We start from the raw sequence: 61525 nt of genomic DNA on the forward strand, positions 1-61525 counted from the left end.
GACCACGGGTTGATGTGGCTAGTATAATGTAACATAGAAATGTAATAGTATAATGTAACATAGAAAAAATTACAATATGCACAATAATTATGCATTATAATACACATTATACTTCTTAAATCAGAATATCAATATAATATTAAATAATTTTCAAATCTCGTATTTGCACAAAAAAATTTCAGACTGTACCAAAGGATTTTTCTAAAGCAAATGCATCTTAAATATATATATATCAATAAAAATTGTACTTATTAAGTATAAACAAAACCCTGAACACAATTATAAGAAATTTGAGTGGTTATATCTTATTCCATAAGTTAATCCCCTAAATAAAGTTACAATCAATGAGAAGCAGATATTTAGATTTTTAAAATTATGGTTAAAATCAAGTCATCCATAGATGTTATAATTTGATGCTAAAAGACAGAATCTATAAACAACTCAAATAGATCAAACTATTCGAGGAAATTCTATAAATTTTGATTTCAAGGAATGCAATAACAATTGTCTGAAACAGTAGTCATGTAATGAGATTATGAAGAAAATGTAATATCCTGTTCCCGAGATATTTCCATTTACCGAGTTAGTTTAATATCTTATTTTGAAATTCATCCAGCATGATGCTTGTTTTGAGATAGACTTCGCAATTTTCAATTGCAATCAACAACTGAATCAACACTCCTCAAAATTTCCGTACCACAGCAATGAAATCATTTAACAAATTTAATTAAAAAGAAGCATCTGCGATGTGTATTCTACCATTTTTCTCAAGAGGAATTAAACATTTATTTCAAAGTAGAACAAATCATAAAAAATATCCTATAATATTGATGAAATCGTTTATTAACATATTTTGCCCAGTGGTTCAAATCTGAAAAATTTTATCTATATATATTATTTTTTCTCACAATATAGTTTCCTACAACTTTCCAAGTCAATCAGTCTTATTCTTTTAAACTATATTTTCTCCCTGTGTATCCATTTTTTTTTTTTCTTCTGTTAAATAATACATAACTTTTTATTTTCTCTTATGTCACAGAAAGGAATAGCAGAGTAAAGCCATTTACATTTAGTTAATATGATGATGATGTTTAAATTTTTCCTGTAAAAAAACTGAATATATTTTTATGATAAATTCTTATTTAGTTTATCACTTTTTTTCATGAAGAGAGAAAATGTTATATACCAAATACATAGATTATTTATTAAAAATTTATTGTTTTAACTAAATAAATGAATGTTAAACAGCCAATAAATATCATACTTACAAAATTAACCTTTGAGAATTATAGATTTTTAAAAACATCTTTGGATTAATTAGCTTTATTTGACATTCAATATATATTGATGTACAGTAGCTACCTCTTAATATGATCAATTCGGGACTTAACATTTTTATAATATTAATTGGTTCATAGCAGTAAATGAATTGGGTAAAATCAACAATACTTTTATCAGATCAAAAGAAAAGGGGAAATAACGCTTCAGGAATATCGACAATATATTTTTTAAAAAAATCATTAATTGTTACTTATTAAGATTTATTCCTTAATAGTTCATATGTATAAAGTTCGTACTTGTATTGATTTTTAAAACTTATTTACCGGTGCTTACACCGTATTTCAAAATATTAAAAGTTTGACTCATTTTGATTTTTATGGGAGAGCTTCCTTCAATATATTTGTCTTTGTCGGAATCATTAATGTTCTTGCTCACAAAAAAATTCTAAAAAGAGGCTTTGAAAATTTTAGCTGCACCATAAGTCATTTTAGGTAACTTTCATACCTGTTAAGGCTTTCATTTTTGTCTTTTAATACTCAAATAAATTTCTTTTTCTTTCTTTTTTTTTTCAATTCATTTTTTTTTCATAATTCAGTCGCAGGAAAAATCAACTATATAATTAGTGTATGTCTCTTCAATAGATTTCTGCGATCCAAATCGCTTTTTCCAGACAAAAGAATGTGAATCCTCATCACATGGAGAAAATGACTCTGCATGCAGATGTTTTTTTAGATGAGGGCAAAGAATTCTATGAATGTCAATCTCTTGTTACTAATGACAGATTGTTCTATTCTTTGCTTCAAAACTGATAACATTAAGCAATGTTGTGATCACACTAAATGGAAATTTTTGTGTACTTTCTAATATATCATTTTGGGGCCAGAAGATTTTGATAATATGAAGTGAATGTTAATATTAGTTGAGATCACATTAAGAGGCTTTCATTGTATTCTTTTAAGAAAAGAAATAAAGCAGAAGGGTTTATTTGAGTTTTATTGTTGAATTAAAGTTTTACTAATATTAAAAAGTGTAAGTGAACTTGCTTTACTTCAGAAATTCATAATTGTGCCTCTAATACTCCTTCTTCCTCATATCAGATGAATTTCTCTCGTATATTATAAAGATTCTTTATCTTTTAGTATTACTAATTTGGAATTTATCAATTTTATGAAAGACTTCTCTTGAAAGAATTTCAATTTAAAATGGCTTGTGGATCAATTGAGCCAATCAAACACAATCTTATACTTTGCATTTCTTATAAATTGAGATTCAATACTTTTATAAGATTATTAAAAAATATACTATGAAAAAGGGGTTTAAAAATATTTAAAAGAATTATCGATACAGCGCCTATAAATCTCTAAATTCGGAGAAATTTTTTCATTCTATTAAATTTAAAAAAATATGTTAACCGTTAACGAAAATAAATTAACCAAACAATGGCGAATTAAGTAAAGTAATTAGGCTTATTATCTACCGATTAAGATTGGCGAACCGGCTGGTCGCCAAAGTCGGCTAGTAGTATATAAATGGTATATAGCATCGTCTTCATTTTGTCATACAGATTTGTCATACACCCTGGTTAAATGAAATTGAATATTCTGTAGAACATTAAATAAATTAGTAGTTAAATTTATACACTGAAAAAGGTTGTGGATATTTAAATTCTAGAATGCTTATACATAAACTGCATTTACTCTTCATTCTTGGATTCAAAAACCCTCTGCAGTTTTGCACATGTGGCAGGGTGTGTTTACTTAGTCAGAATAGGGGTGAGAAAAAAGACAAAAGGAGGAAATGTTTAAACATTTAACAGTAAGATGAACTTGTATTATATGCATCAAAACTGCTGATAACTCATAATATTGAGGAAAGAGATACTGATTCACAATAAAATACTTTAAAGCAATTTTTGTTTTCACCAAAGAGCTTAAACATTAAATTATGGTGAGTAATGGAAGATTTAAGAATTCATTAAAATTTGGTAATTCACTTTTTTTCATTTTTTTTTTAATGTTTAAACATGGTATTTGGTAGTAGTAGATCATGTTTAAATAAAATGTTTAAAAGTAGATGGTCATGTTTAATGATATGTAAATATTTAACATGTCATTTCTGAACACGATGTTGCCTCTTGTATTAGCAATGCAATCAATCAGTGTGCAATTTTGAATTAAAATAAGAATTAAAGAGAAAAAATGATGAAGTCCAAAAATGCTCATCCTTCCATGTCCTACTCTTTAATGAAGTAGAATCGTCGAAAAGTGGCAGTTTGAGGACACTGAAATGAACAGTACAAGAATATAACTGTTTTGGGTATAATTTACTTTTCATGTTTATCTTGATAATAAGCAGGAAATTCGAGCTTTTTTTACTTTTAACTGTTGGAGTCTAAGGTTCTACTCTTACCTGAATTATAAAAAATACAACTATTAAAAATATAGTCATTCATTAGAACATCAGCATTGCTTATCAATTTTAGTTGTTGTTTTTAAAATATAATAAAAGAAGTGTTAACTAAACTTTTACAGGAACTTGTTTCTGCTTTTTATAGATATGAAAAGCAGATGCAATTTTAAAATCAACATAGCTGAAATCTTTTCAGCTATCCTCAGAAAGTTCAGAAAAAAAAAATACAGCAAACCACGTCCTCAAAAATATTATGTACTGTCTTATATAAATAATAGATGTCATGTTGATAAACTGAAATCATATAGATAGATAGATGTATAATAGACTCTGAGCTTGTGAAATTACTATTCAAGACTTGTTCTGCAAACAAGATAAATATATTTAAATAGAAGAAATCAAAATAATAATTTATAACAGGTTCAGAATATGAAAGCACCAAAATTGCAAAATTATCATTTGCACATCATATTAAGAGAGTGGAATGAATTTATTTTGATAGAGCAGATTAAAGCATTAACTAGATTAACATTATAGATGTTTTTCATTTTTCTTGGCATAATTAATTAAAGTATCTATTTGTAATGGTATTGGAAATGCAAATACTATTCATAATTCATAAAATATTTGTCATAATTCTTAAATTTTCATCCATCGTGAAATTGTTTTAGTTGTTACATATACATAGATATCGCTAAAAAATTTTGATGTTGCATCTTTTTCTTCCCTTCTCTACTATTTTTTCAAAACTAAATTGGGCTTTTATTTCTTTTAATTGGTAATGAAAAAAAAAAAAATAGTTTTACTAAAATACTTTTTTAGTGACAGTTGCTGCTGCAAAAATTTAAAAAGTGCGATTTAAGTTGTTTTTTTTTAAAATTATTCAGCATTTGTATACTAGATGTATGCCATTGGTGAACATAGTTAATAGACTAATATGGTATCTTTGGTGGTTAATTGCTCATTGCATTGTTGATGATTAAATGCTACCAGGTAGTTAATACAGAAGTATTTTTTATTCTTATAAGAATTCAGAAAGTTTTCTTTTATTGTTTAGCTTATGCATATCTGTTTGTTTATTCTTTTTATACTTTTTCCTTTTAGGTTTAATGTACTCCAATCCATTCACTTGTATGCATTGTTATAAGAAAGCCAGATAATGTCTAACAAGTCCAGATTTAAAAAAGATTATTTGAAGTATGATATACACGAATCTTCTGATTTTCCCAATATGTCTGAGCATTTAACAGATTCAAATATTTTAAAATCGAGAAAAACTTATCTAAGAAAAAGAAAATCTGGAAGTTTGTCAGTGTGTAGTGAAAATAGTGGATCTTTTTCTGCTATTGTTGAAGAGTTATGTCCAGAAAAAAATTATAAATGTGCAACAAGTATTACAAACTGTAGTTATAGTAAAAATAATTATCAGAAGGATGTTGATTCAGAATTTTGTCTATTTAGTGATGAAGCTACTGATAATAATATTTCTGGTTCTGCAGATAATTTAAAAGACGATGTTTCTTCTATTCTTGGAACAGTAAGTTCAGCTTCAAATTATCAGCGAACAAGGAAAAATTTAAAGAATCACATAAATAATGAACAGAATAATTCTGAAGAGACATTTAAATCATCATTAAATGAAGAAAATTCGAATTCTGTAGCAGATGCCAATGAATTGAAATCCGCCAATGATTTTTTAAATCCTAACCAAGCAACTTTTTCTGTTAAGCAAAGTTCTCTTCTGTCCGAAAACAGTCAAGCAAATCATACAAGAATTAATAAGAGTGATGGATCTGCTAATGAATTACCTCAAAAATCCACTGTGCAAATGGGTAAACCTGTTGGCTTTTTGGGTTTTGGTAAAGCAAATTTCTTTGAAAATCCTTTGATTAATCAAAGTATGTTTTCATTAATAGACCTGGTAAAGAAGTTTTCAGTTCGTAATAATGAGACTGGTGCAAAAAATGCCCCTACCAGTAAAAAAATTAAGGAAGAATGTGAATTAGCGCCTCTTAAAAAGGAATCAGTTGCAAACAGTGCTTCATCGTCAAAAATAAATTCTTTTGATAATAAAACATTGAAATCTACTGTTTCTGTTCGAAAATCTAGCAAAAATGCTAATGAACTAGGTGAAAAAAGTGATGTTAAAACTCCTTCAAAATCTATACAGAAGCGAAATATCAGGTCTTTTGATATAATAGAAAAAAGTGTAGATATGATAGGTTGTGTGAGAAATACAGATATACCCAAGAAAAGTGGTGCCAAAATTCCATCAAAAGCTGTGCACAGCGAAAATATTAAAAGAAGTGTGATAGTGTTTAAAAAATTTGATTTTAAAAATAAATTTGTCAGAAATAATGTAAAAGCTAAGATTAAATCATCAATTAATCATACATCTACTAATTTGCATTTAGCTAGAAATGAAACTACTGGAAAAATACAGTCGGATTGTGATGGAAAACGAATTGAAAAGCTTTCTTCTCTTCATAGTACAAGCCAGAACCAATTTCTTAATAATATTCCAACAATCTTTGCTCCAAAACCTCCAGTTTCTCAAGAAACGACTCCTCTTTTCGTAAGGAGCGTTAATACTTCTGTCGCTGATAGCTATTCCATTCAGAATGATAGCCAGGCTGTTTTATATGGGAATTTTGATGATTTAGCTGTTCCTTGTTCTTCTACTATTAAATCATCTACTCGTACATATTCTAATTTGCATTTAGCTAGAAATGGAACTACTGGAAAAATACAGTCGGATTGTGATGGAAAACGAATTGAAAAGCTTTCTTCTCTTCATAATACAAGCCATAACCAATTTCTTAATAATATTCCAACAATCTTTGCTCCAAAACCTCCAGTTTGTCGAGAAACGACTCCTCTTTTCGTAAGGAGTGTTAATACTTCTGTCGCTGATAGCCATTCCATTCAGAATGATAACCAGGCTGTTTTATATGGGAATTTTGATCCTTATTCTTCTACTATTAAATCATCAATTACTCGTACATCTTCTAATTTGCATTTAGCTAGAAATGGAACTACTGGGAAAATACAGTCGGATTGTGATGGAAAACGAATTCAAAAGCTTTCATCTCTTCATAATACAAGCCAGAACCAATTTCTTAATAATATTCCAACAATCTTTGCTCCAAAACCTCCAATTTCTCAAGAAATGACTCCTCTTTTCGTAAGGAGCGTTAATACTTCTGTCGCTGATAGCCATTCCATTCAGAATGATAACCAGGCTGTTTTATATGGGAATTTTTATGATTTAGCTGTTCCTTGTTCTTCTGCTTTGAGTAATAATCATTCAAGTTTTGATGCTAATACTTTCTTAGTGAATCCTGTACATCATAAGCAGAAAGTAAGGACTGGATCTCTTATGTCTCATAGTGTTTCTATCGAGCAACGTGTGAATCGTTATTTTCAAAGAACTGAAAATATGTGCATATTAAGAAAACAGGACATGGCTGCGGAGATATTTTCGAGACATCTTTCTCTGCAAAATCTAACTGTGAGCAAGCTCTGCAATTCCCCTCAAATAACAGTTGTTTTTTCTGATTACTTAAATGATTTTGTTGGCATACCTCCTGATTACCATGATGACAATAAAGGGTATGAATTTCCAGAAAATTTTGAAACAGAAAATCTGTTGAGTGTTGTAAAGGATTTTGTACATTCTATCATTTTTTGTATAATTCCAAAAGATGGACCAAAACCTTTAAATATTTCTTATTTACAAATCATTGATGCTGCAGTGCACAAAATGTCAGTTAGAGAGAATGCCATCGTTTTACAGGTATTTGGAAAGAATTCTTCATTGGAGAATTCTTTTGAAAAGATTACATTTAAATTAGATGATGTTTTAACTAAATTAGATTTTGTTGCTTTGCTAGTGATATTTCACGAATATAAAAGCAGGCAAATTACTTCAAATATATAGAACTGAAATATGATTATTTTATGTTTTATAATTTTTAATTTGTATGGTTTAATGATAAAATTGTTCTTGGAATAATATTTGAATGCATAAATTGCTTGAATTTTTAATTATATCTGCCAGTAATTCCAGTTATTGATATATGAAGTGTTTTTTATTGGATTTTCCTCTTACTTCTGAAATGTATCTTAATTACAATATAAAAAGCCCATAAAGAAAGGAGAACAGAAATAATAGATGGTTTCTTAACATTATATTTGTATAGTTAATAGAGTATTGAGGAAAATAGTTGAATATTTCCTCAATATTTGAATATATAGAGAGTATAATATTAATATTTACTTGAATTATTAACTGATGTATTTTAATGCCATTCATCCATGTATTTATTCCATCAGTTTATTGATGAAACGTGATTATTGTATATTTTAAATTCTTTTCCTTTTTCAAATATTAACATTTGTAGAAAAGTTCATCATTTTTGTTAAATCTAATAAATATGTGTAGTGTATTTTATATTGTTATGTTGAATTTTATTTTATGTATAATTTCTCAGTGAATGGATATCAGCACAAGTATGAATTTACTTGAACTATTAACTGATATATTTTTAAATGTCTTGATGTGAATATGTATTTATTCCATCAGTTTGATAAAACATTGTAATTACTGCATATTTTAAACTCTTTTTCAAATATCAACATTTGTAGAAAAATTCATCACTTTCAGTAAATCTAATATGTGTAGAGTATTTTATATTTTTATGTTGAATTTTATTTTATGTATAATTTCTCAATGAATGAATATCAGCACAAGTATGAATTTACTTGAACTATTAACTGATGTATTTTAATGTCTTGGTGTAAACATGTATTTATTCCATCAGTTTATTGCTGAAACGTAATTATTGTATATTTTAAATTCTTTTCCTTTTTCAAATATCAACATTTGTAGAAAAATTCATCATTTTCAATAAATGTTATATGTGTAGTGTATTTTATATTGTTATGCTGAATTTTACTTTAGGTATTATTTATCAATAAATGAATATATGCACAAGTATGAATTTGTATATATGAATTGATTTTAATCAGTTTGTTTCAGGAAGGAAATTTCATTCATCCAGGGTGGCCGACCAACCGCAAACCATCAGGGAAGTCGAGTAAGGGCAGGGAAATTTATTATAAAACTAATTTTTTTATAAATCGACAATTTTTATCGAACATTATAATTCGCTGGTATTTTTTCTTAAGTATAATAAAAAATTGTTGGCAACTAATGAAACCCAAACTTTTATTAATAGTCTATGAAAGAGAAAGATTAACCACTATATCTAATTTATTGCATATATGTATAAATATATAATATTTTAGCCGAAAGTTTTTGTTTGCTTTTTTTTTTTTTTTTTTTTTTTTCAGAATTAGTTTTCGACATATTTATCGAAAATAGTTTTTCATGCTATTGTAAAAGGCAGCCTAACTAAGGCGCGACCTCCGAGAGACAAGGCCTGCTGGTAGTTGTAATGAGTCATCACGGCTAGGCGGATGCTCCGAGAAGGACGGAGATTAACATAACGCGTAACTTGCGATGTATAGCGTTATGCTTCCTCGACAGTTTTCGTCAAATCTCTAATTATCAAATAATTGCATAGATACTAATTAAAAAATATTGCTTTGTATTTAAAAAAAATGACATTTAAATAATTACAATCGCGGTTTGAGAATTTCCGATATCGAATATCACATTTTCTTGACAACTTTCGATATTAAAAACACATTCACCGAATTATTAAATAGGTGTATAATAATTGCTTATTTGCGAATTATTTATTATGTGTTTGTGTAAAATAGATGTTTACATTAAATTTTCTTTGAAATGGAAACTTTCTAGTTCTTAGGAATTTTATTTTTTAAAAAAGGAAGCTAATTAACTAGTAAAAGATTTATATGTAGGAAATAAAATTCCTGTAAACAAAAAAATTTGATTAGTAACATAATGAGATTATTCATTCATTTTTTAATGCTTTATATAAATATTGGATTTAAAATTTTTTACTAGAAATGTTTGTTTAAAAAAATATAGCAAATCTATGAGCTGTACTTGTATAAAGAAATAACATATTTTAGTTAAGAAATATGAATGAATTAAGAAATTATAAAATATGAACCAGATGAAGACACATATTAGTAAATATTTATTTCAACATAATAGCTAGGAAGAAAATACAATTATTCAGAACTCATACATATACAAAATAGAAATACTATTAAAATGTGATTAATAAACCATTATTTTTATGTACTATATAAAAAAATACAATTATTTAGAATACATATATACAAAATAGAAATATATCAGTAAACATTTATTTATTTCGACATAATAGCAAGAAAAAAAATACAATTATTCAGAACTCATACATATGCAAAATAGAAATACTATTAAAATTTGATTAATAAACAATTATTTTTATGTACTATATAAAAAAGGTTCATTACTATATGAAATAAGTACTATATAAAAAAAAGTTCATTACTATATGAAATAGGTACTATATAAAAAGGTTCATTACTATATGAAATAGGTACTATATAAAAAAGGTTCATTACTATATGAAATAGGTACTATATAAAAAAGGTTCATTACTATATGAAATAGGTACTGTATAAAAAAGGTTCATTAAAGGTACTATATAAAAAAGGAGTTCGGGTTTACACTTCAGCAGATGAATTACTCAAGAAAAAATTCAAAGAAAAATTTACATTAGTCAGTAAATGCATCTTCTGAATTTTTGATGATAGATTCAATAATATTAATTTTGACATTCAATGAACTTGATAATCTATCATAGGGATCCTTTTCATAATAATCAAGAATATCAAATATTTGATTTATATTATTAACTTTAATTGGTAATGGGAATTGCTCATGTTTCAAAATCCTTTCTCCCATAAATGATGCATAATGCATGAAAAATAGATCAATGTTAATACTTACAACATATGTTATGGTAGGAATGCCATCGTTAACAGATAAGTGGATGAATAACATATTTTCATTCTTTTCAATAATAGTCCAAAAGGAAGAAAAGATATGGTCTTTAATGCATTTTTTAATTCATTAAAATTAGTAAAAGCAGTCTTGCTGTCATAGTTCTGTTTGGAATTTAAGTTTTCAATTTGGACTTGTTCTAATCGTTGCCTCTTTTTTGAAGAACTCTCTCGAATTGAGGATGTTGATGATGACAAATATGTTGGGCAGTCAGGAAAAATACTTGGCACATCATTTTCTTTCAGCCTGGGCTTCTTCAGAGGAGTAGATAATGTTTTCCCAGTACTTTCATTGTAGAAAGTAGTTCTGTAAAGCACTTCACCATCTTTAAAATGTCTTTCACATACCTGAAAGAAAAAGAAGAAAAAATTCGCTATCATGTAGAATAACTTTTTATATTTATAAACCTACAAATCAAGAGGAAATTTTTTTTTAATTCCAAAAATGTTTTAAACTGCTGCTTAAAAATCAGTTACTTTCATGCTTTATTTTTTTAAAAATAAATCTGAGTGGCCTATATTTTACATTAACAAAATAGTGAAGTTAGGATTGAACTAACATTAATGCATCTTAAATAAATTTTAATTAAATCAGAATGACATTAATTTTTTTTTACAAAAATTAAGACTGTAACTATAATATCTTACACCTAAAAATAATTGCAACTATTTCAAAATATTAAAACGTATTAATTATCAATGCTAATTTTTGCTAACCTTAAAATTTTTTGGAATTGCATACAGCAATTCTCTCTCTCTCTCTCTTTTTTTAAAGAAAAAGTGAAGTTTATTTACCAAAAAATAAATGATTTAATTAAAATAAAAGTTCAAATAAAGTAATATAAATTTCTTTGTTTATAGATATTCATAGGGATATTAATATACATTGTAACTTTAAAAATAAAACTCACTGCCATGATTAAAAATACTTAAGAGATAATGGATGCAACTTTATATTTTGTAAGTAACTAAATAGTAAATAAAAGATAAGCTTGAGATTAATCGATGAAAAAATTTAATAAAAAGCTTATTTAAACAAATTTTTTATACCAAAATTATGAATAAGAATCAAATAAGTAAGAACCCTGACAGGACTATCATAGATAAACAAATGATAGTCCAAAAATTGATTCGATTTTTGACATAAAGAAATAGAGAGTTTGTATGAATAGATTACAGGTATTTGTTCTTATTTCATTAAATTCCTTCTTAATCAACGCTACATCATTGAGAGAACAAATAATATTGAAAAACTAAATCGTAATTATAATCTGTTGTTAAAACAGAACGTGATGAACAAATAGGCTTAACAGTAACAGATTCAATAACACTTTAAGTTTATATTGAGGATTATAAAAGAAATACACTTACCTTCAATAATTTGTATCCTAAACGTGCTTTTGCATCTCATTTCAATATAACACCATCTTGGATCAAGAAATAAATTTAAAAATAGAAAGGGGGGAAAAATGAAGGCTTATAAACGCCAGCCGTCGTTCACTCACTTCGCTCAGAAAACGTGCAGAGTGACGATTGTTAAACGGTTTCTTGATCGATTAGCAGCGATGACTCATGCAGCTGCGACTGCTAGAGCCAGCAGGCCTTGTCTTTCGGAGGTCACAACTAAGACCCATCTCCTGTTACCATTCTGATTATAAGCATTAATGTTTCTCCTTTATTTAAAAAGATATATAATATGGAGTTTTACCCCGCCCCCTTCTTCCTGCGAACATCAAATCGATCATACCACTTATTACGAGAGCGGAAGTATGAATTTTGGATATTAATATTCAAAACTGATTGTAAAATATTGATCTGTTATTATAATTTCACAGCAATTTATTTTAATTAAATAAGTAATTTAAAATAATAATTTTTTTCCCGTCTTCTTTGAGATTTATGAAGTATCAGATGTTATTGCCATTACTTCCGTAAAACGTACTCAAAACGTTTTTCATAAAATTCTGGCAATAGAAGAAATAAATCCTGGAAAATTTGAAATCAATCTTCTTTTTTATAACTTTCTGAATTAACGTTCGATAAACTAAATAGGGTATTCATTTCTGTTGTAAAGGAATTTTATAGCAGATGGAATACGGATCATTGAAATTAGAATTTTTTTTAAAGAAAATAAAGTTAGTTGATTTTATGTATAAGCCATATAATGGTAAAATTTGGATGGGACAAATTGGATAAGCGTATTGCGGCAAAATGTGCCTCAAAACTGAGAAATCCGTTTGTTGCATTTAAAAGAAAAAAATTGCATATTTTTATGGATTTTAAAATAATAGATATTGTTAAACATGTGTTTCTTAAGAAACAATCTTCTTATTTTAAAAGTATTTGTAGCTATAAATTTGTTATTCGGAAATGCGCTGTGATTTGATTAAATATGTAATTTTTAATCACTAAAGAAATGCAATTATTGTTATTATCATTTGTCTTATATGCCGCTTTAATGTTTTATTACAAATTTATATATATATATATATATATATATATATTAAAAATTTAATGTTTTTAGATAAATTTTTTCCCTTGGTTTATCATTTAGAGAATAATATTTCGGAGCCATTTTTGGCATGTGATGCATTTTTTTTTTATGTAAATGTATGATTTAAGTGGTAGTTACGACTTTTTTTTATTTCCTAGATATATGTATTTGCGTATTTTAGAAGATGGTTATTTTCTTAATTTTAGGATGAAAGCATTTGCGGTATTTAATTTATTATTCAGTTGCAAGGTAGATTAAACATGTATTTTTTAATTAGCTATGCAATGCGCAATTATTGTAATTCCATGCTATTTTAACTAAATAAAAATAGTAGCAATTATAAAATGTCTGAAAAGGAATTGTCTGTTAAATGTCTATTAACAGATTTAGATTATGATATTTACCGAACATGGCGAGTATTATGCGAATTTTATTTTTTAAAATGGGAGAAGGGGCTCAGGATATCTGTCCTGAGTGTTAGTTAATGTAATGACGACTGAAATTTCTTGGCTGCAAATTATTCCGATTCATTTAACAAAAGTATTGCCACATTGTATATTTTATCGCACATTCTCCCAATAATGAAACATTAAAAGGATCAAATAAAAAGGAGTTTTTAATAACAGTGATATTCTGATGTTATTAATCGATCGATGCTATGTAAATGAACGTTCTTTAATGATTCTAAACTCAAATTCTATTCAGAAAAATATATGGCCATAATTAAATAATTTCATGCGTAAGTAAATTTGTCTGAATTATCAAACTGTATACTTCGCAGTTCGTGATTTTGAAAATCTAATCTAATATATATAGATATATATATTAAAGAAACGTTATTCGAAATGTTACGAGAGTTTTTTATCGATAATCTTCATAATAATTGTGGAAATTGGAATATTTTCTTTTACCTACTTTAAAATTTATAAGATTTACTGAACTCTTTACAGAGAGTTATTGCAATAAAAATAATAAATTCAAAACTATAAATATAATAGTAAGATTAAAATAAGTAATAATTCTTCGAGAGATTTTCGCAACTTCTCTTAAATTCTCTTTTAAGAATTTGAAGGTTCGCATTTAAATGTTATAGCATTTTACTAAAATTCTGAGATCCTCTGGTTTTCGCTCTGTACTTAGTTATAATATGATTTTTGTGTTCTTTGGTGCTCTACAGGCGAGTTCGTTTGACCTAGAGCTATTTAACTCGGCACGTGCGTATTTTGGAGGAGGAGGAATGCACACTTCAAGGCAATTTTTTTATATTTTGTTTAGAATTTAATTAATTAAAAACAAACGAAATTTTAGTATTTTTTCGCTATAACTCCAGAAGCTATTTTGATACAAAAGAAATTTCTTACATCATCTTAAAATTCAAAACATTATTTTTTTTAATGGTCTGATTTTTTTTTTTTTTTTTTGCTATTTAATTTTTCTTTGTTTTAAATCATTTTTTTAAAAAAATGTATTAAGCATAATTTGCAGCAATAAAGATCATTGTTATCATATCATTCAAATATATATACATGTGGTAATTTTCTTTTATGGACAGTATGTAATTTATTTTTTAATGATAATTCAAAAGATTATTTAGCAAGACACAACTTATAAAAGAATTATTTTTAATACAACTGGCATATTTCAGTAACTTTCATAATAATAAAATATTATTATATCAAAATACTTATAATATTCAGAAAAATTTCTTCTATCAGAAAATCATTGTTAAGAAAATTTTCAAAATATTGAGGGAAAAACTAAACACTCATTATATGAATACACTGTCAACTGATTTTTATGAAAAAAGATCCCTTTTTTAAAAAATCAATTTTAATAATAATTATGTTCTATAGTGCGTTCACTAACTTCATTATGAAGCAAAATTGACAAGTAATAAATCTATTAAACAGTGCAAGATGATTATATAAATTTTTGTTAATTCTTTTATTGGTTGGTATGAAACAGGAACTACTATTTCTATATTCTATTGGCCAATATTTACTTCATGAGAATTTTGAATATTTAGAAATTACAGCAATTATTTTCTCTTTTTGTCCGCTGAATTTCTTTTCTGTCTTAATACTTTTAAAATTAAAAAACTTTAAAAAATTATTAAAAATAAAAATTTAATATTTCACTTAATTAGCAATAATTTAGATTACCTATAGTAAGTTAAAATACTATTAATGAATATCTAAATTCAACACTAAAATTAGATGAACATTAATTGAAATAAAATAAAAAATACATAAAACCATGAGTGTTGGTCAAAAGGAAGTTAAGAGAATTAATCAAAATAAACCGTTTGTAAAAAAAAAAAAAAAAAAAAAAACCAGAAATTAAATAACCATTTAAAACAGACTAAAATTTAATGGAAAATTTTTAATTACTACTTAGTATTAATTATTACTTAAATATAATTAAGTAATAATTATTAATTATTAATATTATAAAATAAAATTATTACACACAGCATACATTTTTAAGAAATGGAATCATCCAATAAATTTTTTTTTAAGTGATAGCTCATTTTACAAATGCGTTTTCATGAAAAATACACTATATAATTTTTATAATAGTAAAAAATTCTATATGTAATATGGAGTTTTTTAAACTAAATTTCTCTGAAGCAAATGCCTAATTATTCAATACAAATATGTTGTCAAAAATAGTGAATATCCTATTTGAAAAAATTAATTGAAAATTGCATTGAGCAATGATATAAGAGTGCCTCAAAATAAAAGCTCACATATTTTCACAGAAAATCAGTCGCGTTTCATCAAATTATCAGTAGTAATTGACGTTGTCAGTGGAAAACAATACAAAAGTATGAAACAAATTTCTTATAACTTCTATTTTATTGTTACAACTGCAGATAATGATAATTAACATCATGAAATATCAGAAAAATATACTTTGAAGTTGAATGCAATATCTGCCAAAAACTATTATACACAATATTATTTGTCACATTATGCTTAGAAATGAAGTTTTTTAAGAAAGAGTCATTGAACTGATTTTTGCAAATGTGCAAATTCCTTATTATGCTACTTTGACCACCATACTAAAGATACTTTTAATAACAAACACCAGGCATATTAAATATATTTCCACCAAAAGCAACTGAATAAATTGTAATTTTGTAAGAACTTAATATCTCTGAAATCTCGTTTGATAAACATCCTGAAAAACTCCTTTTCTCTCAAGTGAATAATAATATTAATGAGTGTACAAAATATGAAATTACTTCTACATGTTACAAATATTGTGAATTCAGAAGTTGATCCAAATCAGTAAAAAGTTGGAACATTTCTCGCTTAAGCCATGCTTTATAATGATATTTAAAAACATCAGTCAATTCGATTTCTCTTCCTAATACACTTAAGATATTGTTTTCAACTGCTTGATGATCAGGATCATTGCAAAGTGATCTAGAACGATCATATCTTCTATTATGAAAGCAATTAATGTTTAACTGTAATGCAAATTTTTCAATTTGGTAGTCCCATGGTCTAGCATCTAAGTCTGAAACAGAAGATTCTTGTCAAATATATTTAAAAAAATACAGTTATATATATATTAAAAAATACAGCCTTGGTTATGTACTGAAAAATTAAATAATTCATTAAAGTATCATTTACGCCTGGCGAGATTTAGATAAAGTTAGATTGTGCAGAAAAAAGTTGACATGCAAAATCAAATATTTGTAAACAAAATCGTGAATAATATCGAAAGTCAACATAATGCAAAATGTCATCTCTTTTATTTTAAAAAGCATTTTTTAAAATTAAAATATTAATTGACAATAACTTCTAATTTTCAAGCTCGGCATTTCTGTATTATATAATTTGAAAGGAAATACAAATCTGACAGAGATATATAAAATATGGTAACATGTATAGAAGAGATGAAACCGAACCATATATTTAATATTTTTCAAGAGTATTTGCTTACACTGATTAAAATTAGTTATTGCTTTCAATTTCTCTTGATGTATCACCCCAACATTCCTAAAAGGTGCAATTACTTAAACTGATTATAATTAAATAACTGTGAAACATTTGATGCCGTGTCAAGATTAAAAATCCCCGTTTTAACCAGTTATCATTTTTTACAATAATATTTCTTACAGATTTTACTAATTTTAAGAGATTTTAAAGCATGCTTTAAATGATCAAACACATCTTAAGTTCTTTCTAAGACTCGTTTCTCGTATCTTTTTTTATAAATTCATATCATAAAATTAGATAAGTAAAGGCTCAAAGCTGCAACTTATTTAGACTTAAAAAAAAGTGTTGTGTTATTAGATGATGCTTTACTAATGTAAATTTGAGATTCAAACCATTTCCACGGGCCCAGTCATCGTTCAACATGTGTCGAACTGTCTGATTAATTGCAGACATAGTCTTCATGTTACTTTTGCACCATTGCCTTCCAAGGTGCATTTGCATTTTTAGCAACTTCAAGATTTAAAGCTGCATTATTCCTTGTTCCACTTTCAAAGCACGTTTTAAAATTGGAGCTGATTTAAAAACAAGCAACATCTGCAGTATAAATGAAAATATTTTGATTAAACAATATTTGAACATAACATAAGCAAAACCTACAGGAACACTACATCTTTTGAACTGAACAATTTTTTAAATTAATAAATAATATTTATAAAATAGACAAACGCAAAAAAAAATTATAATAATTTGTATATACGAACAAAAAGAAATAATTAACTAAACTACTATTTTCACTTAAATTATTAATCCTAATAATATAAATATTAATCCTTTTAGTTTCCAAAGATTGAATGAATAATAATGTTGTAAAGAATTTTGATTTGTAAAGAAACGAATAATTCTTTTGGATTCTTGGGTTATGGTTTAAACTTAATTTGAATGGAATTCGCCTTTCACAATCACAATTTGAATTTCAGATGGCTTACATGAATTAACTTTTCCTATGCTATCTTTTTTAATTGTAAACGGTTGTACATTTTCTTGAGTTGTATTTTTATCATTTTGGTTCATTAAATTTAAATTCCTTACTTTCATTTGTTCCCATCATTCCACTGTAGAAGCTTTTAATTATGTGATCTGCATTCGAGGATAGCTGCTTTATCAGTCATCAGACTTTTCCCTTTTCTTTTGCATATTCAAATTTTTATAAATACAAATAATAATCATATTTTTTCCTCTGAATCAACAATTAGAGTCTTATTAATTCTCACAAAAAAAGAGCATAATGAATACATTTTATATATGATTACACAGTATATAAACTTAGTAATACATACCAGAAAAACCTTTATTAAAATATCCATGTAGCACAAAAGCTGAAAATAAAAAAAATCCCTCAATTTTATAAGAAAAGGAAATGAAAAAAACATAATAAAGCTGATACAGAAATTGGTTTTCCATAAAATGACCTGCATAATTTTTAAAAAACACTAATCAATGAAATGCACCATGATGTTTACATAATATTTAATTCAAAGAACTTATTCATTAATGTCAGAAAAATTATAATTAGAGGTAGCGATGGAAATACATCATACAGGGAAGTTTTTATAGTGTAAAAATCAATCCTGTAAACCCATCACCAGATAAATTCTTTTATCGCTTACAAAATAATGGAAATCAACAAAATTTGCTATTGATAAACTAAAAATTATACTGAAAGCAATATAAATATTTAATAAATTTTATAGCTAAAGTATACAATACTACAAAATGATATTTTAAAAAGTTTTGAATAAATAAATATGACTTCATGTTTTGTGTATATATAATAATTGATTATGTGTTTTTATATAACAGCTTTATAACACAAACATTCCATGTATATAAATTTTTAATGATGATATATAACTCTGAAATTTATGACTAATTACTTATATAATTCAAAAATATCAAACTCTACATTCATGATGGATAAATAAATTAATTTTAAATAAACCTAACAACAAAATTTTGTAGAAAACTCAAACATTTTTATGCATCAATCCTACTGAAAAAAAAATCATTAATTTCAATATACAAATAATACAATTCTGGATTTCTCTTCAAAGCAAGAATGTTTAATAGATTTCCTTAGATAAAATCAAAATATAGCAAACATAATTTTTATTTTCTTCAAAATAATATTCTAATACTTTTCTTGTAATGAACAAAACCGATCAATTTCTGCTTCAATACACGAAAACAATGATATTAAATTCTTTATTAGTCTAAACATTACTAAATTCTCCATCTCGAAATCACAAGTCGGGCATCTGCGTTCGAAAAACAATTGATCAGAGTGTGAACATCCGTTGTCGGATGATCAAGAAAAGGGGCAAAACAGGGGGGGGAGTGATTGGTCTGTAGAATACCGATTTGACCGCTGAGCAGTTATTAATCATCAGCTGATGTTTAACTACAGTCGGTGAATACGGCCGTGATTGTGGTTTATCATTATATTTCAAAAATTTTAATGACCTGCGCCGGAAAGAGTTAACTGGAACCATAAAGCAATTAGGGTGATTGCAATAGCAGATGTTTAGAAGATGTATTTATACTCTGTTTCACCCTAACTTGGCAGTATTGTAAAAGGTAGAAAATGTGACGCTCCGCGTTGGGAAAGAGTTCCCCATCAATTCCGACTTTAAAATAGTTAAAATGCGCAGAAATTTATCAAGTAATATCATAAATTACAGAAATCCTTTTTTTATCAATATGTATTTAAAATTATTCTCAAGTTAGAAGTGCTTATATGTTAAGTATTTTGTAAATAAAGCGAACGAATAAAGCTAAAAAATTGACATAATGAATTTCACTTTGGCTAGAACCGGTCTTCAAGGTCAAATATTTGGCGCGGTTTTCTTTTACGTCTCCGCCAACTCAGCTTCATTCAGTTCGCAACCGTTATAATCTTTCGTACTTTTTTATTTCGCTTTTTTACCAGCTGATATTTTTGATACTATTAATCACATTAGTAGTTATTAGTTTTGATTGTTGAATATTTATTCGATTCGTTATTTTTATTCACTTCTAAAATGTCTGAAAAAGAGAAAGTGTTATCACCGACTACGCTGTGCACACCATCAAGACGAGTGAAACCAACAATAAGTGCAGCATGCAGAAACATATTAAACGTTTATTCTCGACTCCGAGAAAACCCTCAAGATTCTATCAATCAAATCGTCGATAAAGTTTCGCACCTTACAGGTGTTTCGCAATGAACAGTTTTCCTTTTGAAAAAAGAAATAAAGGCATCCAGTTCTTTAAGTACCCCTGGAAAGAAATGATCAGGCTCAGTAGGTAAACATTCAGGTCTTGTAAAATAGGATGATTTTACATTATCCTGTATTTGACAAAAAATCCATGCATATTTTCGTAGAAATGAGATCCCAACATTAGATAAAGTTTTAAAAGATGTGAACGATTATACAGATATATTTTCGAAAAACATTAGCCGAACTACGCTTTACCGAATATTGAAAGATTTAGGGTTTTCTTTTGAGAAACGATGAAACGAAATGAAATAACATTAATGTTTTATTAAAATAATGTATCGATAATATTGAAAAAATAATGAAAATAAGGAAACAATTAATTCTGCGATAAAGTGATAATATAATAAAGTAAATAAATATTTACTAATTGGCGAAAAATTGGCGAGATAAAGTTTCGCCAGCGATCTACATTTCTAGTAACTTTGTACTTTAAAGTAACCCAGTTCCCCTGACAGAGACTGTGATTCGGCATGCCTAGAATATACACTACTGCCAAGTTAGGGTGAAACAGAGTATAGTAAATTTGATCATGGTTCTATCGGCGTATGACTCTGCGTTTTAATGTGCAGATGGTAAACGCTCGATACATAAAATAAACATTTCTTATTTTAGGATATTACGACCAACGATTTAAAGTATTTTAAAGAAATTAAAATAAAAACACAAACTACGTCAAATCCAAGCAACGGCGAGCATCTCACTCGTTCTATTTATTTTTACAATATATCTCGTTGCCAGATGCAACAGCAGAAAAATAGTTTCATTTAACACAAAAATAATATATAAAATATTTTTGATGCAATTACTTCAAAAACAAACATGAACAATTATAACAATTAAACAAATACAAAACATTAATAATTATTTATAATATTTAGTTACGTGTGAACCACAATAACTTGCGATGATGAGTTGCGTTACTCACAACCTGTTCCTACATCACTCCCTTGCCAGTAACGAAGTTACGTTAATTAGAAAAAAATTGAAAATGACATTTAAATTTAATATGAATAGAATGCACTAGAACAACATTTTATGCATCGTCTGTAAAACGCACAGGTCGTTTTATTTTCCTTCCACAACGTGTTTGTGTGGTTAAAACAGGCAGTTTCTCGTCCTTTATTGAATCACTTAATGCATTCTTATGTTGCATCCTTTCAGTTGAGCCACTTCTTTTGGGTTCACAAGATGCAGGACTGTTAACAGTTGATGGCAATGGAGCATCAGAAGTGTCAAAATGTGTTAACTTATAGGCTGGTTTAATTCGATCAATAGAAATATTTACATGTTCACCTTTGATTAATAACGTGAAAAATTTTTGCGTTCGTTGTAATACTAAAAATGGTCCTTCATATGGCGGTTCTAAGGGTTTTTTTACGCGATCAATCCTAAGAAATACGTGAGTAGCTGTATTTAAATCTTGTGGGACAAAAATGTGTTGTTTGCATTTTTGCTTGGGTATTCTTGGTTTTACTAACTGCATCTGTTTTCGCAGATTATCAACAAAAGAATCTGTAATGGACACAGTTTTCGAATCTTCAAAAAACTCACCAGGTAATTTGATAGATTTACCAAATACCATTTCGGCTATTGTAAAACTACAATCGTCTCGAAGAGAAGCTCGTAAACCCATGAGAACCGTAGGCAACGACTCAGTCCATCGAATACCTTTGTGGCATCTAATGGCTGCTTTTAGCGTGCGATGTAGGCGTTCTATCTTTCCATTACTTTGGGGATGATAAGACGTCGTATGCCGTAATTTTACATCACAAATGATTGCTAATTTTCTGAATAATTCTGAAGTAAACTGAGTTCCTCGATCCGTAACCACGAGAGAAGGTACTCCAAATCGTGTTATCCAGCATTCGTAAAAAGCTTGTGCAACAACTTCAGCAGTGATCTGTCGTAAAGGAACCACTTCCATCCAAGATGTGTGTCTATCGATGCATGTCAAACAATAGATGTATCCATCCGATGGAGAATACGGCCCAATCAAATCAATATGAATTACACTAAAACGATCATCTGGCGGTTTAAAAGTTCCAAATTCGGATTTTGTATGCCGCGAAATTTTATTTTTTTGGCAATGTAGACATGCCCGTGTCCAGTTACGAACTTCCTGTTTCAGTGAAGACCAAATGAATCGTGATGACATTTCTTTAACTGTTGTACGAATTCCGGGGTGAGCTAAACAATGGATTTGTTGAAACATCCGCATACGGAAAGGCTTTGGAATAAAAGGTCTAACCTTTGATGTAGATGTGTCGCACCATAAAGATTTTCCGGATGGAAGTTGACACTGCTTAAATTTCAAGGATTTACTGTAAAGTCGCAGTTGTTTCAGTTCGTCATCATCAATTTGGGCATCAGCAATTTGATCATAGTCTATAGATGGCAGGTTAACATTAGCAATTCTCGATAATGTATCTGCGACAATATTTTCCTGACCCTTTACATGACATATATTTGTGGTAAATTGAGAAATATACTGTAAATGTCTCAACTGTCTTGGCGACGCTTTGTCGTTCTTTTGCTTAAAAGCAAAAACTAAAGGTTTATGATCAGTGAAGATTTGGAAATCTCTACCTTCCAAATAATGCTTAAAATGTTTTACGGACAAATAAATAGCCAAAAGTTCACGATCGTACGTCGAATAATTGGTTTGTGCCTCATTTAACTTTTTTGAAAAAAATGCGATAGGTTTCAACCCATCAGGTTCGTGTTGTTGCAAAACTGCTCCTATAGCCAAATCCAATGCGTCTGTGTGAAGAGACAGAGGATAATCGAAATTTAGATATGTCAACATTGCAACTTCTGCTATATCCATTTTGCATTTTTCAAATAATTTTACAGTTGCCTCACTCCAAGGCACTTTTCTCTGATCTTTCTTTTTGGCACCTTTTAAAAATTCATGAAGAGGGGCTTGAGTTGCCGCAGCATTTTTTATGTATGGACGATAGAAGTTTAGCATACCTAAAAATGTACGCAATTTTTGAAGGGTGTTTGGCAATGGATACTCTAATATGGCCTTTACTTTTTCAGGCAGAGGCCTTGATCCTTTAGCCGAAATTTTATAGCCCAAAAATTCTAGTGAATCAACTCCGAAAACTGATTTGCTGACATTTATGCGAAGCCCGTAATCATTTAAGCGTTGAAAAACTATTTTGAGATGTGAACGATGTTCTTCTGGACTAGAAGAGGCAATCAATACATCATCTAAATAAGGAAACACAAAGTCTAAATTTCGAAATACTTCGTGAATAAATCTTTGGAATGTTGCCGGAGCATTCCGCAAACCAAAACTCATTCTGTTAAATTCGTAAAGTCCAAACGGAGTAATAATAGCTGTTTTTTTCTTGTCCTCCTCTGCAACAGGAATATGAAAATAGGCCTTAAAAAGATCAATTTTAGAAAATATGACTTTGTTTGGCAAAATGTGCTGAAAATCTTCAAGTCTAGGAATTGGATATCTATCTGGGAGTGTTTGGTCATTCAACCTTCTGTAGTCTCCGCATGGTCGGAAAGATCCATCTTTCTTCGAGACCATATGCAGTGGACTGGCCCACTCTGATTTAGATGGACGAATAATATTATTGTCCAGCATAAACTTAAATTCCTGTTTAGCAGTTTCTAATTTCTTCGGATCTAATCGCCTTGCTTTAGAGTACACTGGTGGTCCCCTAGTTTCTATGTGGTGTTTTACAGTATGCTTTACATCAGAAATAAAAAAATTAGGTTTTGTAATAGATGGGTACAAATACAATAAATCTGAATATTTACAGGCACTGTACATTGTATTTACACTGACGTTTACGGCAGGTGCAATTTTACCTTGAGTAGACAGGTTAGTTATTCCATCAATTAATGTTTTATTCTTAACGTCAACTAACAAATGGAAACGATTTAGGAAATCTGCTCCTAAAATTGGCTGTTTGATATTTGCTATGACAAAAGGCCATTGGAATTCACGACGTAATCCCAAATCAAGGGTTAATACTTTCGTTCCATATGTTTCAATTTCAGTTCCATTTGCAGCATATAATTTATAATCACTAGTTGAAATTTGTTTTGCGGTATTGGGAAAAATGCTAACATCAGCTCCACTGTCCACAAGAAAACGCAAACCCGTTGTTTTGTCAAAGACAAATAAACGGTATTTACGGCAATCTTGATTTACTTCCGCAGCAGAACTCGCCGTTAAGTCTGCTGCTGATGCTAGTTTTCCGAATTTGCATTTTTCCACTCGCAAGGTTTCTTGCATTTATCGGGATGACACTTTGCTCCAAATTTATAATGATAAAAACAGTACTTACCAGCAGGATTAAATCGTTTACGAGACGCGCTGCGCCCCCGATTGTTTTGATTAGCAGCTCTGCTCCTTGAATGACTGCGTTCAAATTGTAAGCGGTTGATTTTACGCTCTAAAGAAACAATTTGTGAACGTAAACTATTTATTTCACTATCCTGCTGTATATCACCTCTAGATGTAGCATATATTTCCCGATTCGGATGCATTTCTACAATACGGTCAGCCATTTCGGCAAGTTTCCGGATATCTTCATTGCTGACGATTAGGATATTTCGGATGGAATCCGGCATTTTTTGAAGAAATAGAGTTTTCAACACATTATCCGAAATCCCATCTGTCGCCAAACTACGCATTTTTTGAAGTAGTTGAGTTGGCCGTAAATCGCCTAACTCCATTTCTGACACGAGACGCTGAATACGTCTATTTTCGCTTTCTTTAAAGGTATTCAGCAATCTCTCCTTCGCAGCGGTATATTTATTTTCATTAGCATCAGTGACTATATCCCATAAATTTTCAACAAATTTTGGTTCCATCTGCGCAATTAAATAATGAAATTTTGTTTCCTCCGATTTAATACCACTAATGGAAAATTGCGCTTCCACTTGGTAAAACCAAATTTCTGGCTTTTCTGTCCAAAATGGAGGTATTTTTATACTAACCTTGGCTACTTCACCATTAGCTGCAGTTTCCGTTGCACTTAGTTTCGGTTCGTGTTTTTCGCTGGTCGCCATTGCAGTTCTGTTTCCGGGTCACCACTTTATCGGCGTATGACTCTGCGTTTTAATGTGCAGATGGTAAACGCTCGATACATAAAATAAACATTTCTTATTTTAGGATATTACGACCAACGATTTAAAGTATTTTAAAGAAATTAAAATAAAAACACAAACTACGTCAAATCCAAGCAACGGCGAGCATCTCACTCGTTCTATTTATTTTTACAATATATCTCGTTGCCAGATGCAACAGCAGAAAAATAGTTTCATTTAACACAAAAATAATATATAAAATATTTTTGATGCAATTACTTCAAAAACAAACATGAACAATTATAACAATTAAACAAATACAAAACATTAATAATTATTTATAATATTTAGTTACGTGTGAACCACAATAACTTGCGATGATGAGTTGCGTTACTCACAACCTGTTCCTACAGTTCTGTATCCTAAACAAGAAAAATGCTAGAGTGATGTTCTCTCTTCTACTGAAACTGAATATGCTTTCACATATGAAGGTGAAAAAGAATGTTGATTATGTAGTGAAATTTGTGCATCTATTTTGGGAATGCTATAAAATTATTTAAAATCAAAATAACACCATCAGCATTTATAACATACTGATGTGAAGTTTCACTTCTTGAGAGAGAAGTTTGAGGAAGCTAAGTTGAGTATTGAGCATGTGAAGAGTAAGATTCAAATTGCTGATTAAACCTTTGCGATGTTTGCCATTCTAAAGACCATAATAAGAATTAGAATTAAAAGTTGAGAGGGAATAGTAGAAACAAAATTGCAATTGCATATTTAACTAATTTAATGGAAAATTTATTTTGTGTTTATATACCGGTTTCAATTATGCTCATCTAAAGCAACAGTGTCATTAGTATCTGTAGGAACAGGTTGTGAGTAACGCAATTCATTGTGGTTCACACTTAACTAAATATTATAAATAATTGTTAATGTTTTGTATTTGTTTAATTGTTATAATTGTTCATGTTTGTTTTTGAAGTAATTGCAGCAAAAATATTTCATATATTATTTTGTGTTAAATGAAACTGTTTTTAAGCTGTTGCATCTGGCAACGAGGATTATGTTGTAAAAATAAATACAAGGAGGGAGATTTTTTAAAAATATTTAGCTTTGTACATTAAACAAAATATGAGCATTAAAATTAATAGCATAAAAAATTAAAATACTTTCCAATGAATATAGCCAAATTGCAAGAAATAAAATTAAAACTACATCGAATTTGTATTCCGAATAAAGCATCATTTTTAGCTTCCATTAAGAATTGAAATGAAACTTGTAAGTTCATTCCATTACTTTGTGAAAACTTTAAATTTCATTTAACAAAACAATAGAAGATAGAATTTAATTCTGAGTTAACACATTGGTTTCTTGCCATTTAATTAATTATAAATAGAATGCGCCTGTAGAAAATTCAGCTTTCCTAAGTTCCCACTGTTCTCAGCCACAGTCAACATTCATTTCTAGTCAAAAATTAGATTCATAAAACGTAATTATGAGCAAAAATAAATATATTATAACACGGTATTATTCTTTTATTAAGAAAGATCGTGCATAAATGAGGTCTGCCTTCATCATAGATCCGACCGACAGTCGTCCACACTCCACCCTATGCATTCCAAAAATGCGCTTAATGCGTGTAAATAAATTTTCACTTTTTGGCGTAAAAAGCTTTTCCGTAAGCAACCATACATCGATTCCCCCATTTCCATCACTACCGGAATGAAACCCGTCCTAGTGGGGGGTTCAAGCGTCCTCCGGTTAACGAGTCTCCGCTGTTACTTGGAATTCACGTAGTCTGTTTTGATTTTAATTTCTTTAAAATACTTTCAGTCGTTGGTCGTAATATCCTAAAATAAGAAATGTTTATTTTATGTATCGAGCGTTTACAATCTGCACTTTAAAACGCAGAGTCATACGCCGATATATCTGTTATTAGCATTATAGTTATTAGCAAACATTAGTTAATAGCTAACTCATTTCTTTTAAGACATTGCATATACATAATTTTAAAGTAATAATTTCAATTTAGATTATCATAAAAGGTAAAGACAGCAGATGAAATCTATTGATTTCAGTATTTTTGAAATTGAATTTTATGATTTATTAGCTTGATTAATTTTCTGTTATTTAAAAATTCTGAAGTATTTTTAATATCTCTTGAATTTTTTTGTATAAATTTATTCATTTTATTGTTCAATTAATCGTATTTATTTTACTTCTCAGTGATTACATTTTGGCACTATTATTTCTTAGATTTCCGTTTTTTTCCCCCCAAAGGGTGCATTATATTTGCTATAGAAACAGTTTTTGAAAAAAAAATGATATAATAAATTATGAAAAACATTAAATAGAATCTGAAATTTAAAGATAATTCTTGAATTACTAGTTTAGGGTTTGATTTATTTATAAGGCTTAAAGTCATAAATTGGCAAAAAAAAAAAAAAAAAAAAAATCATTTTTAAATGTGCAAGCAAGACAAAAAACTGGACTGGGGTGATAAGGGGAAAAAAAATTCCAACTTATTTGATGCACTCGCACACACACATATATAACGGAAAATAAGTAACTCCCTCCCCAAAAAATAATGTAAACCTTGAACATTATTTTTCATTATAAAATGCATTTGTTAAATCATGAATTAGGTTGAATTTTTTACTACTGTTACATGAATATAACTGTAAGAATGTTCTACATCCATTTTCTTTATTTCATCTTGTATAGATAGATCTTCATTGTAAAAGCTTCTGATCTAAGTGAACATCATCAAGGCAAGAAAGTGGCTTGTTGGTAGCTTTAGCTGAGTAAACTACAATCTTGTGTGTTTTTAGGTAAGTGCATAAAAATTACAGTTATATATTTAAGGAATAAAAATTAAATTTTATATACCCCTCAATTTATTATAACTTTTTCAAAAATAAATATTGTCATCCATTCCATTTTCAGTAAAGTTAATGAAAAAAATTGAATTTCTCTTATTGTGTATTGAAGAATATTTATTGTACAGGTTTTTTATTTCTTAGATACTTCTGTTGTGTTATGAACCCCTATCCAATGTGAATTAATTTAAATATTTTAAATCATCTTGAAAAATGCTTTATTGGTATTAATTTATGGTAAAAAATATGTTAATTTTTGAAAGAATAAGAATTTTGTAATCAAAGCCTATCTATTCAGTGTATCAATGTTTCATTATCCATATCTTACACATGAACGATCTTTTGAAAACTTTTATGAAGTGTTAAAATCTAGTTATTTGATAAAGAAATCTTCTCATTTCTGCATATGACACTGTAGAGTTCTAGAAAATCTATGCATTCTGTCTTGCTTGAAGTTGAAAATCTTGTTACAGAAACAGTGTTATGAAAGAAAAATAACCAACTTAAAATAGTGATATGTACCAGTAAATTATGAACTCTAAATTGCTGTGTCTTTTGTCATTTTACCTAAATACGAAAATTATAGCAATATATGTAATCACTTGAGATGACAAGCATAATGGAATTAAATTTTTTATATTGTAAATAGGAATATTATTAAGATAAGTGACAAGCATACATTTCTACAGTAGATGCCAGTAAACACACTTTTTTCTCGACAAATAGGAAGGAAAAAAAGATTAGGATTATTTATAATACTTTTTCTAAATCAAAATGATCTGTATGACTTTCTAAAATAACATATAAATAGACAGAAAGCCATATTAAAATTTAAGACCCTGAATATAACAAAACACAATGTTAAAAAAGCATTGATAATAATAATAATAAAAAAAAAAATAGTATGAATTAAGGAAATGAATGCGAAATGAACTCTTCCTACAGTAACCTTTTCTTTAGCGACTGCCGTAAACATAGACATTTGTCTGGATGGGTTCTCGTAGTGGACACACAGTACTATACTCTTTGGTTCCTTTCAGATACTTTAAGGTCTTTTTACCATGTTTGGATGCATTTGTTGAAGTTTATCCAAAATCTGGGTAAATTCCCCCAGTGCATAAGGTATGTCTACTGTTATGAAAGTAACAAGGAACTCGTCTTCCCATAACTTCACAATATGGTACATAATCCAAAATAAATGTCAATCCATTTATTATAATAGTACCCTTTCAGTTAATGTACTGATTGGATTTGGATGACTAATCAGTATGATTTTACAACAATAAGCTCCCAGGGTACAAAAAATTTCCATTTTAAGAATGGTCAATTTTCACTTCTAAAAATAGTTGGCTTCACTTATGACTATGGAGAATTCTCTTTCAAGTTTCATGAGAAGCAGTCTCATTGTCTGCTCTTCCGTTTTTGCTTCAATCATCTTGTCATCAACATAATGCAATCAGATACAATGGTTTCTCATCATTAAGGAGCAAACACGATTTGCAACCAAATTGTTTCTATCATTGTGTTTAGTGAAATGTGTAAAATGCTTATCCATATCCTTGGAATTTGTTTTAAACTATATATAATTTTTAGTAGGGCAGCTGAGGGTTAGTTATAACAATGTTTGGAAAAAAGTTTCAATTTTTTAATATTTAAAAAATGATTATTAATTTATAGTACAGTTATAAATTAATAATCTATTTGCTTATTTTTATAGTGCAACTATTCATTCATCATATTCAAAACAGAAACATTCAGTAATTTTCATGATTTTTGCACAATAAATATTTTTCAAAACAAATATCAACTGTTACAACTTGTCCCGTTCTTGTGTTAATTATAACAATAAAAACAAGAATACTTAAAAGTGTTTTTTTTTATCAACCTTCTTTTATTATGCAAAAAAGGAGACTTCTACTAATTATTTTTATTTGGCATAGTGACAGTAAATGATGTAGTTTATAGCAAAATAATAATAGTAATAAAATTATGTAAACAATCAACACAAAGGCTATCTTAAAAGAATTGCAATTGAATCAAACAAATGACAAATTTTTACCCCTCACAGATTTGAAAATTAAATATTACACCTGTTCTTCATCTTCAGAGTTGATCAGCCATTTTATTTTTATACTATGAGGAATACATATTTTAAATGCCAGTACTTACAGCACTCTGATAAGCCAGAATTATTATTTTTAGTGGAAGCAATCTGAATTAAATATCAATTTCAGCAAATAAGAATTTTTCTCTTCTTATGTAGATATAAAAACTAACCTTGGTTTAGCATATTCAACAGAAAGATGAACGTTTTTCTTTTTAATATATCTATGTAGAGACACACAACAAGTATTGAATAATTCAGCTGCGTTTCTAATGTTTAATATTTTTTCCTGAGATTTCGATTGTTGCCAACTCATATACATCTCAATTTTTTAAGGCCATTCAGATTTCCTTTTCTAGTTTCTCATTCTAAAGCAAGAAAATAAGTAGAATCATCCAGATTTATAATTTTGTTCTGTAATTTTATTTCCTCTATTACTTTCTCCAATATATGATGCAGTTAAGTACTTTAGTTTGTTACATTTTAATGTGATTGGGTAATATCTGCTTGCTGCATATATATGTTTCTTACCAGTTCTATCATCTTTTTGTAAGTAATCATTTGTTTTTTTTTCTTTTGATTAGTAACTCTTCATGAATTACTTAAACAAGAATGAAATAATTAGCTTGGTATCAATTAAAGCAGAAAGTCTTAACTACACAAACCAAAACATGAGGAAAACATATGTTACAACTTGCTCCAAAGTTTTGTTACAATCTGCCCCATTGTATTGTTTTGATTGTGAAATATTAATTTATATTGATTTATAAATTAATATTTCACTTACTAAAAAATTTAAAACTTTATTTTATTACATAATACATTTCGGCTGGCCATTCACTGTGTTTATTTAATAGGTTCAGTTATAAAATTCATGTTTAATAAAATTTCTGATCAAAATTTTTTTAAATTGCTGTGTAAAGCGCATGTCACAACTTACTTCTGTTACTATTACTCCCTAGCTCCCCTACTGTTGGAAGAAAAAGCCTCATAATACAAAAAGATAAAAGGAAAAGCTTTCAAAGATGCAACATTTAGAACAATATGCTTTTCAAAACAGTTCTTCAAGAGGAGTGGCTAATAATATTAATTGAAACCAGAAAATTTTCTTAATTCTATGTTGTGCATATGCAGCAAAATATTAAATGACTTTTTTAAGAGACTATACAAGGTGTATACTAAAATTTATGACTCAAAATTGTTCAAATTATGTAAAATTATGCTTATAAAATATTTTCATTTTTCTCATTGCATAATATATTTTCAATATCTTTTTTATGATTGCAACAAATGTGATGGGTAAAATAAGCTTAAATTTTACTTTGTCAAGCCTGTAAGAAAAGATTAGCATATACTCAGTTTTGTGAGGCACTGACTGTTTATACAAATTTAAGCACAATAAAAAAGATTAAAAACTTAATGCATTTTATATTGTTAATTTCGAATTTTCTATCCTCTTAAATTAACATAAGAAGTGAATTAATTAGCTGCAATGAAAAAATATAGTAATCTTAGTATCACTTTTATATATTCTTCTGCTTCATGTATTTTATATGCTTTAAAAATTTAATATTAATCCTTGTTAGATGTTTTTGTATTACATTTGTGAATCCTTGTACTTTTGTATGGTCTTCTCTCATTAATGAATGTGCTTGCAAATGTAATTTTATGCATTCATTACTTCAGATCTTTATATTTAGTTCTCCTATTCACTAATCAATTACAAACTCTACTGTTTCCTCGTTTCTAATATGCATTTCTTTCTTCCAGAGCTATTATGTTTCATATTTCATTTTTTAGTATTAATTCTAGACATTTTGAGAATTTTTATTGAACATTAAAATATCCTTTTCTCTGAGCAAATAATAGAGTTTGGAAGAAATAACAGGATATGAGAAAGTAGGATAGACAAAATAGGCATGATAATAGTACAATTCATGATCAAGCATAAAATTCAGACTTGGTGAATAGTTTTCTAGCTTATGAATAGTTGCCAGGATAGTTATAGTTTATGTATAAATTTTAAGCCGTGGCTTAAAGAAAAATTTGTCGGTAGGCTGAAAATATGTAAGTTCCTAAAAATATTATTTTTAAATGAATTGCATTTACCACAATTTAATTTTTGAATAATTTTTTCTAGTCATTGTTATACTTTTTCTTTCTTCCAGTGGTATAAGTGTAATTAATATCAAGGAAACATTTAATAACTTTAATATTATCCGGATACTTGCTTCGCTTTGGTAGCTGAAAATAAATATTGCATTTCCATGTTTATCTAATCATAAGACATTTCTGAAAACTTTAATTGAAGAAAAATCTATTTAATTTATAAAACAATTTAATTTTGATACAATTTTTTCCCCTTCTGAAAAGTTTCTTAAAGACATTTTTGAGAGGGAAATAAAATTCATATCATTCAGCTATTTTAATATGACAGTTTTAAAGAAAAGATTGATTGGTATTAGATCTTAAATAAGATATCATTATTGGAGATATTTAAATCAACCAAATTTATCATTGGATTAAATAGCTTTATTTCATAAATCTCATTATATAAAAGGATAACAAAATCTTGAGTTAATGTGATCATTTGTGACCTATGAAATATTTACCCTTAATAGAACATCTTTATAAGACAATATCAGTAGACAAGAACATCATCTGTAGAATTTTAAGAGAAAAGTAAATTTGTAAAATATTTATATAACTGTGACATTGAACATTATTATATATTGAAGCACTATGTTTGTTTTTTACCTTCTACAAACAAATGAAATTGACTTAATGTCTCATTAGAATTCCACATGTTGAAGCTCTAAATATCTGAATTGCCTTTTGCATTGACTTGCTGACATAGGGGAAAAATGAATTAGCCCTTTGCATAATTAGTGTTATTCACAAGAATTAGGAGGGCAAGGGAGTCAATTCTGATGAAAGCTTTTTACCCTTTCTGATAGGCAGAAATCACTTCAGCTGAAGCCGCATCCAATCGATTTGCAGTTATGACATCATGGTTGTGCAACAAAAATTCAGTCTACTTCTTTAACTTATTTCAGTTAGAAGCTCCCACGAACTTTTCAGTGTGGCATTTTTAACTCCATTTCACAGTCTTTCTCTCTGTTCATTTTTCTGACAAATTCTAACAAAATATTTGTCTCAAAACCTGCCAAAATCTTTGAACATATTCACTTAATAAATTATCATTATTAATTATTATATAAGCAAGTAAACACATGTGCATTGTTACAAAATTAAATTAAAAAAGTTTGCTGTTAGAAATAATTAAAATATTCCTAATGTCTTGAAATTATGCCTGTTGAGATAGATTGTTAAAAAAAAACACACACACACACACATATTCATGTTATTTTCCAAAAACTCTAAATTCATTTGATTGTAAATAAACAAATGTTAACTTTGTTTCCTAAAAATTAAAATCTACATTTCTCTACAATGGGAAAGGTAATAATTAAAAAAAAATTTTTAGTATCTAATTTCCATCAAATTTAAAATCTGGTAGTATAGGCATATGCTTAAGTCTAAATATTATGGCTATGGATTACAATTCTTTATTAAGCGCCTACTAAAAATATTGTTTTAGGAAAATATTATACAAGTAAAAAAAAATCTTTTGGATACTTCATATTGTTACGAATCTGTGATGCTGCTTCCCAGCATAGTTAGTTCCATAGGAGGTCCCAGAGCTTGGCGGCAAACTTGGCGACTTTGGCGCCAAAATAGATTATACCTGAAACACCGAGAATTTTCCCGATCCGTCCAGTAGGAACCGAGTTACGGCTCGAACGATCCTGATTGGTTGAGAGGTTTCTAGCCCCGCCTCCTGAGACCTATAAAAGGAGCAGCTGCCGCGGTGGTCGTGAATTGAGTCGTAGTCGGAAGCGACAGAGAAGAGTAGCCGGGATCGACTGTGAAGAGTGGCCTTCCAAAGATAAGTGGAGCAGCGACGGAGTCAAGCTAGTGCTGAACTAAGCTGTGCGCTACTGTCTGCAGTAGAGACTTGTTGTATGCTGCTGTTTATGCCGTTTTGTATGCTGCACGTCTCGGCTGAAGATAATCGTCTTCTGTGCTGTATATAGTTGTCGTCTTTGTGCTGCCCTGTGTGTCTTCGTGTAAATAAACATCGTTGTTTTATTTTCTACTGCCGCCTGGGGATTGAGCATTCTCCATACCATATAACTCCCACTATACAAACGAACCCCGGAAATTTCGTAACAATATTATTCTGAACTGTCTAAACTAAATGCTTATTTCCTTTCTAAAATAACAAGAATCAATGTACCAAAAGAGGGTCAAGTGACTTGCTTCTTTCTGTCAGTTTTAAGAAGTGCTGCAAGGAAGATGTTTTTATTTAATCTGATAGTTATAATAGTAAGGGTGGGAAAATAATACTATATTATAAAGTCATTTCTTTCCATGCCACTGGAATAGAGTTATTCTGTAATTTTCCAAAATTACTTTTATCCTTGGATTAAAGGCTACAATACAACACAAATTCCTCATACAATACAGATTTTGGAAAAGAAAGAAACTTAAAAGTACTTGTCTACCTATTCAAATAATTAGTAGGTTCTTTATATGATTTTTTTTCACTCTCTGTGGAGTTACTACTGTTGTTTTCATTCATTGGCAGTGAATCTTCCCATTGCACATTTGATGCTTGAATAGAATAAAGGACTATAAGAATACGTTGAGAAATTAAAGCAGAAGTGTTAATTCATTCTTGGGAGTGGAATCATAAATGTTTATTGGCACAGTATCTATAGCAAAATTAAAAAAAAAAATTTACCAGCATTGCATTACGAAATCTTGACATTTTTGTAAAGATGTTTCTTTATAGAAATGAGTAAATGTATCATCTTTATGAATCTAAAAAATATTTTGTATAACATGTAATTTTATTTATCATTTTCTAAGTAAAAATGAAAACTTAATACTTTTCCTGAAAACTTATATTTCACTGTTTTGATATTTATAAATCTTTTCTTTTTTTCTTTTGCTTTAATTTTTTTTTTTAATCTAGGAATTAAAAGTATAAATGTTGAAAAATGGCATGTGAAACAAACATTTTATTCTTTGAATTTTCAAACAGTCATTTCTTTATTAAAATGTGCAAAACATTTAATTGATTTTTTCCCAGGAAATGGCTGGACAAGTATTTCATCCTTCCAATGATTTCTATGACGTTAAGAATATTGGCGTCGATGCTCCAAGAGCGAGAAAGGTAGGCTATGTAGAATTTCAATGAAATTATATATTTCAGTTTATACGTAGGTATAATCAATTTGAATTTTATTCAAGATTTAACATTTTTAAAAACTTATGATGAACGGGAGGTATACATGGCAATAAATCCCTCATATCCTTGTATTTTTCAGAGTTTTGTGTTCTGTTCAAGGATTCCTCCTACCACTGGTCTGCCAAATTGAATGACAACAATACTGTTTTCCAAGCTGAACTCACCGCACTTCATGAAGCAGTAAAATATACATCTCAGTTTTTAAACAACAATACTTTTCAATAACATGTTGACAATAGAGCTTGTATCATGGCATCTTCAGATCCAAAGAGCACAAACCAAACAGCAAGAGAAATTTTTGGTGTCCTTTCAAAAACAACAGTAAAAGTTTCATGGATTAAAGCACATGCGGGCAATATAGGCAATGAAAAAGTAGATCAACTGTCAAAGGACGCAGCGCGAAATGGGCAATTTTATATACAAACATTCTTAAAACACATATAAAAGCCCTCGTCTTGATCTACTATATCATAAAAATAAATGAACACAGAATAAATGTATATTTTTACACCTTTTATCTCTCAGCATTATATTTCTAAATTTATTATTGCAAATTCTATTTCTAAGTTGAAAAATTTTGTAAACGGTTTCATCTTAATATAATTCTGTAATAGTTAGAAATAGTTATTTTTGTTTTTCTACTGTAAATATTTTGCTTAAATAAAATTCCTGTAACATGCCCACCAAACCGTTCAGTGACCAGAATAGTCACGGATACGGGGTGGATTGGGGTGAGACGGCGTTCTATTCTGTATGTGGAATTGAAGCATCCAATTCAAGAGAGATTCAAAAAAATAAGCATGAACTTATTATCAAATTAGAAATTAATAATAATGGAAATAGAAAATTGAAGTTGATTATTGATTTAGAATTCTTTTTATTTTAAACTAGAGTCATTTTGAGTGATCGTCCCGAAACTTTCTCGCATACTTTCTAATAAAAAGGTTGTACCCCTCTTCCTGCATCAAATTGTGGGCAAAGCTCTGAATGCCCGAAATGCTGAAGTCATTATTTTCAGAACCCCGCACATTGGCTGCTTCTTAGAACATTAAGCAAAAAGGGTATTTAATTAACAAAAAGAGTACTTTATTTACTGCATGCCACTGACTAACAATAGCTAAGAAAAAGTTTATTATTATCTTTAGTGATGAATCGCTGGTAGTTAATACACAACAATTAGAAAACCGAACATGTATTTTAGACTCCAGTTTCCGACTGAAACTAAAATAAGTCACAGAAGTGCCATTTTAGTCTCAAGATTCCATGCCAAATTTCATTCATTGAAGGAATATCACTTTTGAGCTACCGCGTTTAAATACATGCGAAAATACAGACCGTCAGAAGGTCAACCCCTGTTCGAAATTGATTCAAAATACTATACAGATCTACATTTTCGATATTTAATTTCTGCACCAAATTTTATTCTTCTAGCTCTTTCCATTTTGTAATTATCGTATTCACTTGTTCCCGGACACTTGGGCAAACAGACTTCCTCTGAATGGATTTTGTTTGAAATTTGATAGAAATTTACAAATTTGTTGCGAAGTTCGTATATCAGATTTCATCAATCTAGCTCAAAGCGTTTTTATCGCGTACACAGACAGACATACATAATTCCAAAAGTGCATTTCATCGGACTCAAGGAAGTTTGAAAATTGTAGATTGGTCAAACTCTCGAATGCTTATACATGCGCTTTGGATCCTTCATATATGAGAAAACAAACAAACAAAACAAAAATCTATTGATTTATTTAAAGGAATCTTGTTTCTCAAGATGAACCACTCGTTTCTCGTACTGTGGGCTACTACTTTCTTTACTCACTGATTAAGTAAAAGCATTTTTTGATTCTCAAATTTAAATTCGTACATAACGCATGCAAACACGTACAAGCATAATTTTCTCTTTCTCAACCAAGTATCAGTTTCCGCCCCCTTTTTTTTTCTTTCAAATATGAGCATCAAATGCATCATTTCTTTTTCACCTTTTTTTTTCTTGACATTTAATATAAAACCATGTAGTCTCGGTTTTTGATCGCTATAAGAAAAATCTGATGCTTTGGATGTGTTCATAATGTATTTTTTTTAATTTTGTCTTGTTCTTCTTTCAATTTATAAGATGTCTTATTGATTATAAATGCTTTTTGGGCTTGATAAATGACGGCCCATTTGATGTAAACAGTAAAGTTTTGGCAACTGTTCTTTGCCTGATCCGAGTAGCCTTTGGACAACATCACCAAAAATTTTCCTAAAATTACCTACAATTTATTTTAGTAAATTGTTGTCACATAAGCTTCTATCTGGGGCTATAATAATAAATTTTGCTACTTGTTCTAAAACCGCAAAAGGATGATCAGCTTTTTGTTAAAATATTTAATTGTGATATTAAAATACAAATGCTCGTTCTGTAGCTACAACCATGCTGGATTTTCTCTATAAAAGGATTCAATAAACTGCATTTACATTTTGTAACATGAGTTCCTATTTTACTTCCCAAATATTCATTAGAATTTGAGTCATGACACCAATCAAAAAAAAAAAAATGATGGATAGAATACGGCAAATTTCCTCTAATTTTACCTTTAATGGCTTCAATTGTATATAGAATTTCATACATTTTTCCATCGTATTTGTAAAAGTTGAAAAAATGTGTGGGTCAACTGAAAAATTTCCAAATGACACTGTTGGTGCCAATAAGTCGGCAGAACGCTCCACCTACTAATTTTGTAGCGCCAAGTGGTGAAATGATATAACCTTTTGAGTGTGTGTGTGAATAACACAGAGAGAGTGTGTTGTGAGTGAAGACAATAAAGCAATGGGGATACAGTCCAAGAGTTTGTGTTTCATTTATATGTGATTGAGTTTTATAAAAACTGAGCTATCGTGGGCCTAAACATGGTCCAGTTCGTCGAAGACGACTATGCATCTATTGTATAGTGATTCATTATTTGAAATGTGGGATTTATTAGTGGAGATATTGTCGATGATGACGAACTTGGTGCGAATATACCAAGAATGAGAACTCTTGTGGATAACTGGTCTCGAGTGACAGCAGTCCCAGCAAAGAGGTATGGGCAATATTATCCTTGTGAGTTATTAACTAATTAATTGCCCAAGATGAAGTTAATTTTGTTTTTGTTGAGTTATAATTAATTTCCTGAGATGAAGTTAATTTTGTTTTGATGAGTTATAATTAATTTCCCGAGATGAAATTAATTTTGTTTTTGATGAGTTATAATTAATTTCCCGAGATGAAGTTAGTTTTGTTTTTGATGAATTCTAATTAATTTCCCGAAACGAAGTTAATTTTGTTTTAATGAGTTTAGTATAAAATTGGGATAATATTATTCTCGTTAATTATTTTGAATTATATATTTAAAATGGCGGGTTTAGCAAAATTAAAGAAATATGAATTAAAACTTGTTGCTGAGGAGATAGGTTTGGTTGTTGCGGAAGGCATGAAAAAGAGTGAAATAAAGCGTTTAATTGAGGAGAGTGATGTGTTCAAAAATGACAACGAAGTTGTTAAAGATGCTGTAGATCGAGTAATAGGGAATAGAAACCAAAAATCCGATCAGGACAGTGAAATAGAACTAGAGCGTCTTAGATTAGAGAGAACTAAAATAGAATTACAATTAGCGCAATTAAGAGCTAATGAAAACAGTACTCAGACTTCCGTTAATGTAGAGTGTAAAACCGAACCAAAAAAGTCGCTGGATAGCTTATTAAAGTCAGAATATTGTGTATTAAACCACCGAGCAAAGCTCAGGATTGGGGTTTCTTTTTTTACTTCGTTAGAGAGAGCACTTGGTACTAAAAAGGTTCCTGAGAAGTTTAAAGCAGAGATTTTATTAAATTTATTAGGAGAAAGAGCTTCTAATATCCTAACTTATATTGCTGAGAAAGTTTTAAATAATTATGAAGAAAATAAATCAATTGTACTAAGAGAATTCGAGCCAACAGCGCAAGCGGTTTTAGAGAATTTTAGAAATGCTTCTAGACATAATGAAACTCGTGTGCAATTCGCGTCACGCTTAATGACGAGTTTTGAATATTATTTAAAATTAAGGGGTGTTACAGATTTCGAGACCCTAAAACAATTGATAGTTTCGGATAAATTATTCCAAACGCTGGACAAAGAAACACCAACTTGTATTAATATTAGACAAAATCAGCAGTGGTTTAAACCTCTCGAGTTAGGAAAAGAATGTGATCTTTATTTTGCTTCCAAAGGCAAAACCATTAATGAGACGAGAAGAGAGCAAAATTATAGCAATAAATTTAAGCCGGCATCAAAAGTATTTTTTAATGAAATGAAAAATAGAAATTGCGATTTATGTCTAAAGAGCGAGAATCATCCTTTGTATGCTTGTCCTCAATTTAAGATACTTTCGGTTCTTGAACGCGTAGAGGTAGTGCAAAATAAAAACGCCTGCTTCAAATGTTTATCGCTTAATTGCAGTGTTAAAAAGTGTTCGTATAGAAATTGTTTCTGTGGCAAAGCTCACAATAAATTAATACACTTTTCGAGAGAAACAAAAAATGTTTCGTCTTCGAATGTAAAAACCGCTGAAGTCAGGGAAAATTTCGGATCAAGGTTCGGTTTCCCCCAGTGAGTGGAGTCCTGGGGGAAACCGAATCCGTTGCAACAAATCGAATCGTAAATCAAAATGTAGTTTTGTCTACTGTAAGATGTTTAATAAAAGATAGATGTTCGCAATGGCAGGAAGTAAGGTGCCTTTTGGATAACGACCCTCAGTGCTGCCTCATGAGTCAGAATTGTATGCAGAGGCTAGTACTCCAAAGTGAAAAAATAAATCAATCTATTTCCTGTATTAATAATGCTTCGCTGGTAGTTAATAGCAGAGTTACAGCAACTGTGGCTAATAAAAATAAAAGTTTCGAAAGAAATATTTTGATGTTAGTGGTATCAAAAATAACAGATTTAATACCGATTAAGATGATAGATATGCGTGTACATATTCCAGAATCAATTGACCTTGCGGATCCTAATTTTAATATTCCGGGAAAAATAGATGTTTTAATTGGCGCTGAATACTTTTATAAAATAATACAGTCGAGAAAATTAAATGCTAAAAATGAGAATTTGACGTTACAGGACTCTGTATTACAGGGTATATTGTAGGAGGTAGCGTTTCGAGTTCAGTTAAATTAAATTCTAACTATTGCGGTTTAATATGTGAAGCAGAAGAATTAAATTCAAACTTAAGAAAATTTTGGGAGATTGAGGTAATAGGTACTGAATTACATAAAAGTAAAGAGAATGCTATTTGTGATGAGCATTATGCGTGAACACATAGAAGAGATGAGACAGGAAAATATACTGTGGCGATGCCATTTAAAGAGCACTGGTCATGTCTAGGGAATTCAAGGGATATTGCTCTAAAACGACTCGAATAGCCGTGGACTCGCCTGTTTAGAGACCAAAAATATCTGAAACTGTATTCTGACTTTCTGAAGGAGTATAAGGAGTTAGGCCACATGAGCGAGATACAAGGTGAAAGTTTCGTATCTGAAGTGACATATTATATGCCTCATCAGGGCATCTATAGGCCTAAAAAAATGACAACTAAACTTCGTACCGTGTTTAATGCATCCACCTGACTAGTAGTGGAAAATCGCTCAACTCAATTCAGTATAACGGCGGAGTGATTCAAGACGATCTATTTACATTGCTAATTAGATTCAGAAAGCATATATTTGTATTTACTGCAGATATTCGTCAGATGTATCGTATGATTAATATAGATGAGAGTCAAAGAAATATCCAAAGAATTTTATGGAAAGAGGGAGCTAATGAGCCCGTTAAAACGTATCATCTAAATACGGTTACCTACGGAACGGTTAGTGCTCCATATCTAGCCATGAGAACACTTAAACAAATTTCCATTGACGAGGGAAAAAACTTTCCAAGTGCTGCATCAGTCTTGTGTCATGACTTTTATATGGGCGACGTTTTAAGTGGAGCGAGTACATTGGAAGAGACAAAAACTTTGCAACATCAACTTGTTGGCATTCTAAAAACCGCCCAGATGTCATTACACAAGTGGTGTGGAAATACTTCTAAGTTTATTTCTGATACGGAGAAAGAGTATGAGTTCTCATCTACGGATGAAATTAAGACTTTAGGAATTTCATGGAAATCTAAAACTGACTGCTTTACCTTTAAAGTAGATTTACAGCATAATGCCCATCCTATCAAAAGGTCGGTTTTATCCATTATCGCCAGACTTTTTGATCCACTTGGATTACTTGGGCCAGTGATCACGAAGGCAAAAATATTCATGCAACAATTGTGGTTGCTCAAGATTGATTGGGGTGAAATGCTTCCCGCGAAAGAAGCTGGTGAATGGCAAGAGTTTGTAACATCTTTAACAAACTTAAATGACATTAACATAGAAAGATGTATTGTTATTCCAAACGCGGAAGTGAATGAGCTTCATGGATTCTGTGACTCGTCTGAAAAGGCATATGGTGCTGCAGTCTACGCCAGAACAGTCAATTCAGCGGGTGAAGTGAAAGTGAAGCTAATCGCGAGTAAATCTCGTGTGTCACGAATCAAGCAGGTAACTATACCTCGTTTAGAGTTATGCAGTGCCGTTCTACTCACCAAATTGATGCAGAAGGTAAAAAATGCATTAAAAATGGATATTACGTCAGTATTATATTATTCAGATTCTACAATCGTGCTTTCGTGGATCAGAAAAGAGTCACGAGACTTAAAAACATTTGTTGCAAACAGAGTGGCTATTATTCAAGAATCCACAGAACTGAATCAGTGGCATCATGTTCCTTCCGAACAAAGTCCCGTCATTTCAAGGGAACTTGATCCAACGAGAATGCAACTAAGTGATTTATGGTGATTTGGCCCAACCTTTCTCCAAGAACTGGTTGTGAACTTTCCTGGTGATTGCGACGACATCCACGATCCATTGGACAGTTCTGTGCAGAACAGGGACGTTTCTTCTGAGAAACTTTATTTAGCAGAACTTAAAAATCCGACTAATTGCTGTTTAGTTTCAGCTGTGGACTCATCATTTTTAGATAATATACTTAGTGTGTCAAATAAGTTTTATAAAATTATTAAAATCTTAGCCTTTATTTTTAGATTTAGTAATAATTTGAGAAACTCGAGCAAAATATCAGGTCCTTTAACCACCAAGGAACTGCAGTTGGCCAAGTTAACTTTAGTCAAACTTGTTCAGGTAGCTGCCTTTAATTGTGAAATGAAAGCTCACGAAAAAGGTGAAAATTTTAACAAGAGTCGGGTAAGTTGCTTGAACCCATTTCTAGACCCAAACGGTGTCTTAACGTGTTGGAGGAAGATTAAGTAATTCTGATTTGTCATATGATAAAAAGTTTCCCATATTACTTCCAAAGAATCACAAATTCACTTTGTTAGTTATGCAATATTTTCATCTTAAATATTTACATGTTGGTGCACAAACATTGTTGTATTTGGTAAGACGGGAATATTGGCCATTATCTGGCAGAAATACAGCCAGAAAAATTATCCACGAGTGTGTCATTTGTGCTAAAAATAAACCTAGAACTGTAACCCAAATTATGGGAAATCTCTCAACCAATAGAGTTAAACCTAGTTATCCTTTTACTCATGTTGGGATAGACTTTTGTGGACCTTTCTATATTAATTACAAAGAGTCACGAAAAGAGTAATTTCAAAGATTTATTTATTACCATGTGAATAAAATCAATGTATATCTGGTGTAATTAATTATTGTATTTAGTATTTAAAACGATATATAATGTATATTTAAGTTGTTCATTGTACATATTAAAATATCTCATATTTTCTTTTCAGAAATGTTTTGTATTCAATGTTCAATTTTATTTTAAAAGTGTAACATTCTTTTGTATTTTGTACTAGATAATTGTTGAATTTTTGCATTGTCTATTTAAGTAATGTGTTAAATTTTTATTTGTGTAAGGTTGAAATTTTGAAATAATATTTCAAGGGGGGCGGAATGTTGGCGCTAATAAGTCAGCAGAACGCTCCACCTACTAATTTTGTAGCGCCACCAAGTGGTGAAATGATACAACCTTTTGAGTGTGTGTGTGTGTTGTGAGTGAAGAGAATAAAGCAATGGAGATACAGTCCAAGAGTTTGTGTTTCATTTATATGTGATTGAGTTTTATAAAAACTGAGCTATCGTGGGCCAAAACAGACACTATAACACTTTTTCTTGATTACACCAATGTCAGTAGTTATTATTAACAATCATTTTCCCGTTTTTTTAGCTTTGACAGAATCTAAAGTATTCACTGTGAATAGGAAAGCAGAAATCTACTTTTTGCATTAAAATATTTCAAGAAGCAAATATGCCTAAAGCATAAAACTTTACACATCAAGGTCAAATGTAGAGACCTTTTACAACATGAAATCAAACTTCGAATCACACTGTGAAGACCTCAAACCATTATAAACATTTTTAATACACGAGTAAGTTTTCTTCATCAGGGCACTCAGAAGCTTATGAACCTCTGTTGACTTAATCATTTTTCGTTCCATTTTCCATATGGAACCATAGGAACAGATGGAAATGAATAAACTGAATAGAAATGAAAACACTAGAAATTTCAGAAAATAAAAATAGGATACTCTATTAGTGTCTAAAATTAGGAAAAAAAATTTATTATATTGGAAAAAAGTACTAGTTCGAGATTTAGTAGATGAAAATAGAAGTTTGAAATCATATCTGTCAATTTCATACTGATAAATAGCTACTCTTCTTAAGACTTAGTACCTTCAAAACATGCTTAACGGTAATTGGCAATTTTCTTGCCATGTTATTAGATAATTAATATTTTTTTGTACAAAGCAATTATTATTCGACACTCCCTTGCTAAAACATGATGATTGTTTTTAAATTAAATTTTATTACACAGTGAATGACAAAAATTAATAATGTATTTATTTGGTGGCTCTTTACTTTTTCGTATACAATGTATGCAAAGAGAGATTATTGTAATTCTAAAAAAAGCGTTCACGAGATTTTGATGATTTTGGACATTTCAGATTAGAATTTAAGACTGAAAAACACTTATTTGGAATCATGTCTGACTGTGAACACGATAGCTCAGATTTCAAATTGGCAAATATGATGAAATCTTTATATAAACTTGATTGTAAAATGGCAGATACTTATGGAAGAAATCTACCTACGAAAAATAAACAGAAAATACTTTTCCTTCCGATCAATTTCGTCTCAAAAGAGCGATGAATCATAATTTAATCGATCAATTATCTAATAATTAAGCTCTGAAAATCTGAAATAGTACATTAATATAGAGAATACATAAGTGTATAGAATTTGAAATATCTAGCCCGTGAGGAAGGGAAAGCAAAGTCCTCTAAAAAATTATCAATTGTATAAACATTAGACTATTCAAACTAAATGAAAGTGTTTAAAAAGCCATCTTAGAATTAAAAGAATAAAATATTTAGAGCTATTAAGATTTGTGATGATTTTTAATGTATTTTTTAAAGACAAAATTTGTTCATATTCAAATTTTATTGAAGTCATGGTCTTTTGTCGTTTTGGCTCATTTTCTAACATTTATAAAATTCAATGGAAAACACAAATCCATTAAACTCAACTGAAAAAAAAATCGAAAATATTTTATCCTTAAGATAAATTATCTGCGAAACATATGTTGCATATTTTTTCAGAAATATTTCTCAGAAAATAAGAATTTGTTTTTAAATGTAATGATGTAAATGATTAAAGTGAAATGTTCTAACTGCTAATATTATCTTACAAAAGAAGAAGCAAGAAAAATTATCAGCTGTGTTATCAGTTTTTGGACTTCTTGTATACTCAGAACTGATGATGTTATCTCAATCATAAATGGTTGTCATTTTAATATTAGAAAGATTTAACGATAGATGAATTTAGTTACAAACTCGTTTGATAAAAGCAATAATTTAAGGAAATGCAAAACAAAACAAGTAACATGAATGTATTTTAAAAAAACTGTTAAGCATTGTAACTGAAAATAACTTTCACTTAAGAATTATTTCCTATTTGTGCTAAAAGTGTCATCAGAAAACACTAGATTTCAAAAATTAATGATTCATTTTTAAATTATAGAAGAATTCAATTGGTGTGAAATCAAAGCTAGTATTCGAGTTTTTCAATTTTGAAACCACTCTGGCTATGGTCTGCATTAAAACCGAATATAAAATTTATGCCTTATGGGGAACATGCCTTCAGATCGATTGTTGCTTAAACCCAAGACATCTATAAAAACTCATCACATTAATTTATTGAGTGATTTATTTCACTTGATTTGTTTCATAATTGTAAGAAAGGAATTTTTTTAAATCAATTTTTTACCCATTTCTTGATACAGTTTGTACATTTTTCTGTTCTGGATGATTGCATACTTTTTTGATATACTCAGGACTTAATTATGAGTTAATGTATTAATTTAATTAAATTTTGAGTCCATTCGTATTATGATACCTGACTGTGAATTTTGGAAAGAAAATACTCTGAAATTTTATAATATTCACTATGATGAGTTATAAATTAAAGATTGAAAACTATAAAATAATGAAAAATAAAAAGCTTATTTTATAATACACTTTTAAAAGCTCGTGTTTTGAAAGATTTTTTTTTATTAAATTTATTTTTTATTATGTGAAATAAATTAAATTCGTCATTTTATGTTATGTATTTACTCTATTTTATAAATATATAAATTTATTTAATTATTTTATAAATTAATATAAATTTATATAAAATATTTCTCTGATTGTTCATTTTTTCAGTTAGTTTAACATCTATTTCTTGAAGCTGCCATAGAACTATTTCTATCTTGAACCCGAAACTTTGAACCGTGGGGAGATAGTCAAGACGATTTCTGTATCGGCAATCCCTGCTAAGAATTTCCCATTACAATTAAAAGAAAACATTTCTTTTTTGAACAATAATTCTGTTTCTTTAAATATATATTTATTTTTTGCGAATTCTGGAATTTTACTCTTCAACATAAATTATCTTATATCATGTTATATAAATGTTTTGCTAAATATTAGTATTGCGCATCTTCTTGCATTTTTATTAAATATATATTATAATAAACGAATAACATTTTCAAACAGTATAAGAAAAATGGGGCAAAAAAAATCATAGATAACATTTATGAATTATAACATTACAGACGAGTACATATAGCAACTACACTATATTACGCAGCAAGCATTCTACTTTATATAAAAAAATCACAAAGAAGTATCTTCCATCTTACTGAAACATCTGGGGTAGCTGAATCATCAGCTGGAAAGCTAAATTTGATTCCTAATGGCCGTCATCGGCTGCGGCGTAACCTCTTCCGTCGGTGGCACATCCCCACATTAAAGTGGAGGTAATTAGACCAAATGACATTATTGCCCACCGGGGAAACGGGAATCAGCCACTATACCAGAAGCTACTCGTTTCAATATCTGGAGTATCCCCAGGTGAGAATTATATATAATTTAGGCTGCATTGAATAACCGGAAGAATACGTGAACTTTTATAATGACTATATGTTTAGTTTAAGAACTATTGCATTAATTATTTCATCGATTTTCAATAAATCTAAGAAACGTTTTTGAAAAGAAAAAAAAAATGCTTATTTTAAAATTTAAAATATATTTTTCAGACAGACTAAGCGCAGCAATAATATTTCGTTACGCAGTTATATATAATTAATTCTTCATTTTTTTATAACGAAAAGTCGATTGAATATTTTCCTTTTCCACAATCATCTAGCTCAGATCCATCTGGTGTAAAGCTTTATGCTGGCTAGTTAGTTTTTAGCATAATAAAATAAATAATATTGAATTAATTGTCTTGCTTTTATGAAATTCATCATATTTACAGCATCATATAGCATGCCTTTAAAATAATCGGTATACATTTCACCACAAGCGTACAATAATGTAGATAACAATGCGTTCGTTTACCTTGTGCTGCAATAAAAATTGAGATTCTAAACCTGTTTTAGAGCCCATTAGTGACTTAACTCCATTTGTGCAAATATGAGCACATAAATTCCAGCAAAGTTCGTCATTGTTCATTAAGTTATAATTAGCTCAAAATTTTTTTTTTCTTGGATAGGACGACTGGTCACGATACATTTTTTTTTCTTCACAAATAGCACAATCTATTGATTTCATCTTTATTAATCGTCCAAAATCTAATGACAAATATGTTCTGCCATACTTTCCTCAATTTTTAAAAAAGTAGATAAACATTGAGGCTAGAAAATGGAGGGATATTGAATGTGAATCATTAAATGATAGTTTTTGATGTATTGTTTGAGAATCAGCATCTCTTGTTGAGGGCATTGCTGTCAGTATTATTTCTTGCTCTTTTTCCTATGTTTTTTTTAATTATTTTTTTCCCACTCTTAATCACTTGTCCATTCTAGACATAGAATGAAAAAAAAAAAAAAAAAAAAAAAATGACGACGAGCATCGCAATATTATGCCGACGGCAAATTTTATACATTGCAGCCAAGTACAAGACAATTTTCTCTTCCTATTTTTCTTTGAAAATAAAGAAAATGAAGAATGAAAAAAGCCAAATGAAGCATAGGGGGAAATAAGCTCTAACGGAAACACGGAATAAATAACAAATGGTATTACTAAGTCAACAATATGTTATAAGCCAAAAACATAAAAGGAATTGCTATTAGTTTCTAGTCTTTCAAGTGAAAGGGACACATTTTGAGAAGAATCGTTTACATGATTCTTTGATTTCCAATGCGATTCTTCCTTTTTCCTAGAATCAGAATTCCCTGTATTGAAAAGATTTTTTCCCCCCATTCTGGACACCCAGTGGTATAAAACAATGATGCTCCAAAATAAGGACGCAGAGTCAAATAAACAACAATGTTGTTGCATTTATTACTTTCAATGTTATAAATTGAATCATTTAAGAATTATTAATTTTTAATTAGAAATTTTAAATATTACGTTTATAATATAAAACATATGTAAAGTATCTATAGAATTAATTATGTCCGAATTTTATGTTCTGTTATAAGAATAGAAACTAATTCTACTTGCTACGAATTTTTGACCCATATTAAAATATCTTTCATGTTATCTTGAAAGCTGAACTTGCTGCAACATGATTTGAGTGCTAATGAATTGAACAGCTAAATCCATAACCATTATATGAAAGTTTTGATTTATTTTCGAATATAATAAATTAATTTCAAATTAAGATCATTTAGTTGAAAAATTTATCAGTAAAAATTTATAAATAATACTAGTTTTTATTATTTGAACACAATGCAGAAATTTATTAATTGATACGTGTAAATTTTTTCCAAAAAGGAATTTAAAATTCCTTAATCTGTTGAACATGAGAAACTAGTATTTTTATGAATATAATATGTTTGCCATTTTAAATGTGTCGAGATAATTCTGCAAGAAATTTAGAAAAAAAAATTAATAATTTTTTTATCATTAAACTGTTTTCTCTATCATGACTAAAATTACAATGATTCCAATAAAATGAGCCTAAATCAAAGAAACTTTTTTCGGAGCGTTCAAACATGAAAAAAATTGCCCATAAAAACAAAATAAAAAAACATTAATCTATATTCATTGTTATAATAATGTCTAATAGATTTATCGACATCCAATAAACTTAGGTGATACATCTAATTTAAAACTTTGGATTTAAAAATAACACTTGTATTTATTTAAAAAAAACTCAACAAGCCCTGGTTTCACTTTAGACAGAAATAACACTAGTATTTGTTTGTAGCACTATATGTAAAAAACTCAACAAGTCCTAGTTTCACTTTTTTCGTTTATAAAAAAAATTCAGTTTGTAAATGATATCAAGAGTATTCTTGACATTTAAGATAAGATATTTAACAAGTAGTCACGTTGCTTCGTCCTGAGGGTTTCAAAGAGTGACATAGGATCAACAAATATTGCTTCTTCCAACGGTAAAAGAACCGAATTTTTTTTTTACCTTTTATTATTTTTATTTATCAGATGGTAATTCTTAGAAGTTTCGAAAAAATCCTAGAGATTAGCGATTTTACAGAAATAGAGTCTTTATCAAACCTGTACGTCATTTGTTAAGTACCTGATTTATCTTCTCCTATAAAAGAACATCGAATCAGTGGAGGCACCAAAAAGTATTTCTACAGACCTGCATTTTTGGTAAGAAAATATTTCATTCCGTTTCGTAATGATATTTCAAGTGAAATTTATATTTCCACTTGGCTTTACTTCGTAAATTTAAATTCTAAGTGATTTTTTTATTTGGTTAAATTGGAAGTAGTATCAAACATCGCTTTATTAAGCTCAGCTGCATAAGGAATTTTGAGAACTAAATTAAAAGAAGTGGATGGTTTTGATGTAACGAAATTAATTTTTGTCTTGATATTTTTCAAGTGTATACAGTGTTATTTTATACTGCTATAACAAACTCATGAAGGTGAGAAAATAAGGTATAGAGAATCTATAAAGAGGGAAATAAAAAAATTCTATGTCATACATTTTTTCAGCTTTTCTTTTTAGCATAAAAGCAAACTGGAAAAAATCAGCAAATAAGTAAAGTAAAGTAAAAAGTAATAATCATAAGTAAAAAAAAAAATATGAAAATCAATGAAGCAATCATTGTTTTTGGCTTTTTATATCAATATTTAAACATACCATAAGTATTCATTGACCTTGGTAAATATGCTAATGTTATTTTGTATCAGTTTTAATGTAAGTAAGCATCAGTTTTTTATGGTATCGTGTTTAGCAAATCTCTTAATGATCTATAGCTTTCTTACTTTGAAGTTTTCTGCGGTGAATTTTAAATGAATACATGGCGACTTGCTTGCCTTTTTAGGATATTAATTCCATTCGATACTTATCTCAAGATGTTTCTATGGTATGCCTAAATTGGAAATAGTGTTTAGCTGCGTTATTACAATCTTAGCTTTAAAGCGAATATCGGAAAATATAATGTGATTAAAAGAAAAGAATTTTCTCGAAATAGCAAAAATAGTTCTTGTCCTGACTAATTTTCTCTGAATACAACATTTTTCAGTGTCTTTATAGCAAACTTATATAAGTCAGAAAAGAAGCTATTGAATTAGTAAAGAGGAAAATGGAAAGCAACAATGTCGATTTCTTGATATATTTTAAAACTTTTCCTAAACATTTTTTTCTAAAATTTAAACTGGCAATGAATGAAATTACTGATATTTTGGATATCAATGCATAGATAAACTTTCATTATGGTTTTTTTTTAGTTATTATTATTATTTCTTCTTCTTTCTTATTCGAGTCTTTAAACTCAGCAAGAAAATTGTAGTTTCTCTAAATTCATAATTTTCAGCTACAAATATCATTCTTAATACAAATATATTTTCAGAAAATTAAGTGAAATTTGAAAAATAAAGTCTGTTGTTTCGTGGGAGTGATGCACTTTAAACAAATTCCATTGAATAATGAAATTAAAATAAAGCTATCGTTAATTTAGTTTAGTTTGATTATATAAACACATTGAAGAGAGGATATTCCTTTTTTCAACTATCCCGAGAAATAGGGTATTTTTTTCTTTCTAGAAGGTATATCTTTCTTTGTTCGCAGTTAATTATTAATCATGTAATAACTCATTAATTTTTTTTATGAAAGGGAAAGAAATCGAGTGTAATAAATTGATAACTGATGTAAATATTTGAATATAGAAAGTAGTTTCAGCAGATCTCAACAGGTGGCATCTAAGGACGGCGTGCAGAAAATACGAGTTGTTTGGTGATCCTCTGTTATAAATAGAGTTTGTAGCAGAACGTGAGTTATCTATCAGCACTATGTTAATATCCCGTTCAGACAATGAAAAGGACGATTTGTGAATAAATTTCGAAATTTTAAATATTGCTCTGATAATGAAGACGACGTCTGAATCGATAACTCGCTCTGTAAACTTCCTCGATGTATCAACGGGATGACAAATAAATTTCAAATATATTGACAATATCAGATGACAATCATTGTAATAAACTTTTAAAAAATTAAAAGCGTGTTATTAAAGTTTTTAATTAAAAACGCATTATTGATGTTCATGTCCTTTGGACGGTATGAAAAAAATCCTAACTAATGTATGCATGTGAAATCGCCAATTTTTCTTATTGGACTATAGCGGTAATATAGTAAATTAATGAGTAATAGGATTTTCGTCTTGCTGCTTTCTACAGTTTTGAATGACTATTTTATAAACTATAGACTGTCTAAAAATAAAAACTTCTTCCTTAGTTCGTCTAAACAGTTAGTTTATCATGGATACCACATATTTATTTTTACTTTTACAATTTGTCTGATTTTTGTATGTCTTCATTATAGAAGCTCAAGGGTAAAATCAGCAAAATGTTTTGGGTTCCTTTTGCCATTTTATTCCTTACAGGTGAGTATTTCATTATTTCGAATTACATCACAAAAATGAATGAATGTTTAGTTATGAAGCTTCCTTGATATATTTTATTAACTATTAAAACTAATTCATAAATTTCAACTTAAGCAATTTTTGGTTTGCACATTTAAGAATTTTTTTTTTATTGAATACAGGAAATAAACTTAACGGAGACATGATGAAATAGTTTCGATTAATAATCGAAGATAAACCCAATAAGTTAAATATATTTCTAAATGGAAAACAAGAGTACAATTAAGTTTTCATACAACTCTAAAAATGCACTTTATTTTATAGTTTCTGTAGATTTTAAAGAGTTTAAAATCCCCAAAAGCATGTATTAGTTTTAATTTCCTTATCTCTGTGTTTGATGCATTTTTTGCATTTCTTATAAGTGAAAAAAATCTCATGCTTTATTATTGAAAGAATGCTTGATAAACTGAACTAATAATTTCTAAATACAACTTTAAAAATAATTTTCATTGAATTATTTCATTTTTTAGAGCATCAGCGACAGAAACTATTAATACAATTCAAAAGAACTTTCAATACTTATGCTTTTTCGTATATTGTATGCTTTCCTGATGTCAATTACTATAATAATATTTTAAATAGTAAACAAAACAAGAGCAGATTTGTTGACTTTGCTAAAAAAAAGGGGATTTAAGAATTCATAAAAAACAATATCTAATTAAAATTTGCTCTACATAAAGCCCCTTCGCTTACAGTGACATGTCCGCCTATTGTACCGAATTAAAGAATTTTGAATATTTAAATTTGTGACTATGTAGCAATTAATTTAAAAGGAAAATAGCTCTTGGATACGGTGAAGTATCTTAGGTGTCTTTGATTTCTTACTTGGATTGAAAGAAAAATACATATTCTAAGTGGACATGTCATCTAATTGTAACTCAAGAGGTTAAGTTATAATCCTAAATGTTAATTACAGCAAATATTGTAATGCAGTCAATGATATTATAGATTATTCTCTTTCTTTGTCTGTTTTCAATTTATTATTACTATTTTTAAAACATTATTGATATTTAAAAGTCTAATCCTGATCATTTCAATTACTAATTCCACTCTTCATTTTTCCATTACATTTCATATATGACATACGAAGTTGATTTTAAAAACTTATTATTAAAATATATTTTATAAAACTTAAAAATATATTTAATTCTTCAGGTACTGCTTTGGCATCACCCCTTGCCAACCAATATGTGGACAGTGTCCTGAATACTGCCCTTCGAAATGAAATAAGAACTCTTAGTTTGGATCCAGCTTCTCTGCCAGACTTCCAAGTTGAATTTCAAGACAAAGTGGCTATCATTGGTAAAGTAAAGGGCAAGGCTGAATTTACCAAGGGTAATCTCACAGGTCTTTCTAATGCACGAAGATTTTCTGAGTGTCAAGGACCTTATTACAGCTTCGGATCAAGAAATATCAATTGCACTATTGCATTTGATAACTTAAAGATAAACTACGATGGAAAATTGAAATACGGCAAGATGCCAAAAGTCAACATCAAAGGCAAAGCTAATGCGACTAGTACCACAGTCTTTTTCGAAGTTACTAGTCAGACACCGGGTATGCCAGGAACTGTGAAAAACTTTTATTTTACTCAGGTTGGAAAACTTGACATAAAATTCACTGGTTTAGGACCATTAAACAAGTTTGTGTACGTCCTAGAAAATGGATTTAGGTCACACATTGAAGCTCAAGTAATTAATTCCATGAGCCAAAGATACCGAGATGCTCTAAATAAAGCTGTTGGAATGATTCCGTTACCAAACTGATGGAACTATCATAAAGCGCCTTGTCACTAAAACATTCATAAATTCATTTTTATATGTGTTCATAGCAAAAGCATGACATCAAAATATTTTAAGGATAAAGATAGTTTTTATTTTTTGTAATTGAAAAATATTGAACTATTTCAGACTTTTGAATAAAAGTTGGAAGTTTGATACATGTGTATAAAATCTCATTCAATTTTATTTGGAGTAGTTTTTGTCACTGAATAAAAATGTACTTATTAAAATACATTTTTTTATTATTTATTTTTCACCCAATTTTTCTAACAATAATTCTGACTAAAAATGACATTTCTTGAAATTCAAAAAATAGCTTTAAGTATTTAAAGAAAGCATATTGCTCAAAAGTCTACATACGAAGAATTTTAATTTATTTTTAAATTGTCTAAGCTTATCATATAACATTGTTTTATAGAAGACATCTTACTCTCAAAGAACCTTCAGATATTTAAAAATGTTTTTTATTAATGATATTTTAAAAAAATAGATGACCGTTACTAATTTGAAATTCGATTTCCATTATGTTTTCTAAAGTCAATTGTTGCATGAGTGTCACTTAAAAAAATCTAGAATTCAGTGACCTGTTACTAATTTTCCTCATTGTTTTAACAAAGCTATTTGTTTGTCTTCTAAGTTGATGTAGAAGGAACTATTGTGGTAATAATGAATGCTGATTGAACCCTCTGTCAGCTGAAACCTTGTTTGATATTTTCATTGTTCTTTTAAGACGATACCTTCTAAGGCAAAGATATGCACCGGAAGGAAATTTAAATCTTACTTGGACATGCAGTTTAAAATATTTTGTTTCCATCCTATTAAACTTTTGTAGACATATGTTTAAAGTTTACTGATTGTTTAAAATAATTTTCATTTTAAGCGAACTCATTACGAAAGATGACTGAAAAAATTTCTTAAAAAAAGATTTAACATAATGAGCACGAAGTTTAGTATAAGAAAGATTTCTTCATAAAAGTTGATTACATAATGAGTAAGAAGTTTAATAAAATATAAAACTGCTATGATAAGCTACTGTGAATGCATAAATCTGATTAACTCACGGTTTGAATTTTCTAAAATTATTTCATACTAGCCGGTTTCGGTACCCAGCTGCTGCTGCAGGAATATTAGCTGTGTTTAGTTTCAATTAAATCCTTTATGTATAGTTTAAAACTTATGATTTCCATTAAAATTGTATTTTTAAGCACAAAATTGTGATTAAATCATGCTATTTTAATAGCATTACAATTGTTCAGTTTAGAATGTAAATAGATCTTTCTAATGTAGTCAGGTTTCCTGATGTTAAAACATCATTAAAAACATGACTTTTCGGTAATCTACAAATTACTTTGCACGTCTTTTGCGGTACTGTAACTTCACTTCCTTATTAATGCAAATTGTGTAGATGATAAACGATATCTTTTTTCTTAAGATTTCAGCAATGTAAAAATGCCATTCGAATTCATAGCTTAGTTAAATATAAAATTGCTGTAATAAGCTACTGTGAATACATAAATCTGATAAATTCACGGTTTGAATTGTCTAAAATTATTTCATAGTTGCTGTTTTTGGTACCCATCTTCTGCTCCAGGAATATTAAGTGTGTTTAGTTTCAATTAAATCCTTTATGTATAGTTTGAAACATGATTCCCATAAAATTGTATTTTTAAGCTTAAAATTGTGATTAAAACCATGCTATTTTAATAGCGTTACACTTGATCAGTTTAGAATGTAAATAGATCTTTCTAATGTAGTCAGGTTTCCTGATGTTAAAACATCATTAAAAACATGACTTTTCGGTAATCTACAAATTACTTTGCACGTCTTTTGCGGTACTGTAACTTCACTTCCTTATTAATGCAAATTGTGTAGATGATAAACGATATCTTTTTTCTTAAGATTTCAGCAATGTAAAAATGCCATTCGAATTCATAGCTTAGTTAAATATAAAATTGCTGTAATAAGCTACTGTGAATACATAAATCTGATAAATTCACGGTTTGAATTGTCTAAAATTATTTCATAGTTGCTGTTTTTGGTACCCATCTTCTGCTCCAGGAATATTAAGTGTGTTTAGTTTCAATTAAATCCTTTATGTATAGTTTGAAACATGATTCCCATAAAATTGTATTTTTAAGCTTAAAATTGTGATTAAAACCATGCTATTTTAATAGCGTTACACTTGATCAGTTTAGAATGTAAATAGATCGTCCTAATGTAATCAGGTTTCATAATATTAAATCATCATTAAAAAAATGACTGTTCGGGTAATCAACGAATTGCTTTGAGCTTCTTTTACAGTCCTGTAACTTCACTTCCTTATTAATGCAAATTGTGTAGATGATAAACGATATCTTTTTTCTTAAGATTTCCGCAATGTAAAAAAAGTCATTCGAATTCCCATCTGATGAAACATTGACAATGGTTTGAATTTCTTGATGAAAATCATAAAAACGAATTATTTTTTAAAAACTTCGAAATTCAGAAGAAAAAAAAATTGGTATCATTATAAACGACAATTAAATTACTATCGTTAAAAAAAATTTCTTATATTTTAAAATTATGTAAAATCATATTTGTATATTAATATTTTCGGAAGTGGGAAAATGTCAAAACATGGCTTGGCAATTGATTAGTTTAAATTCTTATTAAAATTTGAAGAAACGTCTCAGAGGAACACATTTTCATCCTCCAAAGTATATTTGTGTCAAATTTGGTAGCTCTTTATTATAAATTTTGTCTTTTAGAAAGTCAGTCAAGTTAAAAAACATATACATCTTTATTATCGGAAGAGATGTTATAATAATTTCACATTAAAAGTGCATCACTGATTTTTGACCTAGTTTTAGCACAAGTAATTAGATTAAGACCAATATTGAGTTCATTTCACCAGTACTAAGTTTCTGTGAATTTTATCTCGGAAAGTAACATTGAGAATTAGTTTCGAAATATGTCCACAAATTAGAATACATTAAGGTGTTTTCAGTTTCCAATGAACTCGATATAAAATTGTTGTCCAAATTAATTGTTAAAATTGTTGTTTCCAATGAACTCGATATAAAATTGTTGTCCAAATTAATTGTTAAAATTGTTGTTTCCAATGAACTCGATATAAAATTGTTGTCCAAATTAATTGTTAAAATTGTTGTTTCCAATGAACTCAACATAATTGTTTTTCTTTTAGTCATTTTGACTGAAAGAAAATCAATTCAGCTCCTTGAAGGAAAAAAAAAATATTTTATGATTGTTTAGATATTTGTTAGTGCTGTTATGGATTTATTGAGTTTTAAGATACACTTCCTTCATAAAAATCCTTCCAACAAATAAATATTTGTCTTACTATTTATGCTGTTTCTAATCGACTTCAAATCGCTTCAGAGAATTATGGTTTATTACATTCTATTAAATTAGGGGCACACTGAGTTTCCTGGTGCATCGCAGACTATCACACACACAAAAAAAATTAATAACAGTCTAGTACAGTTGCTCAAGCATATTAGAAAGAAGTTTTACAGACATTTCTAGACATGCTCTAGTGATATTTTATATGCGAGTGAGGAAAACATGTTAGCGAAAAGTCTTAACTTGTTCTTTGAGTCAGATTCGGTTGCTCGTTCAACATTATTATGATTCTATCATAAATTAAGGAAGATAAAATTATGAGAATTTCAGCACATCAAAAAAAAAGAAAAAGAAGGTCCTCTTAGGATATTAGCATTGACAAGAAAATTTTCCAAAGAACGATGAAACAACTGGTTGCGAAGCTGATGGAACCATTACAAAAATTCAGTTTACCACCAAATTCGAATTGGTTGTAAAAGTGGCGTGAATATGAGAATTTTTAAATTAAAAATGTGAGTAAAGATTAATTTTAATTTTTTAACAGTTTTAATAAATAATACGTAATTAAAAATAAATAGCAATAATTTTAATAAAGAAAGAAAAATAGTTACGATTAAAATTGTTTACACATTTTAAAAAATCTCTACCGGTGTCCTAGCATAGGGGTAGCGCGTCTTCCCCGTGATGTGTGTGTTCTGGGTTCGAGTCCCAGTTCGGCAGGGTTGTTCTTCATATGTTCTATCTATAAGATGTGAGAATGTGTCCCACTGTAAAAAAGGATTGTGCAAGCAAATGTGATGCGTGAGTAGCTAAGACGTACTCTTGGCTGTAGTTGGCACTACTAAAAAGCAAGAGACGCTCTCTTGGATTAAAATCACTGACTTCGTCAGAGAGCTTGTCCATGACAAGTGCCATTATAAACAACAAGTAAATCGATACTTCAATAAATAAGTAATTTTAATACAGTATACAGCACATTGAATGCAACAGTTGTGCTATAACTTCAAAATAAATAGCACTAATCGCGTTAAAAGGATATAAAATTTTTAAAAAAATAGGACATTTTTTTTTTAATTGAATGCATTATACGAATTTCGAGCAAATTAGACTTCAAATGAGGGCATAAAGCTCATGACTAGGGATATAAAGTGTGAACTTATTTAACTAACCAAAAGAATTAAAAATACAAAAAATGATAATTTTTATTATTGATTTCGAACTCGGCAAAATAAACTGGAATTTTATACGATATTTCATTGCTATATTAATAAAAAAAAAAATTCAAAATGCCTGGGAAAAATTTCGAATTACTAATAAATTATTAGCCAAACATTATTGTAGTTCCAATTTGTTTTCATTTAGGTTTCAAACCCTTATTATTATTAGTGTTTTTAGTTTTTGATTAGCTAATGGCTAGTTTCGTAAATCACCAAGTAATTGCGCGCTAGTGTAATCAGTTCTCCTCCAGTTTCTCGGAAAATTTTTCGTAAATTAGCGGGAAGAAGCGAGCGTGTAATGTCAATTTTTTTTAGCGGCATTCAGAAGTGCAGATCAAGCTTTGTGCGTGTTTATTCACTGTATTTAGGGTAATTACTGTGGGGGAAAAAAATGAGACAGGGAATCCGAGTTGCATTGCTTCTTGCTCGTCGATATACTTATAGTCTTATGCGTTAAAACAAAATCAACTTTATTAAGATTTTCACATTTCATTACAGTATTACTCAGTAATTTTGCGTTTCTTATGTATTATTGATATATTGAAGTATTGTTTCCAAAATCCTACCTTAATTATTTTTTTAATGAGGAGCATTTCAGTAGAAAAACAATCAACTTAATTATATTGTTATGGGGGAAAAAATCAGGTTTGTAATTTCCTTCATTATCGAATATTTGTCAACATCACTTATAAAGTAGCGATTTAATATTTTCATGCTATGTTAATTAATGTCAGGAGCAATGAGTGGAAATTTAGTTATATCAACGTCTCTAGCGCCATTTCGGCGGCGGACCTCGGAATTTTTAACTGCGGGCAGGCGACGAGGACGACACCTGAGTTGGCACCCACCTGGACAAGCTTCTATACCACACCACACAGATGCAGTTTGACTCCGAGGAATTTTAATGCACACCAAGCCCGCTTATTCGAGGGTTCTTCGGTAGAATCGCGTCTAGAACCTGAAACTCTCCGCTCCGATGTCGAGATCTTGCCACCTGGCCACCACGGTCCTGGCAGTGAGTGGAAAGCATTGTTTAATGAAACTTGAAGAGACTATCTAAAAAAAATCGGAAAAACATTGGGGTAGTTTTAGTTCTAACAAAGGCAACTGAGTATGCGAAAAAAAAAAAAAAAAAAGGACGAATAATATGTATATGCATCATTTATGTATTGGTATTTAGGAATTCTAAAAAGGAAATCTTGTCATGAGAGGTTGAACTACTCAAGAAACTAAAAAAAAATATATTTATGCGATCCATTAATAAAATTAGGTTTGCAAAATGTTTTTATGTCAGAAAGAGCTGTTTTAATATAAATGCCAAGAAGAATCAACTAATGACTATATAAGAAGAAATTGAAAACCTTAAAACGTCTGATAAAATCAGCAATTATATTCATATATGATATCTAATCATGCAAAATACTAAAATAAAAAAATAATAATAATAAAAAAAAAACATCCCACAGATGTTGAAAAAATTTGCAACAGATTTCTAATTTTATTCAATTATCTCCACATACAAAAGTTTTCAGGATCCGAATTTTATTGATTGCTTCTGATTTGCATCTTCTAACAAGTATGAGTTTTACATTCTATTGCTAAGGGAAAAGCACATAAAAACGGAAAGAAAGGAACATACAAACACATTCACCCATTGAATTAAAAAAATTAATACATTTTACAAAATTGAATTATCTAACTGGAGATTAAGAAAATAACGACCGATAAGGAAAAATATCTTACGTAAATAATAGTTTAGCAGAAGGCATTTAAAGTGTTTTGAGGAGCCAGATTTTAAAAAGGCATTAAATAAGTATTTTAAAAGAACAAAGGTTAGGAAAGTACGCATGTTGAAGAAAATTGTTTCTAAAATTCCTTTCTTTTACTCGCTTGAATGTTAAATTGATTTGAATTGATTTGATTGTGTAATGCTGATTTGAATACAAGGCTTGACTTTGATTTTAATTTTCTTAAGTGAAATCATCAAGAAGAAGCTTGATAAGGAAATTAAGAAAAATAGCCCCGTATGTGCAAATCGTAAATGTGCGTGAATGAAAAGCAGCTATGATGATGAATGATTTGCATCATTTATTGATAATTAATTGTGTTTATTCTTTGTGTCGTGTGAGTCTTAAAAATATTACAAACAATGTATTACATGAACAAGTGAATAAATATATAAAAATCAGTGAATAAAATCATATCACATATTGTTATAAACCTCGTTTTATCTAAAGTATAGTAAAAAATTTCTATCTCTAGTGATGAATTTCAATCTGTCATTATTTTGAAATTTAACATTAGATAACAAAATTGGTGCATTTTTTTCGTTTTTGTGAACTGTAAAATGCATTCAGTTTATCTTTTATCTGTTGCTTGTAAAGGCAGCTTTTTGAAAGATTTCAACAAAGAATGTGGTAAAATTGCGTAAAAAAATAATTTTAGGTTTTCGTTTAGATTTCTTTCTGTATATGAATAATACGAGGGTGATTTTGTTTCTAATATATATTATTTCTATTTATTCAACTACTATATGCAACTTCCCGAATTTTTAAAATTTTATATATTCACACATTGGACATTCCAATCGTTATTGAATACGGACTACTTCCCTCGAATGAAATGACGATTTTCTGTCTCAGTACATAAAATTAATTAATTTGTTTATCTAACCATAAGGGAGCGAAACGAAATTCGAGCAAAGGGCGTGTTAATCCCTTACGGACACTGAAAACTGAGTTCCTGCTCAATTCAAACAATGGTGATTCAATAAGGTGTGTTATGGTACTCTGTCCTGGATTATAGGAAACTCCTGCTGTAATTAGAGGTGCATAAATCCTTGCATAAAATGTTGCGTTTTATTTAATAGTATTGTTTTCTTAACTGGGATTCTTAAATA

At 29.1% G+C, this 61525-nt stretch overlaps 4 protein-coding genes across 5 annotated transcripts in view; all 4 read left to right on the forward strand.

Annotated features, from left to right (window-relative positions):
• The window catches only part of LOC129960996 (rhoGEF domain-containing protein gxcJ-like), a 12897-nt gene extending 4859 nt beyond the window's left edge, over positions 1–8038 (forward strand). For both annotated transcript variants that reach the window (XM_056074785.1, XM_056074784.1), the window contains exon 2: positions 4795–8038. In XM_056074785.1, coding sequence (XP_055930760.1) covers positions 4850–7630 — 2781 coding nt within the window. In that variant the 5' untranslated portion in view covers positions 4795–4849 and the 3' untranslated portion in view covers positions 7631–8038. The remainder of the gene's footprint in view (positions 1–4794) is intronic.
• Positions 8039–26594: 18556 nt separating this feature from the next.
• On the forward strand, positions 26595–40409 carry LOC129959673 (uncharacterized). The gene is made up of 4 exons (XM_056072561.1): positions 26595–26774; positions 28221–28327; positions 35638–35721; positions 35876–40409. The coding sequence occupies exon 4, from the start codon at positions 39174–39176 to the stop codon at positions 40407–40409; it is 1236 nt and encodes a 411-aa protein (XP_055928536.1). The 5' UTR covers positions 26595–26774; positions 28221–28327; positions 35638–35721; positions 35876–39173.
• A 1131-nt stretch (positions 40410–41540) lies between these two features.
• LOC129959674 (uncharacterized) lies at positions 41541–42677 on the forward strand. Its single transcript, XM_056072562.1, has one exon. It carries the CDS (start codon positions 41541–41543, stop codon positions 42675–42677), a length of 1137 nt encoding a protein of 378 aa, XP_055928537.1.
• Positions 42678–49850: 7173 nt separating this feature from the next.
• On the forward strand, positions 49851–54225 carry LOC129961079 (uncharacterized). Its single transcript, XM_056074890.1, has 3 exons — positions 49851–50011; positions 52187–52247; positions 53442–54225. Exons 2-3 carry the CDS (start codon positions 52211–52213, stop codon positions 54050–54052), a joined length of 648 nt encoding a protein of 215 aa, XP_055930865.1. The 5' UTR covers positions 49851–50011; positions 52187–52210; the 3' UTR covers positions 54053–54225.
• The last annotated feature ends 7300 nt before the right edge of the window (positions 54226–61525 follow it).

The sequence above is a fragment of the Argiope bruennichi genome, chromosome X2 (genome assembly GCF_947563725.1).
Source record: "Argiope bruennichi chromosome X2, qqArgBrue1.1, whole genome shotgun sequence".
Taxonomy (NCBI): Eukaryota; Metazoa; Arthropoda; class Arachnida; order Araneae; family Araneidae; genus Argiope; species Argiope bruennichi.

Bases quoted from the DNA above. Each gene is read 5' to 3' on its own strand.
- LOC129961079 (XM_056074890.1), top strand. From the start codon at position 52,211: ATGTTTTGGGTTCCTTTTGCCATTTTATTCCTTACAG. The intron at 52,248-53,441 runs GTGAGTATTTCA...TTAATTCTTCAG, and splicing joins TGCCATTTTATTCCTTACAG to GTACTGCTTTGGCATCACCC.
- LOC129959673 (XM_056072561.1), top strand. From the start codon at position 39,174: ATGGCGGGTTTAGCAAAATTAAAGAAATATGAATTAAAACTTGTTGCT.
- LOC129959674 (XM_056072562.1), top strand. From the start codon at position 41,541: ATGTATCGTATGATTAATATAGATGAGAGTCAAAGAAATATCCAAAGA.